This window comes from Molothrus ater, chromosome 19 (genome assembly GCF_012460135.2).
Source record: "Molothrus ater isolate BHLD 08-10-18 breed brown headed cowbird chromosome 19, BPBGC_Mater_1.1, whole genome shotgun sequence".
Taxonomy (NCBI): domain Eukaryota; kingdom Metazoa; phylum Chordata; class Aves; order Passeriformes; family Icteridae; genus Molothrus; species Molothrus ater.
The window spans coordinates 10,388,385-10,451,480 of record NC_050496.2 but is presented as its reverse complement, the minus strand read 5'-3'; the positions used below and the strand labels follow the sequence as shown (position 1 = coordinate 10,451,480).

Here is a 63,096-nt window from a genome sequence, read left to right as displayed (position 1 = left end):
TCTTTAGGGTCAGATCCATCACCCTCAGCCCCCTGGCTGGCTGCTGCATCTTTAGGGTCAGATCCATCACCCTCAGCCCCCTGGCTGGCTGCTGCATCTTTAGGGTCAGATCCATCACCCTCAGCCCCCTGGCTGGCTGCTGCATCTTTAGGGTCAGATCCATCACCCTCAGCCCCCTGGCTGGCTGCTGCATCTTTAGGGTCAGATCCATCACCCTCACCCCCCTGGCTGGCTGCTCCATCTTTAGGGTCAGATCCATCACCCTCAGCCCCCTGGCTGGCTGCTCCATCTTTAGGGTCAGATCCATCACCCTCAGCCCCCCTGGCTTTAACGTTTGCAGCTCACTCAGCAGGCATTGTTTGAGTGCCCAGTGACTCCATCCCAAAGCCAGGAGCAGTAAAGGGAATTCAAACTCTGCCCAGTCCCCCAGAGCCCAGCCCTGTCACCCTGCAGCTCCAGGGGGGTAAAATGACCCCATCAAGGCTCCCCTGAAGTCAAGACATCTTTAACTCCCACTCAGGAGCCCCCAGGCTGCCTGGCCCTGCTTGGGGAGGGATTTCCCTCCTTCCCAGGCAAGAGAGGTGGGGCAGCAGCCCGGGGAGCTGGAGCTGTGGCACTGCTGGGTGGCACTGCTGGGTGGCACTGCTGGGTGGCACTGCATGGATCACTGGTGGGTGACACTGGTGGGTCACTGCTGGGTGGCACTGCATGGGTGGCACTGTGTGGGTCACTGGTGGGTGACACTGGTGGGTGGCACTGCATGGGTGGCACTGTGTGGGTCACTGGTGGGTGGCACTGTGTGGGTGGCACTGCTGGGTGGTACTGCTGGGTGGCACTGCTGGGTGACACTGGTGGGTGGCACTGCTGGATGGCACTGCTGGGTGACACTGCTGGATGATGCTAGTGGGTGGCACTGGTGGGTGACACTGGTGGGTCACTGCTGGGTGACATTGGTGGGTGACACTGCTGGGTGGCACTGCTGGGTGACACTGTGTGGGTCACTGGTGGGTGGCTCTGCTGGGTGGCACTGCATGAGTCACTGGTGAGTGGCACTGCTGGGTGGCACTGCTGGGTGACACTGCTGGGTGGCACTCTGTGGGTGACACTGGTGCATGGCACTGCTGGGTGGGTCACTGCTGGGTGGCACTGTGTGGGTCACTGCTGGGTGGCACTGCTGGGTGGCACTGCTGGGTGGCACTGTGTGGGTCACTGGTGGGTGGCACCGGTGGGTGGCACTACATGGGTGGCACTGCTGGGTGGCACTGATGGGTGACACTGGTGGGTCACTGTTGGGTGGCACTGCTGCGTGACACTGCTGGGTGACGCTGGTGGGTAACACTGGTGGGTGGCACTGCTGGATGATGCTAGTGGGTGACACTGGTGGGTGACACTGCTGGGTGACACTGCTGGGTGGCACTGTGTGGGTGACACTGCTGGGTGGGTGGCACTGTGTGGGTCACTGGTGGGTGACACTGCTGGGTGACACTGCTGGGTCACTGATGAGTGGCACTGCTGGGTGGCACTGCATGGGTCCCTGCATGGGTCACTGGTGGAGATGTGACCTCAGCCATCCCCCAAGTCCCCTGCACCCCTCACTCCTACAAGATGTCAGCATTTGGGATTTGGGATTTGGGATTTGGGGCAGGGTTTCACCTCAAGGCACTGCTCTGCCCTCTGGACTCAGTTTCTCACTGTTTGTCCCCAACTCCTTCATGCCACCCTTTCTTCAGCAAAATGAGCTGCAGGTTCATTCAACAACTTAGTCAAGGGTTTAGTCCTAAACTACTCTTTGCTCTGGATCCCCAGGGATGCAGAATGATTTTTTTGAGTGTGGATGCAATGCTGGGGTCCCAGCCAGCCTCAAAATTCCCAGTATGGAGTGTGCAAGGCAAGGAGAAACCTGGATATTTAGGGACAGAAAAAGAGGCCACACCAGCAGCCAGGGAGAGGAAAAAAGAGCAGGAACTGATACCTTGAGGAGGCTGAGCTGGAGCAGAGGCTGGGCAGAGTTCCAGAATAAAGCAGGGATTTATTCATAGCATCTCCTCCATGGATCCACCTTGGGCAGCACCAGAGCCCAGCCAGGGCTGCACCCAAGATGAACCAAAATGGTCATAAAATGAAACTAAAATTGTCACAAAATGAAACCAAAATGGTCCCAAAATAAACCCAAGATGAACCAAAATGGTCCCAAAATGAACCCAAGATGAACCAAAATGGCCCCAAAATGAACCCAAGATGAACCAAAATGGCCCCAAAATGCACGGCCGGGCACGGGGTCTCTCCCTGGGATCAGTTCTGCTCCATTTGCATCTTGCAGTTCATTGTCCCATTCCAGCTTTAGCCCCTGCAGTCCCACCCTGCTTGTTTTTCTCTCTCCAGCCCACGGGGTTTGTGCTCCTGGGCTGAGATTTGGATCATTTGTCCTTGGTGCCCAGCTGGAGCAGGAATTGTTTTGTGTCCCTGCTCTGTGCACAGAGCTCAGCATCCCCTGGTGTGAGCCCAGAGCCACACACTAAAGCAGCACAGAACCTGAAAAATAGAAAAGCTCAAACTGAAGGCATCTTTTGCCCCACTGCAAAAAAGTTCTAAAACATGGTGGAACGAGCTGAGCAGCTCCAGTGCTAAACAAGGACAGGTGGCACCTCTGTCTGAAGGGATCTTTTTATTGGGATGACAGCAGGAAACTTCTCCTCCTTTAACTGACATGGATATCTGGAGTGTGCTGCAGTGCAGAGCCAGCCAGGAGCTTTTTTAAAGCAGGAAATCATATTTAATAATCCAACCAGGAAAACCACTGGGAAGGGAACACAGCTGGAGGTGGGCAGGTGGCTGCAGGACCAGGGGATAGTGCCACACTCAACAGTGGTTCTGACAAAAAAATACTCATTTTCTGTCATATCCCCATCAAGGAGAGGTCACATTTTCCCCTCTCAAACTCTTCTGATTTAAAATAGGCATTTGGCTTCTTTTTTCTGCAATCATGAGGTATTACTCATGGCCAGAGTGAATCTATGTTTGTACCCATCTGGGTGTAATTATGGCATTCTATATGCATTGCACACAATGTATATATATTGTGCACTGAACTGCTGCCCTGGCTCTTGTTGAGCTCTCTTGATGCTTCACTTTAAAGCTTGTTTTTTGGTTGTTTTTTTTTTTCTCCCAGAGGTTTTTAACTTCCCGTAAAAATCTATTCTGGGCTGGGACTCTTTGTGCCAAGTCTTAGGCCAAGATTGAAATTTCTTTTATGAAATTTTATTCTGAGCCAGCCTGGATGTTGTTCCAGAAGGGGGGTGAGGGCGTGGAGTAAAACCCTGTCCTGCATGGTGTGAGCAAACCTGACTCCTAAAGAACTGAATTTTGCATAATCACTCCTAGAGGTGCAAAATGCTGCAATTCTCAGCTGGGTTTTGAGCCCTTTCCTTTAAATCCAGGGATAAATTGTACTTGTTAATGATGCCCTGGGCCTGAATATCAGGATATTTTTGGTGTCCAGGAGCTGGCGGCTTTGACAGTGGCCAAGGACCCTTTGCAATTTGGTGCAGCTGCAGTTGGAGCAGTAAATGCTGGAGCAATTTGGGTTTTGCACAGTTTATTTCAGCTTCTTTCCAGCTCCCAGAAAAAAAGGAGTCCTCTAAATGAGGTGCTCTGAATTCCTGCTGGGAATCTGGGCTGGAGAGGATGCAAATGCATTGTCCTTGTGCTTACCCACAGGTTTATTGATGCAAACACATCACTTCCAGTAAATGTGGAGAAGATCTCAGCAAGTGCCTGAGCCAGCTGTGTGCACAAGAAAAAGAGCTCTAAACAGTCACAAGATAGAGGCAGGAACAGGGCTAAAGTTGGTTCATAAGTCCAAAGGAAAATGTAATATAAGTTGGGTTTCTCTGCATTTGAATCCAAGCAATGAACCCAAATTCAGATGGGCCTCTGGCTCCCAAAGGGCCCTGCAAAAGCTTTGATAAAAAAGCAAAAAGAAGCTGTGAAAGAGCAGCTGCAGTTTACCTGCAGCTTCTGCACCACTGCACAAAATCATTCCAGCATTCCTGGGCTTCTGAAAGGGCTGGGAAGGGCAGTCAGAGCAGGTGTGCTCTTGCAGAGAGAGGGGATGGAAGGGCCACATCCACCAGCCTGAAACACCAGGATAATGTTCCCTTGCTGGCCATTTATTTGTGTCTGAAGTTGTTGTGCACAGCACAGAACCTCCCAGATTTCCCTGCAAGAAGCAGAGCCTGCCCCGCTGGAATCTGCCCCACATCCAGCACAGGTTTTCCACATCAGGAGCAGGGATGCTCCAAAGATTTTGGGAATGGTCCTTTGTCATTTTAATGCCCTTTTTTTGTTTTTTCTTTTTCCACTGTACTTTCAAAATGCTGAGTCACAGAAAGAAATGAAGAAGGAAAGGAAAGGAAAGGAAAGGAAAGGAAAGGAAAGGAAAGGAAAGGAAAGGAAAGGAAAGGAAAGGAAAGGAAAGGAAAGGAAAGGAAAGGAAAGGAAAGGAAAGGAAAGGAAAGGAAAGGAAAGGAAAGGAAAGGAAAAAAGAGAGAGAGAGAGAGAGAGAGAGAGAAAGAAAGAAAGAAAGAAAGAAAGAAAGAAAGAAAGAAAGAAAGAAAGAAAGAAAGAAAGAAAGAAAGAAAGAAAGAAAGAAAGAAAGAAAGAAAGAAAGAAAGAAAGAAAGAAAGAAAGAAAGAAAGAAAGAAAGAAAAAAAGAAAGAAAAAGAAAGAAAGAAAGAAAGAGAGAAAGAAAGAGAGAAAGAGAGAAAGAAAGAGAGAAAGAAAGAGAGAAAGAAAGAAAGAAAGAAAGAGAGAAAGAAAGAAAGAAAGAAAGAAAGAAAGAAAGAAAGAAAGAAAGAAAGAAAGAAAGAAAGAAAGAAAGAAAGAAAGAAAGAAAGAAAGAGAGAAAGAGAGAAAGAAAGAAAAGAAAGGAAAAAAAAAGAAAGAAAAGAAAGGAAAGAAAGTAAATTCAGCCAGTCATGTTTCCTCTGCAGTGCACTGAGCTGTGCTTCCCTGATATCCTGTTTGCTCAGTTCCTGAGGTGAGCACCTGAGCACAACTTTCAATTTCAATGAAATCCCCCTGGAAGGAGATCCTTTAAAGAGAAAGGGAAGAGATGGCCCAATTCTGCCCGTGCTGCTGTGACCCTGGTGGGATGCACAGAGTCCATCAGCCCAGAGTGATGAGGACTGGAGAAATTTCCCTCTGCTCCAGCGGGACCAACCCCAACGCCCTCAGCCTCCTTGTAGCCACTGGAAGTTGCCATCATTTGGTGCCACTGCCTGGTGGAGTTGTTTAGATCCCTGTTCCACTTAAAGAGATTAAATTCTCCTCTTTGTCTTTAACTCCTTTTGCTTGGAAGTGTAACCTGGACAGGTTTGTGGTGCAAACACAGCAGCCACCTCCACCTCAGCACAGACTCCTTTTGGTCTGGAACAAATTCCACCACCTTTGGCTCTTTGTACCCACAAACAGAGATGATGTTTGAGGCACCTGAGCAAACAGGGCTGCTGTAAAAATTAATTAGGTGCTGGTTTGAAGGTGCTTTGAAGATGAAAAGCAGTGCAGTGCTTTAGGTTTAATGGCTCTCTGGAGGTTCTCTCCCTGTGCTGCAGGCTGGATTGGACTCTCAGGTGCTGGTTCTGTTTGGTGTTTCCCTGGCTGCAGCAGCACCCAGTGCCAGGGCGGTCTCACCCACCTGCCAGGGATATTTTAGAGGATGTTTTCCTCCCAAATTACACAGCCAGGTGTTTTGGGGCACTCACCTCCTGTGCTCTGTGCAGACCCCTCACATTTTGTTGCTATGAATTGTCCTGGGGGGTTGTAGCTTGAACCTCTTCAGGAGGAGCTGTAGGGCTAAAATACTCTGAACTCCAAGGAGTTAAAAACTTTGCAAGTAGAGCATCAAATCACAGATTCATAGAGTGGCTTGGATGTTGCCTTTCTCTAACATGGAAATGAAACTTGATTAATAATTTTAGTAAGGAGCAAATCTTAAATGAAGGCCTTCAGGAGCAATCATGGAAAGCTGTGCACCATGGCCCACCCCTACAGGGATGAGCACACATTTCTAGGATTTAGGAAATTAGCACGATTGTTAAAAAGCACCAATGAGCAGGACAAGTGGTGATTCAATTCCCCCCAGGTCAGGCCCCTTCTCTGGAGTCCCCCCAGATCTTCTGGACCCCCAAGAGTTGTTCTCAGCCTTGGTTCCCAAGAACCAAGACAGGACTGGGGCTTTGTGCCCCCTGGAGCTTGGAGCTCTGGAATCTGTTTTGTCTAAGGAAAGGCCATGGAAAAGTACTGGGAAAACGAGCCACTAATACAATACTGAGTTACAAATATATGTGTGAAGAATACAGAGAATACAGAAAAGAATAAAAAGGGAAAAGCCAAACCAGCATCAGGAGGGAACCCTGGAGACCCTCTCGTTCCAATTTCCACTCGGCCAGGAAGAAGTAGAACATGAATATGAGCAGTTACAACTTTTGAAGTATAAACAGAGACCACAACAAAGTGACCAGAGGAATTCAGCCCCAGATGGGCTTTTCTTGTGTTTAATGCTTGGGGGGGTGAAGATAAAAAGTTCTGGGGGTTTTTTTATTCAAGTTATAGTTATGTCATTGTATTTACTCAGTATTCTCTTGGCAATTATTTAATTAGAGTCCTTTGAGCTAATATTCTTGGTTAAGGTGGAAACTAAGGAAAATAAAGAAAGTTTCCATGAGATTTGTGCCTTGTGAAGGCTGAGCTGGAGCAGAGGCTGGACAGAGTTCCAGAATAAAGCAGGGATTTATTCAAAGCATCTCCTCCATGGATCCACCTCGGGCAGCACCAGAGCCCAGCCAGGGCTGCACCCAAGATGAACCAAAATGGTCCCAAAATGCACGGCCGGGCACGGGGTCTCTCCCTTGGATCAGTTCTGCTCCATTTGCATCTTGCAGTTCATTGTCCCATTCCAGCTTTAGCCCCTGCAGTCCCATCCTTGTTTTTCTCTCTCCAGCCCACGGGGTTTGTGCTCCTGGGCTGAGATTTGGATCATTTGTCCTTGGTGCCCAGCTGGAGCAGGAATTGTTTTGTGTCCCTGCTCTGTGCACAGAGCTCACCAACACTTAAAATGAAGCTCAGAGCTACACACTAAAGCAGCACAGAATGTGAAAAGTAGAAAAGCTCAAACGTGAGGCATCACTGTGGGGCTTGGGCCTAATGAGGGCTCTGGGACCTTCAACCCTGGATATTCCCAACCATTGCTGTGGGGGAAGGAGGGGATGCAAATGCTTCTGCATGGCTGAGACCTCCTTAGGGAAAACAGTGCTTTTCACTTAATACTGTGCTGTGAGAGCCTTTTCTTCTTTCCAAATGAGGACACAGTGTCCTGATCTCCAGTTTCCAAGATAAAAACGTGGAGTCCATGCTGTGCTTACCGAGCTTGGTCACTGCTGTGCTGATCCTCGTGCACAAACCAACCCAGACAAGGAATTCCCAAGCCCTGCAGGGATCTGAGCAGTGAATCCCTGCTGGAGCAGGAGCTGCTGGGTGTTTTCCTGAGCATGGATGAGCAGGATTCAGGATTCCTGCTCAGCTCAGCCTCTCCCTGCAGCTTCTGGGTGTTTTCCTGAGCATGGATGAGCAGGATTCAGGATTCCTGCTCAGCTCAGCCTCTCCCTGCAGCTTACAGGAGGCACTTAGAACATCAGAGCAGGTGGGGCTGTGCTCAGATTGTGCTCCCAATGATGGGAACAGGGTGATGAACAAACAGCTCCGTGGGGTTGATCACATCCCAGAGGCAGCAAAAGGTCCATCCAGAGGGTGACAGAGATTCCAGAGGGGGAATAACTCTGTGGGAAGCATCACAGGAACCAGCACCCCTCTGTAGATGGCAGGAATTCAGTGTTGCTATTCAGGGAAGCCTTTTCAATGCTTTAATTACATTTTGGGGGATGGAATAAAATCCTGGTGACCTTGTGGATGCAGGCAGGAGCTGGGAGCAGTGGATGGAGCGAGGCAGCTCCTGCCCAGCCTCAAATCTCCCAGCACATATTTCCAACCCAGGGCATGATTAACTGAGATGGTGCTGGAGGTGGAAGGGGGGTGTCCCTGGAAGGGGGGGTTCTTCCAGAAGGTGTGGTCCTCAGGAGAGAGAATCCACTTGAGGAGGGGGTCACCCAGAGAATGGGGTGCCCAGAGTGGGGGTTCTCAGGAGAGGTGATCACCTGGAGAATGGGGTTCCCATGAGGAGAGAATCCTTGGAAGAGGGGATCCCTTGGAGGAGGGGGTTACCTGGAGGATGGGGGTCGCTGGAGGGGGATCTCTGAGAGAATGGAATCCCCAGGAGAGGGGGGTCCTCAGGAAAGGTGCTCACACAGAAAATGGGATCCCCAGGGGGAAACCTTGGAAGGGAGGTCACTTGGAGGAGGGGGTTACCTGGAGGATGGGGGTCCCTGGGAGGGGTGGCTACACAAAGATGGAGTCCCTGGGAGAGGTGGCCACACAAAGGATGTGAGAGGTGGTCACATAAAGGATGGGGGTACCTGGGAGAGGTGGTCACATAAAGGATGGGGGTACTGGGAGAGGTGGTCACACAAAGGATTGGGGGTACTGGGAGAGGTGGTCACACAAAGAATTGGGGGTACCTGGGAGAGGTGGTCACACAAAGGATTGGGGGTACTGGGAGAGGTGGTCACATAAAGGATGGGGGTACCTGGGAGAGGTGGTCACACAAAGGATTGGGGGTACTGGGAGAGGTGGTCACACAGAGGATTGGGGGTACCTGGGAGAGGTGGTCACACAAAGAATTGGGGGTACCTGGGAGAGGTGGTCACACAAAGAATTGGGGGTACCTGGGAGAGGTGGTCACACACAGATGAGGTCCCTGGGAGGGGTGGTCACCTGGAGGATGCGGTCCCTGCAAGTGAAGCCCTCAGGGAAGATTGATGCCCCAAGATTTTTGCTTTTAATGTAATTTTCAGGTATTTGTGGCTCTGTTGGCTATTGTTGTATAGTTATTTCGTTTCTTAGCTAACTCCAAAGCTTTGTGAGACAAACACATTCCTGGAATGCTGCTCTAATCTCGCTTCTTCAGCCAGCCAAGGCCATTTCACTTTCCCATGTATTTAGATACAATGTGGGGCTGGAAGCAAGGGGGAGGCTCCAGTAGGGGGCTGAACAAGAGGGGAATTCCTTCATCAGCTGTACTTCTAATTGGGGACTCTTGTCAATGATGCTGATTTGCTAAACTTATAAAAGTGTCAAAGCCCTGTGCCACGTGTGCATTCTGCCATCAGTGTGCCCAGAGGACCTTCAATATACGGTAATTGGGGTTTTTTCCTCATTTTCATCTCCTTTGGCTGATGATTTTAGGGCTGATGAGGCATCAGGATGGGGTCAGAGGAGAGAATCCTTAGAAGGGAGGGTTCCTTGAAGGGGGGGATGGAGGTCCCTGGTAGGGAGGATCAGGCAGAGGTTGGAGGATTGGGGTCCTCAGGAGGAATGGGGTCACCTGGAGGATGGGGTCCCTGGAAAAGGGATCCTTGGGAGAGATGGGGTCACTGGAAACGGCGTCCTCAGGAGGGATGGGGTTACCCAGGGGAAAGAATCCTTGGAAATGGGGCACCTGGATAATGGAGGTTCCTGGGAAGGGGGGATCATCCAGAGATTGGGGTCCTCAGAAGGGGAATCATGGATCACCCACAGAATGGAGTCCTCAGGAGGGGTGGGGTCATCTATAGGACTAGGTGCTGGGAAAAGGGTCCTCAGGAGGAATGGGGTCACCTGGAGGATGGGGTTCCTGGAAAAGAGGTCCTCAGGAAGAATGGGGTCCCTGGAAAAGGGGTCCTCAAGAGGGATGGGGTCCTCAGGAGGAATGGGGGTCACCTGGAGGATGGGATCCTGGGAAGGGGTTCCTCAGGAGGGATGGGATCACCCAGGGGAAAGAATCCTTTGAAGGGGGTGTCCCTTGAAGGGGGGCACCTGCAGGATGGAGGTTCCTGGGAAGGGGGATCATCCAGAGATTGGGGTTCTTGGGAGGGGAATCATGGATCAGCCAGAGAGTGGAGTCCTCAGGAGGGGCGAGGTCACCTACAGGATGGGGTGCGGGGAAAGGGGTCCTCAGGAGGAATGGGGTCACCTAGAAAAGAGGACCTCAGTAAGAATGGGGTCCCTGGAAAAAGGGGTCCTCAGGAGGGGTGGGGTCACCTGGAGGATGGGGTCCCTGGGAAAGGGGTCCCTGGGAGGATGAGGAGGAGGTGCTCGGACAAGGGGGTCAGCAGCAGAAAGGGATGCCCAGGAGGAGCGAGTCCTGGGGAAGGGGGGGTCTCTCGGAGGATGGGGCCCTGGGGAGCAGTGTCCCTGTGAGGGAAGGGGACAGGGCCCTGGGGAGCAGTGTCCCTGCCAGGGAAGGGGACCGGGCCCTGGGGAGCAGTGTCCCTGCCAGGGAAGGGGACCGGGGGCCAGGGGAGCAGTGTCCCTGTGAGAGCAGGGGACCGGGGCCCTGGGGGGAGCAGTGTCCCTGCCAGGGAAGGGAACTGGGGCCCTGGGGAGCAGTGTCCCTGCCAGGGAAGGAGACCATGGCCCTGGGGAGCAGTGTCCCTGCCAGGGAAGGGGACAGGGCCCTGGGGAGCAGTGTCCCTGCCAGGGAAGGAGACCATGGCCCTGGGGAGCAGTGTCCCTGCCAGGGAAGGGAACTGGGGCCCTGGGGAGCAGTGTCCCTGCCAGGGAAGGAGACCATGGCCCTGGGGAGCAGTGTCCCTGCCAGGGAAGGGAACTGGGGCCCTGGGGAGCAGTGTCCCTGCCAGGGAAGGAGACCATGGCCCTGGGGAGCAGTGTCCCTGCCAGGGAAGGGAACTGGGGCCCTGGGGAGCAGTGTCCCTGCCAGGGAAGGAGACCATGGCCCTGGGGAGCAGTGTCCCTGCCAGGGAAGGGAACTGGGGCCCTGGGGAGCAGTGTCCCTGCCAGGGAAGGAGACCATGGCCCTGGGGAGCAGTGTCCCTGTGAGAGAAGGGGACCATGGCCCTGGGGAGCAGTGTCCCTGTGAGAGAAGGGGACCAGGCCCTGGGGAGCAGTGTCCCTGTGAGAGAAGGGGACAGGGCCCTGGGGAGCAGTGTCCCTGCCAGGGAAGGGGACCGGGGGCCAGGGGAGCAGTGTCCCTGTGAGGGAAGGAGACCATGGCCCTGGGGAGCAGTGTCCCTGTGAGAGCAGGGGACCGGGGCCCTGGGGAGCAGTGTCCCTGCCAGGGAGAGGGGACAGGGCCCTGGGGAGCAGTGTCCCTGCCAGGGAAGGGGACCATGGCCCAGGGGAGCAGTGTCCCTGCCAGGGAAGGGGACAGGGCCCTGGGGAGCAGTGTCCCTGCCAGGGAAAGGGGACTGGGGAGCCCTCGGGAGGGGTGGAAGGGGGACCCCTGGATCGGGGGTGTCCGGGAGGGGAGGAAGGTCAGCAGCAGGGAGGGGCCGGCACTGTTTGGTGGCCCGGGGGATACCGAGGGGTACCGGGGGGTACTGGGGGATACCAGAAGGTACCGGGGTGTACCAGGGGGTACCGGGGGTGCCGGGAGGTACTGAGGGGTACTGGGGAATACTGGAGGGTACCGGGAGGTACAGGCGGGGTTCAGGGGTACAGGGGGGTACAGGGAGGTACCGGGGGATATCGGGGGGGTACCGGCAGGGTTCGGGGATACTGGAGAATACCGGGAGGTACCGGGGGTACCGGCGGGGTTCAGGGGGTACTAGGGGTTACCGGGGGGTACCGGGAGGTACCGGGGGTACCGGTGGGGTTCAGGGGGTACTAGGGGTTACCGGGGGGTACCGGGAGGTACTGGGGGGTACCGGTGGGGTTCAGGGGGTACTAGGGGTTACCGGGGGGTACAGGGAGGTACCGGGGGGTATCGGGGGGGTACCGGCAGGGTTCGGGGATACTGGAGAATACCGGGGGGTACTGGGGGGTACCGGCAGGGTTCGGCGGGTACCGGGAGGTACTGGGGGGTACCGGCGGGGTTCAGGGGGTACTAGGGGTTACCGGGGGTTACCGGGGGGTACCGGGAGGTACCGGGGGTACCGGTGGGGTTCAGGGGGTACCGGCAGGGTTCGGCGGGTACCGGGGGGTACCAGGGAATACCGGAGGGTACTGGGGGGGGTACCGGCAGGTACCGGTGGGGTACTGGCGGGGTTCGGGGGGTTCGGCTCCGCTGCCGAGGGGCGGTCCCGGCCCGGGGGGCGGTGGCAGGGGCCGGGCCCGGCCCCTCCGGCTCGGGTGGGACGGGAAGGGGAAGGAGCGGAGAGGAAGAGGAGGAGTTGGGCTGCACCTGGGTGCGCGTCGTTACTCGCGGGTGCCGATGGCTGGGGCGGCCGAGCCGGCGGGGCTGCGCGCTGAACGGTGAGAAAAGCGCATTGCCAGGGACTCCGAGCGGGAGAAAAGGGAGATGTGCAAAGCAGGAGTGTCCTCCCTGCGAGACACGCGGGGTACCCGCGGCTGGGGCGCCCTGGGGATGCTCGGGGATTTAGGAGGATGCAGGGGGATGCTCAGAGATGCAGGGGGATGCTCGGTGATGCTCAGGTATACAGGGGGATGCTCAGGGATTTTGGGGATGCTCAGAGGATGCTCGGGGAAGTTCAGGGATTTGCAGGGATGCAGGAGGATGTTCAGGGATGCAGTAGTATGCAGGAGGATGCTCGGGGACGTTCAGGCATGCAGGAGATACTCAGGGATGCTGGGGATGCTCAGGGATGTTCAGGGATGCAGGAGGATGCTGGAGATGTTTAGAGGATGCTCAAGGATGCAGGAGGATGCTCAGAGATGTGCAGGGATGTTCAGGGATGCAAGAGAATGCTCGGGGATGTTGAGGGATGCAGGGGGATGCTGAGGGATGCAGGAGGATGCTCGGGGATGTTCAGGGATGCAGGAGGATGCCTGGGGATGCTCAGGGATGCAGGGGGATGCTCAGGGATGTTCAGGGATGCAGGAGGATGCTCAGAGATGTGCAGGGATGCAGGGGGATGCCTGGGGATGTTCAGGGATGCAGGGGGATGCTCAGGAATGCAGGAGGATGCTCAAGGATGCTGAGGATGCTGCGGGAGCTGTGCAGGGACAGCCTGACCCAGCTCTGCTCCGTGTCATTCCTTGTCCCCTCAGGGAAGCAGGGATGAGTTTGGAGGGAAGGGATTTGCAGCCCTGGGCAGGGCAGGGGTTCCTCTTGGGGCTGATACAGGAGAAAATTCAGAAAAGGGAGAAAATTCAGCCCATTTTTTAAACTTACCACATAAAGTATTTATGTTATTAAATGTTGTTACAGTCACAATTTCAATGATGTAAAGAGCTCAGCAGAGTTTTGCTGAAGGACCACCTCGGCTGCTGTCTTGTAGCAGCAAGATCAATAATCTCATTTTCCTGCTGTTCCACAGGGTTGTTCGCTCATGAGTTGTTTTTGCCTCGAGCCACAGCTCATTTAGCTGTGGCTGACACCCTTCTTGTTTGGTTTTCTTTGGGTTTTTGGGGTTTTTTGGGTGGTTTTTTTTTTGGCTTGAGGGACAAGGCAAACGTGCTGTGCAGCACCAATCAGCATGTGACCTTTACAGCCCGTTGCCAGGTTGGTGCCTGGGGAAGGGAGGGGAGGCTTCCCAGGGATCAGCTGAGCAGTATTTAAGAAGCACTGGCACCTCTGATGTGGAATTAAAGCCCAGAGCCAGCCATTCCCTCGAGATGGCTTCGATTGAGATGCCCACAAGGGTTTGTGTGTCACCCGCTCGCCACAGCAGCACAAATCACAAGGCATTGCCTGAGCTGAGGAGGATCCTCACAGACTATCTGCATTTTTACTGCTCTTAATCAATTCAAATGCCTTGGCAGCTTTTTCTGCTGGGCCTCTGTGTTCCTTTCCTTCATCTGGAGTTTCAAAGAGGGTCTGGGTTGGTTTTTTTTCCTCCCCCAAATACAATTTTTCACCTTTCAAGTGATGCTTCTTCGGTGTCCTTCATCATTCTGTGGCCTACGTGGAGGTGGCAGGTGTAATATGAAAAATTAATTAACATTCTTCAGATGACCCTTCCTCCAACCTGGCTGACGTAAATGAAAGCATGGCAGAGTTCCAGTGGAGATGTGGGAGTGTTTTGGGTTTTGGAAGTGGATAGAAAATAATTAGAGGAAAAACAGTAACTGGCACTGGTGATTGAATCTTGTTAAATCGTCTTTGCCAGGTTTGGGAGTTTAATAAAATTATTATTATTATTATTATTATTATTATTATTATTATTATTATTATTATTATTATTATTATTATTATTATTATTATTATTCTAATTATTCTAATTATTCTAATTATTCTAATTATTCTTTAATTAAAATATTGTGGCTGAGGGAAGGGGTTCCTGGGTTAGACCCTTGTGCTCAGGAGGGCCCTTGGTGCATTTTACTCCTGGGACTGCTCTTGGAATGTGCAAACAGTGGCACTTGCAGGGCATGCTGTGAGCAGGGTGATTTTCATGACCTGTAAGCAAGAACTGCTGCTTTTGATTATTTTTCAAACACTCTGCTGTCACTGGGAAAGGTTTTTTGCCTGAAAATATCCAGAGGAGTTGTACTCATTTCTCCTGCAGGGCTTGGTTGCTGTCATAGCTTGGTGTTGAAGCTTTTTGTAGTTGGATTTTTTGGGTTTTTTTAAGGAAAATATATTTTTTTTTAATTTTTGAAGTAGTGTCAGTGTGAGGGCAGCACTCCAGGCTGGAGGTGGGATTCATTCCCAGAAATTCAAATTGCACTGATTGAATCCCACATCCCTTGTGGGGTCTCTGCTCCATGGAGGACCCCAGAGCCAGCCTGGGAATTTGGTTCCTTTTAGCCCCTTTTCCCTCCTCTCACCCCTCCCATGCTCAGACAGGCTCTATGTATAAAATATTTGTGTATTTATAGTGGTGCTGACATCTGAGGAGCTTCCTGTGTCCCGTTCCTGAGGTGGTGTCTGTGCTCCAAAAAAAGATTTCCCCATTAGAACCCAGCCAGGGAAGGAAGTTTGAGCCATGTGGTGTCTGACAGATAACTGAGAGCCCAGAGCTCTGCACAGGCACCAGCAACATCAGCCTGCTCTGGAAGGAGTGCTGGGGGCTGGAATATGGATAAATTCCACATTCTCCACTGTGTTTTGGCTGAAGGGCTGAGGAATTACTCAGTTTCTTGTTGAAGTCCTTGTTGCTGAGAATTTGAAACTTTCTGTGCTGGCAGGCACTGACCCCCACAAGAACACTGCACTGACCTGAGGCCGTGGAGAAGCTTCCAAAACTGATTATTAGCACTGGGATTATGGGTGTGGAGTTGGTTAGAAGTGTGTGGTGTCACAGGGTGGAAAACTTGAAGTTAAGGGTTTAGAATACAGTAATAGATGTAAAGCAGGATGGAGGTTTTAGGGTGGAGGCTGCTCCTTCTTCTTCACCTTCTTCTCCGTGGGTTTGGGTGGTTTTGTGTAATTGGATAAAAATCCACATTGCAGGGCATGGGTGGTTGTTGGGTTAAAAGTGAAAATAATTGAGGTGTCATTTCTTAATTGGACAGTTTATCCTTAAAAGGCCTTGTAGAGAAAGCTAGTTAGCCATTGTGATGCTTGTTAGTGAAATACTGCAGAACTCACCCCTTGTGAGACTGTAATATGGATAAGAAATTATTCTTATGGATAAGAAATAAAGGATCTTCTTTATTTCTTATCCATATTCCTATCTTTATTTCTTATCTTCTTTCTTCTTATCCATATAAGCAATAAACACCTGAGTCTGAGCACGAAATACCATCTCAAGAGCTTCAGTCCCTGCCAGAGGCAGAAGAGAAGCCAGACCCAGCAGTTTGTCACTGGTGTTGGTGGAGGTGGGCTTGGTGCCACCTGTGCCCTCTGAGCAGCTCCTGGTGTTGTCTCACCCTCCCAGGTGAAATGTCCCAACGCTCCCAGCTGAGGAAGCAGAGGGAGATGGAGACTGAGCCCTGACTGCCAACCTCAGGCAGCAAAAAGGGCGGCAAAACCCAGGAGAGAAGAACCCTTGCAGCCCCCATCCCTCCCCAGGTACGTGCAGCCATTCCTGGAAGAACATTTCCTATTTAATGCCATTCATGAATGTCATTTCTTTTCCCTCTCCCCACGGCCATGTGCAGCCTGGGGAGTGGTGAAGAGGTTAAAAAGCAGGAGTGAGTGGTGCTGGCTGTGCTCCAGCAGGGAAGTGAGTGGTGCTGGCTGTACTCACAGCCCATTGCACAGCTGGCCCCAGGGCAGCTCTCCCTGCTCCTGCCCTCAGCCTGCAGTGCTGCTCCACAGAACTGCTGGGGCTGGGATCACGGGGGAAATGGAAATAAACCTGGCTTAACTCGGGGCTAGGGAGCTGGGCTTAACTCAGGGCTAAGGAGCTGGGCTTAACTCAGGGCTAGGGAGTTGGGCTTAACTCAGGGCTAGGGAGCTGGGCTTAACTCAGGGCTAGGGAGCTGGGCTTAACTCAGGGCTAGGGAGTTGGGCTTAACTCAGAGCTAGGGAGCTGGGCTTAACTCAGGGCTAGGGAGCTGGGCTTAACTCGGGGCTAGGGAGCTGGGCTTAACTCAGGGCTAGGGAGCTGGGCTTAACTCAGGGCTAAGGAGCTGGGCTTAGGTTGGGGCTAGGGAGCTGGGCTTAACTCAGGGCTAGGGAGCTGGGCTTAACTCAGGGCTAGGGAGCTGGGCTAGGGCTGGTCCTGCCCTGGGGCAGAGGGGTGGCTCCAAGGCGTCCTGGGGCATCTTCAGCCCAAATTGCCAGCTGGATTCCCAGCTGCCCTTATTCCCAATTGCTCTCATTGCCAGTTTCTCTCATCCCCAATTTCTCTCATTCCCAATTCCTCATTTCTCTCACTGCCAATTTCTCTCATTCCCAGTTCCCAATTGCTCTTATTCCCAATTTCTCTCATTCCCAATTGTCAGTTTCTCTCATTCTCAATTTCTCTCATTCCAAATTTCTCTCATTCCCAGCTTCTCCCATTCCCAATGTCTCTCATTCCTAATTCCCAGTTTCTCCCATTCCCAGTCTCTCTCTTTGCCAATCTCTCCCATTCCCAATTCCCAGTCTCTCCCATTCCCAGTCTCTCCCATTCCCAGTTTCTCCCACTCCCAGTCTCTCCCATTCCCACTCTCTCCCATTCCTACTCTCTCCCATTCCCAGTTTCTCCCTTTCCCACTCTCTCTCATTCCCAGTCTCTCCCCCTCCCAGTCTCTCCCATTCCCAATTCCCACTCTCTCCCATTCTCCATTCCCAGTCTCTCCCATTCCCAGTCTCTCCCATTCCCAGTCTCTCCCATTCCCACTCTCTCCCATTCCCAGTTTATCCCATTCCCAATCCCCAGTCTCTTCCATTCTCAATTCCCAGTCTCTCCCATTCCCAGTTTCTCCCATTCTCCATTTCCAGTCTCTCCCATTCCCATTTTCTCCCTTTCCCACTCTCTCCCATTCCCAGTTTCTCCCATTCCCAGTTTCTCCCACTCTCTCCCATTCCCAGTCTTTCTCATTCCCAGTCTGTCCCATTCCCAGTCTCTCCCATTCCCAGTTTCTCCCATTCCCAATTCCCAGTCTCTCCCATTCCCAGTCTCTCCCATTCCCAGTTTCTCCCACTCTCTCCCATTCCCAGTTTCTCCCATTCTCCATTTCCAGTCTCTCCCATTCCCATTTTTTCCCATTCCCACTCTCTCCCATTCCTAGTTTCTCCCATTCCCAATTCCCACTCTCTCCCATTCCCCATTCCCACTCTCTCCCATTCCCAGTCTCTCCCATTCCCCATTCCCACTCTTTCCCATTCCCAGTTTCTCCCACTCTCTCCCATTCCCAGTTTCTCCCACTCTCTCCCATTCCCAGTCTCTCCCATTCCCCATTCCCCAGTGACAGCCCCATAACCTGTATCAGGAGTTATTAAAACATCAAAAACTGAAACTTTTCTGTGACCATCCAAGCCCAGAGGTGCTGAACGCTGCAGCTGCCCGCCTCAGCTTGGGAAATTTAACAAAAAATTTCTATTTTTGTCATTTAACAAAAAATTTGTATTTTTGTCATTTAACAAAAAATTTGTATTTTTTTCTTCTGAAAGCAGCCCAGAAAATGGCCCCAGGAGCTCCAAGAGAGGCAGGAGTGTGGAGGCAAACCCGAGCTCTGCTCTTCAAGAATTGCCTGATCAAGTGCAGGACCAAGAAGAGCAGTGTGCAGGTGAGGGGGCTCCTCGCAGGAAACATGATGAGGTTTTTGAAATATTCCATTTTTTTTTTGATACAGGAGGTGCTTTTCCCTCTATTTTTCCTGTTCTGCTGATCCTGATGAGTATATTTTGAGTTTTTTTGAACTTTTGAAGCATTGAATTTTGAAATATTCCATATTTTTTTGGTGCACACGTCGCTTTTCCCAATATTTTTCCTGTTCTGGTTGATCCTAATCAGTACATCATTAATTTTTTTAACCCTTTGAAACGTTGGATTTTAAAATATTCCAATTTTTTGGTGCACACGGTGCTTTTCCCAATGTTTTTCCTGTTCTGCTGCTCCTGATGGGTACACAATGAACTTTTTTCAATCTTTCAAATACTGAATTTTGAAATATTCCATTTTTTGGTACAGGAGGTGCTTTTCCCTCTATTTTTCCTGTTCTGCTGATCCTGATGAGTATATTTTGAGTTTTTTTGAACTTTTGAAGCACTGAATTTTGAAATATTCCATATTTTTTTGGTGCACACCGTGCTTTTCCCAATATTTCTCCTGTTCTGGTTGATCCTGATGAGCATGATGCTCCCTCACAGGAAATATGATCAAGTTTTTTGAAATATTCCAATTTTTGGTGCTTTTCCCTCTGTTTTTCCACTTCTGGCTGATCCTAATGAGCATATACTGAATTTTTTTGACCCTTAAAAATACCGAATTATAAAATATTCACTTTTTTTTGGTACAGGAGGTGCTTTTCCCTCTGTTTTCCTCTTCCGGCTGATCCTAATGAGCATATATTGAATTTTTTTGACCCTTTCAGATACTAAATTTTGAAATATTCAATTTTTTCCCTACAGGAGGTGCTTTCCCCTCTGTTTGTCCACTTCTGGCTGATCCTAATGAGCATATATTGAATTTTTTTTGACTGTTTGAAATACTAAATTTTAAAAGATTCCATTTTTTCCCTACAGGAGGTGCTTTCCCCTCTGTTTTTCCTGTTCTACTGATCCTGATGAGTATATAGTGAATTTTTTTGACCCTTTCAGATACTAAATTTTGAAATATTTTATTTTTTTTTGTCCAGGAAGTGCTTTCCCTATGGTTTCCCCTAATCTGGTTGATCCTAATGAGTGCATCATTAATTTTTTTGATTGTTTGAAATACTAAATTTTAAAATATTCAAATTTTTTGGGTCCAGGAGGTGCTTTGCACTCTATTTTTCCACTTCTGGCTGCTCCTAATGACCATATATTGATTTTTTCTGACCCTTAAAAATACCGAATTTATAAAATATTCCATTTTTTCCCTACAGGAGGTGCTTTTCCCTCTGTTTTTCCTCTTCTGGCTGATCCTAATGAGCATATATTGAATTTTTCTGGCCCTTAAAAATACTGAATTATAAAATATTCCATTTTTTCCATACAGGAGGTGCTTTTCCCTCTGTTTTCCTCTTCTGGCTGATCCTAATGAGCATATATTGAATTTTTTTTGACTGTTTGAAATACTAAATTTTAAAAGATTCCATTTTTTCCCTACAGGAGGTGCTTTCCCCTCTGTTTTTCCTGTTCTGCTGATCCTGATGAGTACAAAGTGAATTTTTTTGACCCTCTCAGATACTAAATTTTGAAATATTTTATTTTTTTTTGTCCAGGAAGTGCTTTCCCTATGGTTTCCCCTGATCTGGTTGATCCTAATGAGTGCATCATTAATTTTTTTGATTGTTTGAAATACTAAATTTTAAAATATTCAATTTTTTTGGGGTCCAGGAGGTGCTTTGCACTCTGTTTTTCCACTTCTGGCTGATCCTAATGACCATACATTGATTTTTTCTGACCCTTAAAAATACCGAATTTATAAAATATTCCATTTTTTCCCTACAGGAGGTGCTTTTCCCTCTGTTTTTCCTCTTCTGGCTGATCCTGATGAGCATGATGCACCCTCACAGGAAATATGACGAGGTGCCCAACACAGACCTGGGCCCCCTGGACCCCTCGGTGCTGGTGAATTTTGTCATTGGCTACACCCCCCCCACAGCCCTGGCTCGGGAGATCATGAGGAAAGTGGCTTCTGACAACTTTGAGGATGGTATTGACACCTTAAATCTTGGGTTTTTCCCCATATTTCCTGCTGGAAATCTTTTTTTTTTTCCCCATATTTCCTCCAGGAACTTTGAGGGGGGAGCTCAGTGTTTGAAGGGGGAGGTCGGTGGTGCTGTAATAGGAAAAATCTGAATTTTTCAGAGGAGGGAATGTGAAGCTATTGGGGTTTTCTGTTGATTTTTAGGGGCTTTTGGTTGGTTTTGGTTTTTTTTTTTTTCTAGTTTTATGGAGTTCTCTGATGGTTTTAGCATTTTTCTTGGTGTTAGGGTTTATTGTTGGTTTTGGGGTTTTTTCCCTGGTTTTAGGCGCTTGTTGTTGTTGTTGTTGTTGTTGTTGTTTTGGGTGTTTTTTCCTGGTTTTGGGGTTATTTTACTGTTTGCAGAGGTTATTTTCTGGTTTGGTGGTTTTTAGCTGGTCTTGGTGGGGTTTTTTGGGTTGGTTTTTTTTTTTTTTTTGCTGATTTTTGGGGATTTTTTTGCTGGTTTTGGGCCCCCCACAGCCCTGGCTCAGGAGATCATGAGGAAAGTGGCTTCTGACAACTTTGAGGATGGTATTGACACCTTAAATCTTGGGGTTTTTCCCCATATTTCCTGCTGGAAATCTTTTTTTTTTTTCCCCATATTTCCTGCAGGAACTTTGAGGGGGGAGCTCAGTGTTTGAAGGGGGAGGTCGGTGGTGCTGTAATAGGAAAAATCTGAATTTTTCAGAGGAGGGAATATGAAAGTGTTGGGGTTTTTTGTTGATTTTTAGGGGTTTTTGGTTGATTTTCAGGGGTTTTTTGGTTCATTTTGGTTCATTTTTCTGGTTTTACTGTTTTTTTTTTCTGGTTTTAGGGGTTTTTTTTCTTGGTTTTGTGGGGTTTTTTTGCCGGCTTTGAGGATTTTTTTGTTGATTTTATGGGGTTTTTTTGCTGCTTTGGAGCATTATTTTTTCTTGGTTTTAGGGTTTTATATTCGTTTTCGGGGATTTTTAGCTGCTTTGGGGATTTTTTCCTGGTTTTATGGTTATTTTGTTGGGTTTGGGCTTCTTGTGCTGCTTTTGGGGTTTTTTTTCTGGCACAAAATATTCATTTCAAAGTGATTCCTATTCCTGGGGCAGCCCCAAGAAGAAAAATCAGCTCTGGGGCTGATTTTGAGGGGTTTTTTTTGATTTTCAGGGCTTTGGGGTTTTTTTTGTTGATTTTCTGGGGCTGGTGGTGCCTCCCCTGTGACATCCTGGGGCAGCCTCAGGGGAAATTCTGGTTATTTTCTCTCCTGGTGCCGCTACCAAATCAACATTTTTCATTTATTTCAGTTGCTGATTCTCATCAGCACTTTGTCACCTCTTCTTTTGAAGGCAATTTTCCTTTTTTTCCTTTTCCTCTTTTCATTTTTTAATGTTTATTTTGGTTTTGTTTTTTTTTTTTTTCCCCGTTTGGGTTTTTCTCCCCTCTTCACCTTTTCCTGATTTTTTCTTCTTATTTTGTTTTCTTCATATTTGTTTGCTTTTCCCCACTTATTGGGGTTTTTTTCCATTTGTTTGGGTTTTACTCTTGTTTGTTTTTCTTGTTTCTGTTAATTTTTTTGTTTGTTTGAGTTTTTTTCCATTTGTTTCATTTTTTTCTCATTTGCTTGGGTTTTCCTCATTTGTTTGGGTTTCTTTCTTATTGGTTTTGGTTTTTTTCTCATTTATTTGGCTTTTTTCCACTTGTATGTTTTTATTCTGATTTGTTTGGGGTTTTCCCCTTTGTTTGGGTATTTCCCTTTTGTTTGGTTTTTTTTTCCCCATTTGTGTGGGGTTTTTCCTGGTTTCTTTCTCTTTTTATTTTTCTTTTTTCCCCCAACACTTTCCTGCACACCTCACACTCAACAAAAACCAATTTCTCCAATCTTACTCTGTCTCTTTTTGTAGTTTTGGATCTTTCATTCTTTTCTTTAAGTTTTTTATCCTTGAAAATTACTTTGGATCCATGGCCCAGCCCCAAATCTGCATTTTCCTCATCTCCTCCTTTTTTTTTTCCCATCCACTGCTGAAATCAGTGACCATAAAACCACATTTTGATGGATTTATCCATCCTCACCCCCCATCTGCATTTCCTGGGAAATTCTGGGAATAAACTGGGGCAGCCAGCAAAGGATTGGAGCACAGAAACTCTGGGAGCAGCAAAAAAATGAGGGGAAAAGGGAAAAATTCCAGGATAAAATTGGATTATTCACCCTGCAGTGCTGAGCTGAACTCCTGCAATGTCTGTTCATGAGAATATTCCCCTCCCTGTGGCAAAAATAAATATTTCCATCAATAATCATGGAATAGTTTGGGTGGGAAGGGTCTCCAAACCCCAATAAGTTGTTAAGGATTTTTATGATGCTTCTTTAAAGTGTTGGACGTTTTTATTCTGGGCTGTGGCGGGGAATAAATAAAAAATGAATAAATATTTATATTATATTATATTATATTAATTATATTAATTATATTAATTATATTATATTATATTATATTATATTATATTATATTATATTATATTATATTATATTATATTATATTATATTAATTCTATTATATTATACTATATTATATATTATATATTATATGTTATATGTTATATGTTATATGTTATATGTTATGTTATATATTATATCATATTACATCATACTATATTACTATTAATTATATTCTATTATATTCATATTTTAATGTATTTTATTATATTCATATTTTATTATATTTTATTATGTTTTAATATTATAGTATGGTATAATACAGGATATATTAGATTGTATGTATATTATATTATATGTATATTATATTATATCTTATATCATATATTATGTTATATCATACTATATTACTATTAATTATATTCTATTATATGAATATTTTATTGTATTTTATTATATTCATATTTTATTATATTTTATTATATTTTAATATTATAGTGTGGTATAATACAGTATATATTATACTATATCTATATGATATGTATATGATATGTATATGATATGATATGATATGATATGATATGATATGATATGATATGATATGATATTATATTATATTATATTATATTGTAAGTACAGTATATTATAGTATAGTAAATTATATTTTAATATTATATTTTATTTTAAATATTGTATTTTTAATATTTTAACATATTTACTATAATTTTATATTTAGATTTGTATTTCTATTTATAGTGTATTTATATTTTTATTACAGTATATTTTTATAATTTATATTTATTTATAAGTTTTCATTTTATATTTTATATTTCTCTTTTAATGCTGCCAGGCCTCATCACTGAGGAGTATTTGAGTGAGGAGGAGCTGGAGCAGGCGAGTTTTCTCAAACCCTCCAACTTTGTGGGGGTGGTGTTCAAGGACTCCATGTCCTACCAGCTGAGGTTCCACGACTCCATCGCCATGTCCTCCATCTACACCGAGTCCAGAGGTAAACCTGCAGGGGACAGAGCTGCAAAATCATCCCAAAATTTCATTTTTTTGGCCTGGTGTCACATATATTGGTTTGTGGGCTTGTTGGTGCTGTTATCAGGGAGTGGAGCAGCTGTAACTCAATTTTTTGGGATTTTATCGTGGAATTATGGCATGGAAGGGCTCCTGAAGATGCTGATTCCTTATTTAATAGTAAATCCAGATAGTAATGGTAACCCAGAGGTAAACCTGCAAGGGAATAAGCTGGAAAATCATCCCAAATTTTCCTTTTATGTTTTTTTTTTCTGGCCTGGTGTTGCATTTGTGGGGTTTTTGGTGCTGTTACCAGGGAATGGGGCAGCTGTAACTCAATTTTTTGGGATTTTAATGGGACATGGCTTGGCTTGGAAGGGATCCTGAAGATGATGATTCCCTATTTAATAGCAATTCCAGATAGTAATAGTAAATAGTAATTACTAGTAATTACTATCTAGAGGTAAACCTGCAAGAGAATAAGCTGGAAAATCATCCTATATATTCATTTTTCAGGTTTTTTTTGGCTTAGTGTTGCATGTGTTGGTTTGTGGGGCTTGTTGATGCTGTTATCAGGGAGTGGAGCAGCTGTAACTCAATTTTTTGGGATTTTAATGTGGAATTGTGGCATGGAAGGGCTCCTGAAGATGATGATTCCCTATTTAGTAGTAAATCCAGATAGTAATGGTAATCCAGAGGTAAACATGCAAGGGAACAAGCTGGAAAACCATCCCAAAATTTCATTTTTTTGCTTTTTTTTTTGGCCTGGTGTGGCATGTATTGGTTTGTGGGGGTTGTTGGTGCTGTTATTGGGGAGTGGAGCAGCTGTAACTCAGTTTTTTGAGATTTTAACATGGAATTATGGCATGGAAGGGCTCCTGAAGGTGATTATTGCCTATTTAATAGTAAATCCATATAGTAATGGTAATCCAGAAGTAAATCTGCAAAGGAACGAGCTGGAAAACCATCCCAAAATTTCATTTTTTTGCTTTTTTTTGGCTTGGTGTGGTGTGTATTGGTTTGTGGGGATTGTTGGTGCTGTTATCAGGGAGTGGAACAGCTGTAACTCAATTTTTTGGGATTTTAATGTGGAATTGTGGCATGGAAGGGCTCCTGAAGATGCTGATTCCCTATTTAATAGTAAATCCATATAGTAATGGTAACCCAGAGGTAAACCTGCAAGGGAATAAGCTGGAAAATCATCCCAAATTTTCCTTTTTTGGTTTTTTTTTTCTGGCCCGGTGTTGCGTTTGTGGGGGTTTTTGGTGCTGTTACCAGGGAATGGGGCAGCTGTAACTCAATTTTTTGGGATTTTAATGGGACATGGCTTGGCTTGGAAGGGATCCTGAAGATGATGATTCCCTATTTAATAGCAATTCCAGATAGTAATAGTAAATAGTAATTACTAGTAATTACTATCTAGAGGTAAACCTGCAAGAGAATAAGCTGGAAAATCATCCTATATTTTCATTTTTCAGGTTTTTTTGGCTTAGTGGTGCATGTGTTGGTTTGTGGGGCTTGTTGGTGCTGTTATCAGGGAGTGGAGCAGCTGTAACTCAGTTTTTTGGGATTTTAATGTGGAATTATGGCATGGAAGGGCTCCTGAAGATGATGATTCCCTATTTAGTAGTAAATCCAGATAGTAATAATAATCCAGAGGTAAACATGCAAGGGAACGAGCTGGAAAACCATCCCAAAATTTCATTTTTTTGCTTTTTTTTTGGCCTGGTGTGGCATATATTGGTTTGTGGGGTTGTTGGTGCTGTTATCGGGGAGTGGAGCAGCTGTAACTCAATTTTTTGGGATTTTATCGTGGAATTATGGCATGGAAGGGCTCCTGAAGGTGATTATTGCCTATTTAATAGTAAATCCAGATAGTAATGGTAATCCAGAGGTAAATCTGCAAGGGAATAAGCTGGAAAATCATCCCAAATTTTCTTTTTTTTTCACCTGGTGTTGCGTGTATTGTTTTGTGGGGGTTGTTGGTGCTGTCATCAGGGAGTGGAGCAGCTGTAACTCTATTTTTTGGGATTTTCACCTGGAATTGTGGCCTGGGAGGTCTCCTGGAGATGATCATTCCCTGTTTCCCCTGCAGCCACGTGCTCCAGCCTGCGCAAGAGCTGCGAGTCTGTGACCTACTGGAGCTCGGGGTTCACAGCCCTGCAGGCCTGCATTGATGCTGCCATCATCCAGGTGAGGAATCCCACAAAACCCATAAAATCCCACCCAAAAAATCCCATAAAATAGGGCTTGGAACACAAAAACCCTGAGAGGAAGCCCTGAGGGAGCTGGGGGTGCTCAGCCTGGGGAAAAGGAGACTCAGGGGTGCCCCCATCACCCTCACAGCTCCTGAAAGGTGCCTGTGCTCAGCTGGGGCTGGGCTCTGACACAACCAGAGCACACAGCCCCGAGCTGCACCAAGGGAAATACAGGTTGGAAAGCAGGGAAAAGTGTTTGACACAAAGGGGGATAAAGTTCTGGAATGTTCTGCCCGGGGAGGTGGGGGAGTCCCCATCCCTGGGTGTGTTTAACAAAGCCTGGATGCGGCACTGGGGGCCAGGGTTTGGGTGAGGGGCTGGGGCTGGGCTGGACTCGATGGCCTTGGAGGTCTCTGACAACCTGGGGATTCTGTGAATTCTGTGAAAATCCCACAAAATCCCATTAAATCCCATCCTCACCCCAGGAAAAGGCAGATCCAGGGGCTGCTTAATCTGCCTGTTAATCCTGGGAGATGCTGTGTGAGATTCCAGCTGGCATCTAATGACAAGGCAGAACTTTTAGGGTGGTTTGGCCATGTTTTGTCCAGGACTGTTTTGTCCAGGACTGTTCTGTCCAGGTACCACAGGGAAAATGCCATAAAATCCCACAAAATCCCATTAAATCCCATTAAATCCCACCCTCACTCCAAAAAAGGGCAGATCCAGTGGCTGCCTGGGCTGTTTAATCTATCTGTCAGTCCTTGGAGATGCTGTGTCTCAAATCCCAGCTGGGATCTGATGAGAAGGCAAAAGTTTTGGGGTGGGTTTGCTTGTGTTTTGTCCAGGGCTGTTTTGTCCAGGGAAAATCCTATAAAATCCCAAAAAATCCCATCCTCACCCCAAAAAAGGGCGCATCCAGGGCTGCCTGCTAATCCTTAATCTGTCTGTCAGTCCTTGGAGATGCTGTGTCTCAAATCTCAGCTGGGATCTGATGAGAAGGCAGAAGTTTTGGGGCAGGTTTGGCCATGTTTTGTCCACATACCACTGGGAAAATCCCAGAAAATGCCACCTTCACCCCAAAAAAGGGCAGATCCAGGGACTGTACGGGCTCCTTCATCTGCCTAGAGATGCTGTGTCAGATCCCAGCTGGGATCTGATGAAAATGCAGAAGTTGTGGGGCAGGTTTGGCCATGTTCTGTCCAGGACTGTTTTGTCCAGGATTTCCCCAGTCCTGTTGGGTTGGATTCTGAGGATTTGTGTCTCCATTTGCATCCCAGAGATGCTGAACATCCAGCACAACCCTCCTCAAATGCTCCCCCCAAAATGCCATTCCAGACAGAATTTACCTGCAAAATTTATTATTTTTGCTGTCACTGTTTCTCAGCAATTTTTCCCAATTTCCCTCCCCTCACCCTGCTCGTGCAGGCAGCAAATTCCATCTTTTTAAATGACAGAAATTCCACATTTCCTCATTTCATCCCCAGGCATTCAGGTGTTTTCCAGTCTTGCTTTTGGCCTGGAATTTGGGGTCAGGAAGGTTTTGGGCTCTCCAGATCTCTGGGGTGGAGTGGTTGGGATGGGGCTGAAAAATCAGGAAAAATGTCAAAATAACTTTTCCTCCTCTTCCTTCCAGCTGAAGACAAATCATTCTGTTTGGGAACAGCTGGATCTGACCAGAGCCATGGTTATGGGAGAGGCTGCAGTGGTGGAAATTGATAATTTCCCTCGTGCAATCATTTTAATTTACCTGGTGATTGCATTCTCCCCATTTGGGTATTATTTAGCAATTCACATCGTGGCAGAAAAGGAGAGGAAGCTGAAGGAGTTCTTGAAAATTTTGGGACTCCATGACACTGCCTTCTGGTATGTGAGTGTTTGCTACAACCTGTTCCTTAGAAAAGAAAAAAAAAAATATGTAAAGGGAAAAAAAAATTAAATATATGTAAAGGAAAAAAAATTAAACATATGTAAAAAAATTATTATATTAAAAATTATTATGTTGAAAAAATTTCTAGTTAACCTCTTCTATGCCACCCTCCAGCTGTTAAATTGTTTTCAGTCTTTAAGTGAAAAATATTCACTTAAATATTGATAAATACAAATAATTGAATACAAATATAATACAAATACAATACAAATATAATACAAATAATACAAATAGTGATAAATACAAAATATTGATATTCTGTACAATTAAACAGAGAGACACCTCCAGTACCATGAAAATATGAATATTTTAATAAGTAATCCTGCTGCATTTATTCATGTAAAGCTAGACCAGATTAGAGGGATTAAACTCATCATGTGTGAGGTTTTATGGAGGTTTTTAAGCATTTTTGGCTCACTACCTCCTTTCCTAGAAGCTCAACAGGTAACCTGCAGCCTGGCACATAATTAAATGAAGCCAACTCTATAATTTGAATGTGCCAGAGCAGTCTCAACAACAGGTTTTCAATTATTTCCTCACCCTGATGAAAATTGGCCTGGGCAATAGAATATTTCATTTTTCTCCCAAATGATGTGTTAATTTGAAACCATTGATAGCTGAGGGGATAAAAACAGGTTTGGCTTTGCCCTTTCTGGCAGGGTTTTCACCCTGCGCTGAAAATCCACCTGGGGTGGTTGGAATGATTTTTTTTTTAGTTGTTTCAGAGGAAATGTGTCATTTTCTGCTACCTGCACAAAAACCACCCCTGTTTGCTGAGGTCAGAGTTGCTCCCACACTCACAGCTCTGGTTTTCAACAGAGCAGGATTTTATTACCCTGCCCAGCAGCCTCTATTAAATTTTAAACAGAATTCCTTGAATTATTGAAACCTACGACTCTGTTACCCTGTTTTGCCCATACCAGGGAATTAATTATGCAAAAAATAAAGGTGAATCACCTGATTGTGCATCTTTGACTGCCCTGGGTCTCACTGTGTGCTGAGAACAACCCCAGGATGTTCACAACAGCTCTTTGACTCAGGTTTTGTTACAAACAGCTCTTTGACTCAGGTTTTGTTGCAAACAGCTCTTTTACTCAGGTTTTGTTGCAAACAGCTCTTTTACCCAGGTTTTGTTGCAAACAGCTCTTTTATTCATGTTTTAGTGCACACTTGCCCTTTGGTGCAGTGAGACACAGAGTTAGAAATTAACTTGGGGTAGAAGCCTGTGTGGAATTTTAAAGAGTGCTGGGTTTTGGAATATGTGGAGTATTAAAGAGTGCTGGGTTCTGGAATATGTGGAATTTTAAAGAGTGCTGGGTTCTGGAATATGTGGAGTATTAAAGAGTGCTGGGTTCTGGAATATGTGGAATATTAAAGAGTGCTGGGTTCTGGAATATGTGGAGTATTAAAGAGTGCTGGGTTTTGCTGTTTGTGTGGCTGGGGATTCATTAATTTTTCTGGGTTTTTTCATCCCTAGGCTGTCCTGGGTGCTGCTCTACGTGAGCCTGATTTTTGTCATGTCCATCCTGATGGCTGTGATTGCCACAGCCTCGTCCCTGTTCCCCCAGAGCAGTGCCTTTGTCATATTCCTCCTTTTCTTCCTCTATGGAGTCTCCTCTGTGAGTATTCCTGGCCCTGGGGCTTTGTTTTATTCCCTTCCCACCTGATTTGTTCCCTCTGCCAGAATATTTGTTGTTCCTGTGGGGTTGAGCAGTGCTGGGAGTCTGAGCTGTCCCAGCCCTTCCTGGGGTTTTCTCCTGGTTTTAGGATGTGGTACAGGTGTCACCCATCCCCTTGAAAAATGCTTTTCCCTCCTGAAATATCTGAGTTTCTAATGATGAGTTTATATATGATGAAAACTGATCAGGTTTTGAGTTTTCAGCCCTCCACAGAACCATTCTTCACTCCAGATCCTCTTCAAAACATTTCCTGTTACTACAGAGTTTAATGTAAAAAACCTAATAAACTGTCAGAGAATGATAAAAAATACATCATAAATATATTTATCTATCCAGTTGCTTGTCTGAATTGATAAGAGGAACAGCTGGACTTGATCTTAAAAGTATTTTCCAGCTGAAAATGATTCCATGAACCTGTGCTGTAGTGACCATACCAGGAAAATTATATTATAAATTATATGATTGTCAGAGGCAGCTATGGTATTTTCTCTTAGTTTTTTTTACACAATTTCTATATTATTATTATTATTATTATTATTATTATTATTATTATTATTATTATTATTATTATTATTATTATTATTATTATTATTATTATTATTATATTTTCCCTTAGTTTTTTTACACAATTTCTATATTATTATTATTATTGTATTTTCCCTTGGTTTTTCCACACAATTTCTTTTTTATTATTGTTATTATTACTATGGTATTTTCCCTTAGTTTTCCCACACAATTTCTATATTATTATTATTATTATTATTATTATTATTATTATTATTATTATTATTATTATTATTATTATTATTATTATTATTCTACGGTATTTTCCCTTAGTTTTTCCACACAATTTCTATATCATTATTATTATCCTTATTATCATTATTATTATTACAATTATTATAATTACAGTACTTTTCTGTCTGTTTTTCCCTCTGCCCTCAGGTTTTCTTTGCCCTGATGCTGACCCCTCTGTTTAAGAAGTCCAAGCACGTGGGAATCGTGGAGTTCCTGGCAACTCTGGTTTTTGGCTTTGTGGGCCTCAACATTGTCCTGCTGGAGGATTTCCCCAAATCCTTCGTGTGGATCCTCAGCCCTTTGTGTCAGTGCAGCTTCTTGATTGGTGTTGCACAGGTAAATCCCCACCTGCCCCTGATGGGGGTTTTAAATTTTATTTTTCAAAAATTATATTTAAATTATATTTATTACATAATTTTATTTATTAATTATTTATTTATTATATTTATTAATATTTCTTATTTGTGTATTTATTAATTATTATATTTAAATTATATTTTTTAAATATGCAATATTTAAAAATATAGCTATTCAAATGTTTTTAAAATATGCAAATGTTTTAAAACCATGAAACGTTTTTTCATAGCAGTTTAATATCCAGCACCATAAAGGAGCTGTTATTCTTTGTGTCCATTATGATCTCAGTCACTTTCTCATTATTTTGGGGTTTTTTGCCAAGTTTTGGGGTTTTTTTTTTTTGCACTGTGCTGGTTTTTGCCTTTTTGGTGTGTGACATCTCTCCCTGCAGGTCATGCACCTGGAGGATTACGAGGAGGGGGCAACATTTGCAAACATCAATGCTGGTCCTTACCCTCTGTGTATCTCTCTGATTCTCTTGGTGCTGGACAGCATCTTTTACCTGCTCGTGGCTGTCTACCTTGACCAGGTGATCCCAGGTGAGTTCCTGACAGATCCTGAGCTCTGGGAGGATCAGCCTGAAATCCTGAGCTCCCCCAGCTGCTGCCATCTCCTCCCTGAACTCTCTGGAGAAAGGAGGTGATGCTGTTTTCACATGGAATTTTACACTTCTAGCTGAAATAATTTGTATTCTATAACTATATATATATATTCTTCAACTATATATATATTTATTCTTTATATTCTTTAACTGTATATATGTAGTTAAAACTGTGAGGTGTGTGGAAGGGTTTTAGCCTGCTCTTAAAAAGCTTAATTTTCCCCTTTTTCTAGAGGAAAAACTTCCTTCCTGAGTTAACTACGACCTCAACTCACATATTTTCAGGGACCCCCAACAGAGGGAGGAATGAATGAATCTGATTCCATGTTCTTACAAGGCTAATTTATTATTTTAAGATCTATATTATATAAAAGAATGCTATACTAAACTATACTAAGGAATACAGAGAGGAGGCAGACAGAAGGCTAAAAAGATGAAAATGAAACTCGTGACTCCTTCTGGAGTCTGACACAGTTGGGCCCCAGTTTGCCATTAAGTCAAAATAATTCACAGCAGAAACCAATAAACAATCACCTGTGGGTAAAGAATCTCCAAACACATTCCAAAGCAGCAAAACACAGCAGAAGCAAAGCAGATAATTATTGATTTCATTTTTCTCTGAGGTTTCTCAGTTTCCCAGGAGAAGAATCCTGGGCAAAGGGATTTTTCAGAAAATATCATGGTGATGGTCAACCTTTCCCATTTCCTCTTGGAGGGCTGGAAATCAAAGGCTGCTCTGCCTCTTCCAGATCTCTCCCTGTGGCAGAAGAAGTTGAGCCTAAAACACAGAATAAAGTTGTTAATCTTGGGATTGAGAACTGGTTAAGCTCCTCAGCTCTGTTCCCCTCCAGCCTCTCTTTTTTCTCCCTGCCACATTTAAGTCACTGCTCATTCAGCACTGGGGATTTCTCTGGAATAGAAGGAGATTTGCAAATTTATTTAAATACTCAGCAAAAGTGAAGGCTGCCAGCAGTGGGGATGGGGAGTTGTGGCTTAAATGGAAATGTGGCTGATGGAATTCCTCAGGAACAGGGGTGGGTTGGCTATGGGAGGATCTGAAAGCCCAGAGCTGAAGTTTATATGATATTATAATATAATATATAATATTTGTGGTTGCTGCTGAAAGCCCAGAGCTAAGGAATATAATATAATATAATATAATATAATATAATATAATATAATATAATATAATATAATATAATATAATATAATATAATATAATATAATATAATATAATATAATATAATATAATATAATATAATATAATATATAGCAATACTATATATTATAATATATGATGATATAATATATGATATGATATAATGCAGTTTAATATTACAGTACTATATATTATTATATAATATATTATATAATATATGATATGATATAATAATACAATAAGATAAAATATATTATATAATATAATGTAATATAATGTAATTTAGTGTAGTACTATAATATATAATATATAATTAATATAATTAATGTAATATAATGTATAATATATAATATATAATATATTATATATTATATATTATATATTATATATTATATATTATATATTATATATTATATAATATTTGTGGTTGCTGCTCAGGAGTTCCTTCTGTCCTGTTCCCTAGGGGAGTTTGGCCTGCGCCGCACGCCCTTTTTCTTCATGAAACCCTCCTTTTGGTCAAAGCGCAGGAAAAACTACAAGGAGCTCTATGAGAGCAGCATCAACGGCAGCTTGAGCTTCAGTGAGATTGTGGAGCCTGTGCCTTCAGAATTCCAGGGCAAGGAAGCCATCAGGTACAGAACTCCAGGGCAAGGAAGCCATCAGGTACAGAACTCCAGGGCAAGGAAGCCATCAGGTACAGAATCCAGGGCAAGGAAGCCATCAGGTACAGCATTCCAGGGCAAGGAAGCCATCAGGTACAGAATCCAGGGCAAGGAAGCCATCAGGTACAGAATTCCAGGGCAAGGAAGCCATCAGGTACAGAACTCCAGGGCAAGGAAGCCATCAGGTACAGAACTCCAGGGCAAGGAAGCCATCAGGTACAACATTCCAGGGCAAGGAAGCCATCAGGTACAGCATTCCAGGGCAAGGAAGCCATCAGGTACAACATTCCAGGGCAAGGAAGCCATCAGGTACAGAATCCAGGGCAAGGAAGCCATCGGGTACAGAATCCAGGGCAAGGAAGCCATCGGGTACAGCCCTGCCCTGACTGGGGGTGAGCAGCTCACCTGCAATTTCAGTTCCTGAGAATCGCTCCTGACTCTCCAGTGCCCAGGCTCAAACAGCACATGGATTGCAGAGCCCTCCACGCAGCAAATCCCATCCTCAGGGCTGTGGAGCCAAGCATCAATCACTGCAGGAGAGGGGTTTGTTGTTGTAATCTTAGAGATGGACCAGATAGGAGCTTAAAAAGTAGTGAAAGGTATTTTTATTACCTAGAGGTTCAGGAGTCCAGTTTTAATGCTGCTGTTCCCTGAGAACATGGTGGCTGTTGTTGTGTTATTCACCTATCCAGGACTCTCCCCACATCATCCCTCCACCAGCTCCAGCAGTCTTCCCACCTCTCCATGTGCAAGTTTTGTTTGCTTTCATACTCATTCTCTTCCCCATTACTCACCCTCCATAATCCACTCACCATCCTCATGTTCAGGGTGATGAGGCTTCCAAAATCCATCCTTGATTTGGTGCCTCCAGATAAACTGGCTGTTCTTTACATTTGGAAAACCAGCAGGGCTGGAAGGAAGGTTTTTACCTCTCTTGAAAAGAAAAACACTTGCTATTTATATCTATAAGAATACTTGCTATTATATATATATTTATATATATAAAATACTTGCTATTATATACTTGCTATTATATATAATATATATTATATATATATAAATAATATATATATAAATAAACATATAAAATATATATATTTATATATTTACATATATATTTATATATATCTATATATATTTATATATATATTATATATATTTATAAATACTTGCTATTATATATATATATTATATATTTTAATATATAAAAATATATCTATAATATATATATTATAGATATAAAATACTTGCTATTTATATATAAAAGAATTTACCAGATTTTAATCAAGAGCTGTCAGGAATCACATCTTTGGAGTCCACTCTGCTGTCACCTCTCTTCCATATCATGTCTGTGGCATCTCCTGTTGTGTTGTGCAACTGCTGGAGTAGCTGTTCCCTTTCCTAGCTTGGGAAGCCTCTAGAGCATTGTTCCACCACGTGAAAGAGACCCAGATTTGAAATCATTCAGTTTATCATCACAGGAGATACCTTAGAAGGTGGCCAGGAAAAGCTTTATGATGCCAGGGTGGAAATGGGCAAAGTTTTGGGAGAACCTGCCCTGTCTCTTGACTTGCCTCAATGAGTTTTTAACCCATCTGGTGCCACTTCAGTCTGGTTGGCTTGTTGTGATTGTTGCTGAGTGTTGAGGACTGAAAATGCCATGAAAGGTGCTGAAATAGTTCATGCCATGACGTATCTTCTTTCAGAATCAGCTGTGTTCAGAAAACATTCAGGAAAAAGGGGGAAACCGTGGAGGCTCTCAGAAGTAAGAACATTTCAGCTTTCTAGCTGCTGGTGGGATGCAGAGGAGCAGTAGCTGAGTTGCTGAGTGATCTTTTGGGTTTCAGTTCAGGCTGGTTTTGGTTTCTTTTGGAGGGGTGGGGCCCTGGAGCACAAATGCCAGGTGTGCTTGTGTGTCCTCTCTCACACAGTGGTGTCTAAACCAAAAATGAGCCCTTCATCCCTGAGGAAAGCCTGCTAGCATCACCCAATGCCCATGAAGTGATGTCATCCCCCCTGCCCCACCTCCCTGATGTTGTCACCTCCTTTCCCTGGGTGCCTTTGAGGCGTGGCCACCCCACAGTGGCAGTGGGACCGTGCCAGGCCAGTCCTGTCCCCCAGGCAGAGTGAGAATGTGAGCACTGGGATTGAGCCAGGGGCAGGAGCTGGCTCAGGGGGCCAGGACCCCACCCTGACACCTCTTTCTGTCGTTCCCTGGAGCAGATTTGTCCTTTGACATCTACGAGGGGCAGATCACGGCGCTGCTGGGCCACAGCGGCACCGGGAAGACGACGCTGATGAACATCCTGTGTGGGCTGTGCCCTCCCTCTGATGGTGAGTGCAGCCCTGGGGCTGCCCTGCTCCACAGCCAGGGCTGAGAGCCTGGGGGGCTATTCCAGGATGCACCAAAATTTCCTTGGATAACATGTGAAAGAGCCCACTTGCAATTCCTGTCCACACAGAGCTGTAAAACCCTCTCTGCTGATTGCTCCTTCCAGTGGAGAGTTTCCAGTTGTCTTGGTTTGAAAAGGTGTCTGCTAAGGAAAGCAGGAGCCTTCCTTGAAATGGAAATTGTAAACCCTCTCCCTCTGTATTATTATAAATTTGAGATTAAGGAGCTCTCATGCAAAGATATGAGAATAGGAATAACAGTTCTTTACTAGAAAAATTAAAAATACAAATACAGTAGTGCAAAAAAAAAAGAGCACAAACCAATGACAGGGTCAGAGCATGCCCTGTCCCCTGTGTGTCAGGGGGTGGCACAGCCCCATCCCATGGGGGCTCAGCCCTCCTGCAGTGCCAGCTGTGGCTCTGCTGGAGCAGGGATCCTGCACAAGGGGGGAGTTTTCCTCTGCAGCTCCAGGGCTGCTGGAGATGGGCCTGGGCTCCCTCTGGCCATGCAGGGCAGCAGAAGCTGCTCCTCTGGCAATGCACTGGGCAAAGGCTGCTGTGCTGTCCCAAAGCTCAGATTGGATCCAGGTAGGAATGCTTGGCTCCTCCCCTGGGCGGAGCATCTCCCCATGGGATGATGGAATTGGATCAGCCATGCAGGGACACTCACTGGCCCATGGACAGAAGGTAATTAATAATTAATGGCCCATGAACAGAAGATAATTAATAATTAATGGCCCATGAACAGAGGAGATCTCCTGGAGGGAGGATTGGTTGTGAAGAGATAAAGGAACCTGCCCAATGAGCAGCAGAGAACTGCCCCAGCTCTGACAGGATGAAACTGGACGCACACCCCCAGCTACACCTCTCAACCTGAGACACCAGCCCATGGCAGGGGGTTGGAATGAGATGAGCTTTAACCCACTCCAGCCCAAACCATTGGAGGATTTTATGCTCCTTTCCCTCAGGGTTTGTGTCAGTCTATGGGCACAGGGTGTCTGAGATCGACGAGATGCTGGAGGTGCGGCAGATCGCAGGCGTGTGCCCCCAGGCCGACATCCACTTTGACATCTTAACTGTGGAGGAGAACCTCTCCATCTTTGCTGCCATCAAGGGCATCCCTCAGAACGATTTGATACAAGAGGTAACTCACCTGGCCACGGGTGTTGTCTTACATGAATGTTTTTAACCTGTAAATCAAAATACCCCTGCAGGGTTTTCCTTTTGCAGGGAAATATTCCTGTGTGGTACAGTGGACAGAGAGGTAACAGGCAGATATTTAGACAAGGATAAACTTTTAATTTTTCCTAAGATTAAAATGCTCATGAAATGTTTTAAATCTGGCATCTAGCTCCAATTATAGACACCATTAAACTTTGTGTGTAGGTTGTGCAGTTCAGATACAGAACACTCTGGGAACCAGCAGCAGTTAATTTGAATGTTAATTGTTAACAATCTGGTTTTAAAATTTTATCTTTTTTTTTTTTTTTAACAGTAAATGTGTTTCTTGTGTTTTCAAGGTGCAGAAGGTGTTGCTGGATTTGGAGATGCAGCCCATCAGGGACAATCAAGCCAAAAAATTAAGTGGGGGGCAGAAGAGGAGGCTGTCAGTGGGAGTTGCTGTTCTTGGGAACCCCAAGGTGAGAGGGACAGAATTATTCTCAGCTTGGTGTTGCTGATCCATGGAAGGCTTGTTCTTTTTTGTCACAACCAACTAATGTGCAAAATGCAGAAATTGTTCCTTTGAGCACCTTTTTTTCTTCATTTGTGGTTTAATTACAGTCATTGCAATCTCTCAGCCTTTGTGCTTGAGGCTCAGTAATGGCAGCAGCCTTGGGTTTGATCTCTTTGGCAACTAAATAGCATGGCAGGTTCTGTGTGTAATTTCTGGCAGGTAGCATTTATCCCCCAGCAGGGAAATCATTGGATGCTTTCCTTCCAAAGCCATCCAGGAGCTGGGAGCAGGAGCAGAGCCAGAGAGCTCATTTGTGTTGCAGCTCTGTAATTTCTGGCCTGTGAGGATGGGGACTGCTTTGAGATCTGTGGTTAAAAATGATGTGTGTGACACTTCCTGGGGGTTTTCAAAGCAGGTGTGTGCTTTTAACCACCCCTCTGTAGAAAGAGTGAATCCATGGCTAAGTTGTGATTCTACTACACAATTCCATTGGAAGCAGAATAAAGCAGGCTGTGGCATGAATTTATCACAGGATTTTTCCATTTGTCACAAGGGCAGATGGATGTATTCAAAGCACAGTGACAAAAGCTGCCTTGTTCATCTGGGCTGTTTCCTATTTTACAGGAATTAACTGGCAGGTTTCAAACAAACCCTTCTGGGTGTGCTGGGGTGTAGCAGATGTTTTTTTCTCAGACATTGGAGAGGAATGATGAGGAAGAGTCCATCTTATCAGAAGACTAATTAATTACTTTATTATACTATATTATTCTGTGTTATGTTACATTACATCTGAACTGAATCTGCCAAGCACTCAGCTGCACTCCACTGCACAGAATCTCGTGACTGTCAGCCCACAGTCCCCACACACACACTTGGATTCAATTGATCAGTGAATCAAAACACTCCAGTTATCAATTCCCTTCAGGTGAACAATCTTCCACGATGCATTCCCCTTGTGAACAACACAGGAGCAGTAAATGAGATAAGAATTGTTTTTCCTTTCTCTGAGGTTCAGAGGATGTGAATCCCAGAAATATTCTTGGGAAGAGCTGTGCCTTGCTTTTCTCTGTGGAGAGCAGTGTGGCTGCACTGGGGAGGGGTTACTGAGCTCGGGGGCTGTGGCTTTGAGCCGCCCTGGTGGTTTTGCCCCCAGGTTTTGCTGCTGGATGAGCCCACGGCGGGGATGGATCCCTGCTCCCGCCACATCGTCTGGAACCTGCTGAGGAGCAGGAAAGCCAACCGTGTGACAGTGTTCAGCACCCACTTCATGGATGAGGCTGACATCCTGGCTGGTGAGCCCTGCCCCAGCCCAGCTTCAGCCCCCAGCCCTGGGCTACCATTGGTGTGCAACCCAGAGGGGGATTTGGGAGGAAATTGTTGATTTTCTGCCTCCTGACTTCCCTTTCCAGATCGTAAAGCTGTGATTTCCCAAGGGATGCTGAAATGCCTCGGCTCTTCTCTCTTCCTCAAGAGCAAGTGGGGCATTGGTTACCGCCTGAGGTAATTCTGTGCTCAGTTTTGTACCTCTTAGGGGCCATTATGCATCTCTTTTTTTACTCTTTTATGTTGGAATCTCTAAGAAAGAACCCCCCAGAACGATCCTTTTATTCTTGAATTAATGCCTTGTGAAGGCTGAGCTGGAGCAGAGGCTGGGCAGAGTTCCAGAATAAAGCAGGGATTTATTCAAAGCATCTCCTCCATGGATCCACCTTGGGCAGCACCAGAGCCCAGCCAGGGCTGCACCCAAGATGAACCAAAATGGTCCCAAATTGAACCCAAGATGAACCAAAATGGTCACAAAAGGAACACAAAATGAACCCAAGATGAGCCAAAATGGTCCCAAAATGCACGGCCGGGCACGGGGTCTCTCCCTGGGATCAGTTCTGCTCCATTTGCATCTTGCAGTTCATTGTCCCATTCCAGCTTTAGCCCCTGCAGTCCCACCCTGCTTGTTTTTCTCTCTCCAGCCCACGGGGTTTGTGCTCCTGGGCTGAGATTTGGATCATTTGTCCTTGGTGCCCAGCTGGAGCAGGAATTGTTTTGTGCAGAGAGCTCACCAACATTTAATATGAAGCTCAGAACTACACACTAAAGAATCTGAAAATCAGAAAAACAGAATCTGAAAACCAGAAAATCTAAATCACAATGGTACAACTGAATGTTTGCTGCAGTGCCAGGAGCAGGCCAAGCTCTAAACCCCAATTCCTGCTGTGTTTTTCCAGCATGCACATTGATGCCTACTGCAACACAGAGGCCACCACGTCTCTGATCAGGCAGCACATCCCTGCAGCCAGCCTGATCCAGCAGAACGATGAGCAGCTCGTGTACACCCTCCCTCTCAAGGACATGGACAAGTTTGCAGGTATTTGTGGGGTTTTGTCTTGCAGGGATCAGTGATTGCAGCAGGGGGTGTTTATTAAGTGTGGCTTTAAGCTGATGTTCTTGATAAAAGTGTCAGTTGTGCTTTGATGTTTTTATATTTATTATTGTTTGGTGGGGAGTCAGGGAGGGTTTTCTCAGGTGAGGGAGGGTTTTGTCACCTCTTCCAGTGAGGTGTGAGGGTTGTGGGTGCCCAGCAGCAGTGGCTGGGGAGATGCCTCTGTGGTGAGGAGTCCCTTCCACCTGAGCATCCCCTGGTCCTGCAGAATCACCATCCTCTTGCAGAGGGTCCAAAGAGCTGGACTGGCCTGCAACAGGAAGCAGGAATACCCCAAATCCTACAAAAACCCTACAAAAACCTTACAAACTCTCGTGAACTGCAAAAAGCATTGTGTGACTGCCTTGAAATTCCATGGAGAGAGGGAGCAGAGGGGAGGATTTCACTAGATGGCAGCAATTATCTGAGCAGTCCTGGGCAGGGCTCCTTGCTCTCCTCCCAGAAATAAATGGAATAAATCCTGTGTGGGAAGCCAAGGGAGCATCAATATTGATGGGAACATGCAGTTGATATTCCATAAAGATTTTTTTTTCCCCTGTTGCATTGAGGTTAATGATTTATGAGCTTTGCAAAAAGTCTGAGATTGAATCAATTCCCCCAAACTATTTCAGGGGGAGCTGAGGTTGGGAACACACACTGTCAGCTGGGACAGGAGAAGCTGTGGAGGGGTGAGGAGTATTGTCAAATATCCAAGTGCTCCTCCTGTTTTGTACATTTGAATTTCCCTTCAGCCTCACCTTGGCTCTGAAGCTCCCTTTTTTAAAGTCCTGATTTCATAGGATTGACAAAAACCCAGGAACATTTTTCACCCAAGGTGCTGTGTAAGTTCTCCCACTCTGAACCTCACATTGGTCTTCAAGCTCTGTGCCCTGTGCAGCATCTCCTGCCTGGTTAACCTGGCCTTAAACACCTGGCAATTCTTATATATATATATATATATATATATATATATACATTTTTATATATTTATAGATATGAAATGACTATTAATTATTTTTATAAAGTGACTCAGCAGTGGTTTTATGTGTAAGCTCCTTTGTCCCTGGGCAGGGATTTAGGTAGGATGAGCTGTCCTGGGTATGATTTTTCCAGGAGAGCTCCCCTTAAACCTGCCCTGAGGAAACTTTGAGCCCAGCAGCTTCAGGATGCTGAGCCAGGTTTTAGGAGCAGCACAACTTCAGCAAAACCAAAACCCCATTTCCTGACCGCAGAGCCTGAAATTTCATCCTCAAAGGAGCCTGGCCCACCTTGGTTCTCAAACCACAGCTTTCTGCTTTATTGGCCTCTCACATTCCTGATTTTCCCAGCAAGCAGGAGCTTCAGGGGAGTGTGTGATGTGCCTGAAGAGCTCCTGGCAGGTGCTGGAGCAGAGTTTCAGAGCTGCCTCTGTCCCTAGGTTTGTTCTCTGACCTGGACACCCATTCCCACCTGGGGGTCATCACCTATGGCGTGTCCATGACCACGCTGGAGGACGTTTACCTGAAGCTGGAGGTGGAGGCAGAGATTGACCAAGCAGGTGGGAAGGAGCAGGGCTGTGCCCTCAGCTTTGCTTTGCTCTCAGTTCCTGTGGGATTGGCACTGCCAGAAGGAGGGAACAAAGAAAACATCCTTCACAGGGAGCTGCTCCAGCACCTGGGCATCCTTTGGTTCTCAAAACTTCCCAGGCTTTTGACATATTCACATGCAATATTCAATATTCAATATTTTATATTCAGTATTCAAGAGGAAGCAGGAAAGCCCCAAATCCTACAAAAATCCTACAAAAACCTTACAAAAACCCTACAAACTCTTGTGGACTGCAAAGAGCATCGTGTGACTGCCTTGAAATTCCAATTATTCAATATTTAATTACAAAATACTATTTAAACTCATGAAGAAGAAGGTAAAGAAGAAGGACTTCTGCTTCTGCTTTAGAACTTTTATTTTGTTTTATATATATTGGTATGTTTAAAAATATATATATAATATATATTATATATTACTATATTACTTTATATATTTTATATAATATATATTTTATATAATTATATATATTATATAATTATAATTATATATTTGTAGATAATATTTATATATTACTATATATATTATATATTACCATATCTATAATATAAAATATATATTACTATATATTATATATAAATATTTATACTACATGTATAATATATTAGTATATATATATTATATATATATATATATTTGAAAACCCCTAACTCTAAGTTTTTTACTTGGTGATATCACACACCTACAGTTAAACTCCACACTCGTCATCTTAGTGCTATTAATTAATTTTGGAAGCCTTTTCCACAGCCTCAGGTGAAATGCTCTGTTCTCCTGGAGGTCAGAGTCTGCCAGCCCAGAAAGTTTAAAATTCTCAGCAACCAGGACTCCAGCACAGGAAAAGGCAGATTTTGGGAGCATCCAGGGGAAAAGCTTTTTACTGATGAATTTTTCATCCAGCCAGCTCACATCTGACTGCTTGGCTTTACTTGCCTTTTAAAATGCCCTTTTTGCTTTACTTGCCTTTTAAAATGCCCTTTATTCTCCTAATGTAGTTTGCTTTCAAGAAATTATAAACGTGCAAAGGGTAAAATTAATTTTCAACCTTTTGTGTGAACAATAGCTGCACTTAGGGCTGAAACAGCTCAGCTTGTCTCACTTTAAATCAACTTTCAGTCCAAATGAAAAGTTGGGACTGCCTAATATTACTCCAGAATGAGTCAGTTGTTTTTTTAATGTCAGTTTTGAATGGATTGAGCTGTTTTAATTGTTCTGGAGCTTTCTGTGTGATCCAGAATTATTAATATGAGTAAATATATGGACTCTGTAGCTGGTATGAAAATTACTCCCTAATGAGAGAGACTGCACAGAGTTTCTGAGTGGCTTTAAGAGGATTTAACAGCTGGGTCTGCAGGTGCTGGGTAATGCAGGTGCACACACAGCCCAAGGGTACAAAACTGGGGCAAATCTGCACTTTTTGGTGGCAAAATTTTGAATCACAAGTCCCAGCTGGGACTGGATGGGGTTCCCCAGCCCAGGGAAGTGCTGGACTCTGTCCCTGGAGGTGTTTATGGGGTGGGGGTTCATGGGATGGCCCCTGGTGCCCTGGTCTGGTTGGTCACAGGCTGGACTCGGGGATCTCAAAGGTCTTTCCCAGCCCTGTTGGTTCTGGGATTTAAACCACCAGGGTTTTTCCTGGGAAATGCTCCTCTATTTCTGCTGGGTCAGCTTTAAATACCTGCCATGGGTGGGGTTGGGCTGGATCAGGGTCACTGGGCTTGGGGTTAAATTCAGGGATGGGGATGGGATTGGGATGGGGGTTTGATGGGATGGGATTGGGATGGAATGAAATGGGATTGGGATGGAATGGGGAGGGTATTGGGGTGGAGTGAGATGGGGATAGGATTGGGATGGGATAGAATTGGGATGGGGATGGGGGTGGGATTGGGATGAGGATGGGATGGGATTGGGATGGGAGGGAATGGGGAGGGGATTGGGGTGGAGTGGGATGGGATAGAATTGGGATGGGGATGGGGGTGGAATGGGATGGGGACAGGATTGGGATGGGATGGGATTGAGATGGGGATAGGATTGGGATGGAATGGGTCTAGGATTGGGATTGATATGGGGATAGGATGGGGATGGCATTGAGATGGGGATGGCATGGGATTGGGATGGAGTGGGATGGGATAGGATTGTGATGAGATGGGGATGGGATAGGATTGGGATGGGGATGGGGATGGGGATGGGATGAGGATTGGGATGGGGATGGAATGGGATTGGGATGGAGCGGGATGGGATTGGGATTGGGATTGGGATGGAGTGGGATGGCTGGAATAGGATGGGATGGGGATGAGATAGGATGGGGATGGGATTGAGACAGGGATAGGATTGGGATGGCATTGGGATGGGACAGGATGGGATGGCATGGGATTGGGATGGAGTGGGATGGGATAGGATTGTGATGAGATGGGGATGGGATGAGGATTGGAATTGGGATGGGGAGGGGAGGGGATAGGATTGGGATGGCGATGGCATGGGATTGGGATGGAGTGGGATGGGATGGGATTGCAATGAGATGGGGAGGGGATGGGATTGGGATGGGGATGGAGTGGGATTAGGATGGGATGGGATTGGGATGGGGATGGAGTGGGATTAGGATGGGATGGGATTGAGACGGGGATAGGATTGGAATGGGGTGGGTTGGGATTGGGATGGGACAGGATGGGATGGGACTGGGATGTGATAGGTGAGGTGAGGTGACCTCTACAGCAGGCAGAGCACGGGGTCTCTGGCCCCTGGCTCCCCCTCCTGCCCCTTTGCCCCCCAGCTGTCAGAGATCACCCCCTGTTTCCCTGCCCTGTTCCAGATTACAGCGTGTTCCACTCGCAGCAAGCCCAGGAGGAGGTGGACACCAAGTCCCTGGATGACATGGAGCAGAGCCTGCTGATGCTCTCTGAGGCCAAGGCACCAGCCATGAGCAACTCAGCCCTGTGGAAGAAGCAGGTTTCCACCATAGCCAAAGTGCACTTCCTCAGCCTGAAAAGGGAGAACAAATGTGTCAGAGTTATGTGAGTACTGGGGCTCCTCCTCTGTGTGGGAGTCCCACATCCTGCCTGAATGGCACCAGGGAAAGCACATCCTGCCCTTCATTTTTCCCCATTTAAAAAACAGCCAGTGTGGAGCTGTAATTTCTGTCAGTAAATGGTTTTTTGGAGGGTGAGGGAGATGTTTTTTTTAATAGCAGACACATAAAACTGGGTTGGCTTTCACTGAACTGTAACAAACCCCAAACTTTTATTTCTTTCAGGTTGTTGCTTTTCCTCATTTTCCTTGTAGTTCAGATTTTGTTGTTTTTCATACACCACATCATCAAAAATGCTGTAGCTGCTATCAAACTCTCCCCAGATTTGTACTTGCTGAAGCCTGGAGAGAACAATCACAAGTACAGGAGTCGGCTCCTGCTGCAGAACTCCACAGGTAGGGCAGCAGCTCCTGCCTCCACCTCTCTCCTTCTCCCAGGTTTTGGGGTTGGGAATGAACTTTTTCCCTTGGAATTAACCCAGATGAAGAGTTTCCAAGTGCCCAGGGGTGGTAAACTGTCAGTTTGTGCCATGGGGTTTGGTTTGGAGATCCTCCTCCCATCTCCATGACCTTTTTCTTGCTGTGTCAGAAGATGATTCAGGTGAAAGAAGTGGCCAGAAACATTGAGATAAATCACCATGAAAATCCTGCTGCAAAACATCTGGGAAAATCCCTTTTTGTTGCAACTGAGGATGTTTTAAAAGTACCCAGCAGGAGCCCAGGCAGTAGAAACCAGCAGCTGTTTGAGCTGTGCATGGATAATTCTGTGTAAAATACTCCAGGCTGCTGATGAGGAGGGATTTAAAAGACAGGGAGATGTGGCACTCAGGGACATGGCTGAGGGATGGGGAGTGGCTGCATTTCAGGATCCACAGAATTTACAGAATCCCCAGAATTCCCAGAATCCCCAGGTTGTCAGAGACCTCCAAGGCCATCGAGTCCAGCCCAGCCCCAGCCCCTCACCCAAACCCTGGCCCCCAGTGCCACATCCAGGCTTTGTTAAACACACCCAGGGACGGGGACTCCCCCACCTCCCCGGGCAGAACATTCCAGAACTTTATCACCCTTTGTGTCAAACACTTTTCCCTGCTCTCCAACCTGTATTTCCCTTGGTGCAGCTCGGGGCTGTGTGCTCTGGTTGTGTCAGAGCCCAGCCCCAGCTGAGCACAGGCCCCTTTCAGGAGCTGTGAGGGTGATGGGGGCACCCCTGAGTCTCCTTTGCTCCAGGCTGAGCACCCCCAGCTCCCTCAGGGCTTCCTCTCAGGGTTTGTGTGTTCCCAGCCCCTCTCCAGCCTCGCTGCCCACTCTGGATGTGCTCCAGGTCCTCAATGTCCCTCCTAAACTGGGGAGGACAGAACTGGACACAGCACTCAAGGTGTGCCCTCACCAGGGAAAAAATGGATTTGATGATCCTGAAGGTCTGTTCCAGTTTAAATGATTCCCTGTTGTTTTGTGTCCCCAGAGTCGGATATCAGTGACATTGTGCACTCCCTGGGGAGCATGAACATCCTCTGGGAGATGTTCAATGACAGTGATTATGTCTCAGTGGCACCTCACAGTGCAGCTCTGAACGTGTTTGCCCTCCAGTCCAGGCAGGTAAGGCACACACTGGCTGGGCTGTGCCCACAGAGCAGCTCCTGGGGCTGCTGTGTGAAATTCTCACCTGAAAAGCAGCTCTGGAGTCATGGAATCAGATAATATTGATTTGGAATCATATAATGGAATGTAATATAATGGATGTAATATAATATAATGGATGGAATATAATATAATGGATGGAATATAATTGATGGAATATAATATAATTGATGGAATCATATAATATTGCTTATACAAGAGGCTGCAAAGATGAAAGAGTGGGAATATTAGCAAAATAAAAGTTCTTCCATAATTACAATTATATAATTATATCAATTACAGTAAGCCAATCAAACTTCTATTCCCTTTTTTTTCCCCACAAGGACACAGAAAGCCAGGAGAAATATTCTACTTCACAGGACACTGGGCAGAGGAATGTTTTATGATTTTTTTTTTAATTTGTACTGACTGAATTACAGTTTGACAGAAATACAATTCCATGGTGCTCTCGTGTGTAAAGAAAAATCAGTTTCTTGGGCTGTACATGCTCACAGTAACAGGAAGATCTGAACTTTGGGATCATATTTAATCCCCAGCAAGGGAACTGCTTTACAATGTGCCAGCTCTGGCTCTTGTCCCCATTTTTACCCCCTGACACTGCTCCCAGCAGTGTGACAGTGCTGCTCCTGCACATCTTTGCCTGTCAGGTTTTAAACCCACGAGCAGGATCAGCCCAGAGCAGCTCCTCCTGTGTTTTGTTTCCCAGACTGGAATTGTCTGGAGTGCCATTTGTCTGAGCCTCACTGCTCCTGAAACGTGCTGGGAATTTGTTCCTGATTTCCTCCATTAGGAATTTGTTCCCGATTTCCTCCATTAGGAATTTGTTCCCGATTTCTTTCATTAGGAATTTATTCCCGATTTCCTTCATTAGGCTGTGTGTACCAAGCACCCAGAGCAGCCCAGAGCCTCCTGCAAGGCACTTGATTATGCAAAGATTCATCCCAATGCTCAGTTTTAATTAAGGAGAGCCCCTCTCAGAGCAGAGGCATTAATGCAGCACATATTTTTTTCTTCCTAGAATTATGTTTTCAACATCATCTTCAACAGCACCATGGTGCATTCCCTGCCAGTTCTGATGAACATTGTCAGCAACCTCCTCCTGCGCAGCCTGAACGTGACCGAGAGCATCCAGATCTGGAGCAACCCCTTGGTTCAGGTCAGCAGCTCCCAAAAAACCACCCTGGCACCCTGGGGAGAGGGCAGAGCATCCCTGGGGGGCAGGAGGAGTGCAGGAATGTTGGCTTTGGGGGATTTTTTAAAGTTTTTTGATGTTTCCATTCTTGTAACGAACTTTCTGACACATTTTATATAAAAAACTTACTGGTTTTTGTTCTTTTATAGCAGAGGAGAAATTTGATGGATTGTTGGTTTGTCCAGTGTCACTGGAGAGAGGTGGCACTGTCATTCTCCAATCCACTGTCACTTTTAGAAATCTCTAAATGTTGCAGTTAGAAATTAAACACTCTCTTTTTTACCTTGGAAAGTCCAGGTATTATTTTGTTATGTATATTATAGGACACAATTATTTTGTGTCCTAGAGCTCCACAGGAGCACCCCACAAACCAAGGAAAAGCTGTCTGGGGCTGTCTGCAGGGTTCAGGAGGGTGTGGAAGGTGCTGGCACTTTGCTCTGGGGAGTGCAGGAACGTTGTTTTTTGGGGTTTTTTTAAAGTTTTTCCAAGTTTTTTGATGTTTCCATTCTTGTAACAAACTTTCTTACACATTTTATATAAAAACTTACTGGTTTATTATGTTCTTTTATAGAAGAGGAGAAATTTGATGGACTGTTGTTTGTCCAGTGTCACTGGAGAGGTGGCCCTGTCACCCTCCAATCCACTGTCACTTTTATAAATGTTGGAGTCAGAAATTAAACACTCTCTTTTTTTACCTTGGAAAGTCCACACAGTTTTATTTCATGTCCTAGAGCTCCACAGGAGCACCCCACAAACCAAGGAAAAGCTGTCTGGGGCTGTCTGCAGGGTTCAGGAGGGTGTGGAAGGTGCTGGCACTTTGCTCTGGGGAGTGCAGGAACGTTGTTTTTTGGGGTTTTTTTAAAGTTTTCCCAAGTTTTTTGATGTTTCCATTCTTGTAACGAACTTCCTGACACATTTTATATAAAAAACTTACTGGTTTATTATGTTCTTTTATAGAAGTGGAGAAATTTGATGGACTGTTGTTTGTCCAGTGTCACTGGAGAGGTGGCCCTGTCACCCTCCAATCCACTGTCACTTTTATAAATGTTGGAGTCAGAAATTAAACATTCTCTTTTTTTACCTTGGAAAGTCCACACAGTTTTATTTCATGTCCTAGAGCTCCACAGGAGCACCCCACAAACCAAGGAAAAGCTGTCTGGGGCTGTCTGCAGGGTTCAGGAGGGTGTGGAAGGTGCTGGCACTTTGCTCTGCAGGTGTGCAAGGGGAGGAGGAAAGGGGCTTGGAGAGAGGAGGATGAGTCAGGAATTAAAGGTTCAGTGGGGCTTGGAGAACCCAGGCTGGTGGAAGGAGTTGGGGTTTGGGATGAGATGATCCCCTTGGTTCTTTCCACCCCAACCATTCCATGGTCCTGTGAATTCAGTAATTAATAATTAATGAATTCATTAATTCATTCATTAATTATGGGTTTGTTGGAGGTTGCCTGCAGTTCTTGGTCTGTGCAGAGCTGGAGGGGCCTTTGGGAGAGGAGAGGACCTGCAGCAGGAGACAAATGCTCTGAAAAGTTCTTTAGTTCTTATTTATTCCTCATCTAAATATTCCCAAAACTTCCACAGGTGTTTTTCTTCCTGCTGTAGCTCAGGTGATCTTGACACCCATGGACTTTTCATTTTAGCATTCACAGCTGTGTTCCAACTCCTAATTTAGCATTTTTTTGGTCACATTCTGGCATTGAATAAATCTGATTTCTACCCCAGGACCTTCCAGACACAATTTTCAGGCTGGAGATCTATTTTGAAGCTCAGGTGATCTTGACACCCACAGACTTTTCATTTTAGCATTCACAGCCGTGTTCCAGCTCCTAATTTAGCATTTTTTGGGTCACATTCTGGCATTGAATAAATCTGATTTCTACCCCAGGACCTTCCAGACACAATTTTCAGGCTGGAGATCTATTTTGAAGCCGTGCTACTGGGGATCATCATCACTGGGATGCCGCCCTACTTCGCCATGGACAACGCAGAAAACCACAAGGTAACACCCAGGTGTCCCTGCAGAGAGGAACAGGGAGGTCAGAATCCTGGGATTTCCTCTTTGGAAAGAGCCAAAGAGGGGTTTAAAACAATGCCAAGGGTGGAGCAGATCTGGGAGAAGCTTTTCTGTGCCAAGCCAAGTTTGGCAATAACAATATAACACAGGGGAGGATTCACAAAATGTTCATTTTCATTAACTCTGTGTTCTTCCCCTGCTGCAGATCAAGGCTTACACGCAGCTGAAGATTGCAGGGCTCTATCCCTCAGCTTACTGGATTGGCCAGGCTGTGGTGGACCTGCCTCTGTTCTTCCTCATCCTCATCCTGATGATTGGCAGCCTCTTTGCCTTCCACTATGGTGTTTATTTCTACGTGGGCAAGTTCCTGGCTGTGGTGAGTCTGGCCTGGGCTGACAGCAGGGTTATCTTCTTTTCCACAAGTCTTTTTTGTTTCCCTTACCTGATTCAGCTGATTTTTCCCCATGGATACACACGAAAAATGCTTCTGGAACAAACACAGAAAGTTTTTCATGGGGAAAATGGCTCCAAGTTGGGAGTTTCATTCAGGACTGGAATAAAATCAAGCAGGGGAGGTTTGGGTTGGACACAGGACGAATTTCTTCACAGAAAGGGTGGTTGGGACTGGAAGGGGATTTAAACCACCAGGGTTTTCCAAGGAAATGCTCCTTTATTTCTGCTGTGTCAGCTTTAAATACCTGCCATGGGTGGGGTTGGGCTGGATCAGGGTCACTGAGCTTGGGGTTAAATTGAGGGATGGGACTGGGATGGGGCTGCCTGTGGATGTGACAGCCTGGTCAGAGAGAAATAAAGCTCAATAAGCTTTCCCAGAATCGACCTGAGAAGCTTTAAAGAGCTAAAAATGAACAATGATAACCAAACATTACAACCAACCTACAAGGAGTGTTTTTCTAATCATCTGGTTTTCCTCATTTGTTTACAAATGGGTGCCTTGTTAATTAACCCATCAAGTGAAATGTGTTAATTAAATGACCAGTCAAGTCCACCTGTAGCAAACTAAGCTGTAAAAGAAGAGAGGATGAGACAAACAGAATTTTTACCACTTTGCCTTCTGATCCAGCTCTGTGCCATCTCTGGCCCAGCAGCAGCAGCTGCCCAGGGAGGTGCTGGAGTCTGTCCCCGGAGGGCTCTGCTTGGTCACAGGCTGGACTCACATCTCAAAGCTCTTTTCCAGCCTTGTTGCTTCTTAAGCCAGCAGGAATTTCCAAGGAGATGCTCCCTTCTTCTCAACACGAGAGAAACCTGACAAACCTGAGCCTGCTTGTGCTCTGTGCTGTGACTGGTGACTGCTGCTGATGACAAGGGGCACGGTGACTTTGGGCAGAGCCCATCTCTGCAGAGAACTGCAGATGGGATTAAGTGCAGGACACCACCAGGCTGCATGGCTTTGATATTCAGAGCAGGATTCCCCGTGATCCTGGCTGGAATTGAGAGGAATCAGCTTTTCCCAGCTGCTTTGCCAGAGTTAATCAGGTTTGGGATGTGGCTGCAAGGCTGCTGTTCTACCCTTGTTTGAATTTCTGCAAAAATGCCGTGGTGGAATTCTTAATATTTGCCAGAATCTCGAGGTCAGCATTTATGGGAGCCTGTGTTACAAAAAAAAAAAAAAAAAAAAAAAAAAATTAAAAACAGGAAAGAATTTAAAGGAAGCTGAAGAGGAGGGGAGTTTTTGCCTCTCCACACATGATTTAATTTGTGTCTTTAGTAATACATTCTCTATGCACCAAGGCAGCAAAATACATCAAATAAAGGGACAAAGATAAATCCAGAGTTCTCTATCCCACTGAGGTAATTCCAGTTGATCCTTATGCATAAAAATTCCTGCTGCACCTTCCCTGAGAATCCTTTCCTGTCTCTGCAGATTTTTTGCCTGATTGGTTACGTCCCCTCGGTCGTGCTCTTCACCTACGTGGTCTCCTTCACCTTTAAAAAAGTCCAGAACACGAAGGAATTTTGGTCATTTATATTTTCAGTGGTGAGTGACTTGGCCTGGAGCTGGGCTAAGTGGGAAGATTGGTGATTTCCAAAGCCACAGCAAAAAATCCCAGTTGTTTTGTTGATTTGTGTGTCCCTATTGCACAAGAAATGGGAAATTTTTACCACTATCTCACTCACTGCCATGTCCTGAGTGATAAAAGCTTTAAGAAAAAATTCTTTCAATTAATTAACTTACGCTTGGAGTGTCTGAAGTGGATGAAAATTGACATTTTTCCCCTTTCCTTTGGTACAGACAGCCCTGCTCTGCACAGTGGTCACTGAGGTGTCCTTTTTCCTGGACCATTACCTGGTAACCACCATCCTGCACTATGTCTTCTCCATCTTCATCCCTATTTATCCCCTTATTGGCTGCCTGATTTGTTTCATAAAGGTGAGGGGACTGCAGGGGTCCTTTGCAGAGCCCTGGGAGGTGGCTGGGGTTGGGTGGGTGTCCTTGGTGTGTCCTGTGTAGCCACTTAAGGAGGAAAATCACCTTCTTCCTATTAAGCAAAGTGGTTTGGTTTTAAAATGGGGCAAGCAGCAAGTTTTTCATGAAATTTCCTTTCTCTGAGTGGAGGGAGCCTCCAAGAAAGATGGAGAGGGACTTGAAACCAGGGATAAAGTGACAGGACAAGGGGGAATGGCTCCAAGCTGACAGAGGGCAGGGTTAGATTGGATTTTGGGAAGAAATTCCTCCCTGTGAGGGTGGGCAGGCCCTGGATCCCTGGCAGTGCCCAAGGCCAGGCTGGACAGGGCTGGGAGCAGCAGGGGATGGAATGAGAGAGGCTTTGAGGTCCCAAACCATTCCATGATTCTGTGATATTCCAAGGAAAGCCAGGTGAGCAAGCCCAGGGATGGGATGAGGGTTCATTGGGAGTGGGTGGCTTGAAAGCAGGAGCAGCCCCAGGCTTTGGATGGAGCTGTTGGATTTTATTTTTGGGAGAGTCTCTGCAGAGCTCAGGAAGTGCTTGAGCACCTGAATGAGATGCAAGTGTAGGAAATGGAGTCTGTGTAGGTGATTCTTTACCTGAGCATGCTTTTCCCTGAATTCCCAGGTCTCATGGAAAGGCAAGAGTGAGAGTGGGGGATTCCACGACCCCTGGGACCGGCTGCTGGTGGCAGTTCTGGCTGTGAGCATGGCATTGCATTCTCTGGTTTTATAGAGGGAGAATTCCCAGTTTTCTGTGGGGAATTGTGGCTCCTGCTGGGATCCCCTGCTGTCCATCATCTTTACCAGTAAAGATGTGCTCTGATGCTGAGCCAGGAGAGCTGCTGTGCCCACCAGCTCCACATCTGCCGCCCCCACGGCCTGATTAACACTGCCAGTGTTAATTGTGATTATTATGGGAATCCCTGCTGATGGAGCAAGAGCTCCAGAGCAAGAGCAGTCCCCTCTCTGCACAAAAACCCCAAATAATTGCTTTTAAATCTCAACCCACTTTGGTTGTGCCTGCTGAGCAGCACGTAATGATATATTTCATATTCTTGGCAACACCACCACTTGTGTGGTGGTGCAGGGCTGGAGCTGCTTGTCCCTCATCCCTGTGGGGGGGTCACCCAGGGTCCCCAGCCTGGCTGGTGGTGAGCAGGGTGGTTTGTGTCTGCCCAGCCCTACCTGCAGTGTGTGCTGTGGCTGTTCCTGCTGCGCTGCTTCGAGCTGAAGAACGGGGGGAGGACGGTCAGAGCAGATCCCTTCTTCAGGTGAGTCTCCTGAGTGCTTTTGATCCAAAATACTGCCCAAAGAAACTGGTTCTGAAGGTGCTGGTGGGGGTTAAACTGGGGTGTGCAGTGGGAGAAATAAAATCTCTCTGATTATCACTGAAGTGCAGAAATGGGGGGGTTATTTCTGTGACCGTGTTCACAGGGCTCTGAGGATGAGGGTAGAGATGAGGATCTGACTCCATGTTTCAGAAGGCTTGATTTATTATTTTATGATATATATTACATTAAAACTATACTAAAGGAATAGAAGAAAGGATTTCATCAGAAGGCTGGCTAAGAATAGAACAGCAAAGAATGATAACAAAGGCTTGTGGCTCAGCTCTGTGTCTGAGCCAGCCGGACTGTGATTGGCCATTAATTAAAAACAACCAACATAGGCCAATCCCAGATACACCTGTTGCATTCCACAGCAGCAGATAATCAATGTTCACATTTTGTCCTTGAGGCCTCTCAGCTTCTCAGGAGGAAAAACCCTAAGGAAAGGATTTTCCATAAAAGATGTCTGCGACATTATTTCCTCTGCAAAATCAGGCATTTGTAAGGTTGTTCCCTATGTAAAACCAAGGGAATTGCCATTGCCAGTGCATGGACAGAGAGCTCAGCAGGGAGGTGACACAGTGGCAGTCCCTGAGCTCCTCCTGCTCTGGGATGAGCTGCAGGAATCTGCAAGTGCCTTTGAGCATGTCATGGTTTCACTCTGGTGCAATGCCAGTGCCCCCATGGGAATACATTCTCCCTGGAGTCTGCTGTGAGATGTGACCAGAAATACAGCAAAGCAGGCTCCAGCTTAGGAATAAAGGGAAAAAAAAACTTTATTAACCTACAACTGTATGTAAAAAGAAACACACACAGAACTCAGGATGAAAACCTTCCAAAACATTCCTCCTCCCCCCACCAAATTCCCAATACATCACAGTAGGACAAAACCTTGGATTCTCAGTTCAGTTACCACCCCTCAGATCACCGACTTCCAGTCCATCTCCACCCTTCAGATAATCAAGAATTTCTCAGTTCATCAAGAAGAGAGGAGTCCCTCTTGTACCATACCGTGCACCCCAAAAAACTCCCTTCTTTTCAAACCAGGACAGAGCACCGAAGCCCTGAGCCAGCCTCAGCTGAGAGCTGAGCAGGGGGGGCCTCGTGCTGCTTTCCTCCCTTTTAGGAAATGTCTCACCAAAGCCAAGCCCTGGAAGTTCCCAGATGTGCCTCACGAGGAGAACGAGGATGAGGATGTGAAGGCAGAGAGGCTGAGAGTCAAAGAGATCCTGAGCAGCCCCAGGAGTGAGGAGGTAAAACCCAAATTCCCCCAAATTTGGGGCTCTCCAGAGCTGCTGGGATCTGCAGCCATCTCCCTCTTCTCTGCCAGATGCCAGCAATCCTGGTCAGCAGCCTGCACAAAGAGTTTGATGAGAGGAAGGAATTTCTTCTGGGGAGAAAAATAAAGAAAGTGGCAACCAAACATGTTTCCCTCTGTGTGAAGAAAGGTTGGAGTTCAGTTGCTTGCTGTTGAGCTGTTTGATTTATAAAAGCAGCTCTTGGAACCATTTATCTGATCTCGTGGGCAATGTTTGTGTTGTCCCTTTTCAGGAGAAATCCTGGGTTTGTTGGGACCCAATGGAGCTGGGAAAAGCACATTAATTAATATGCTTGTTGGAGAGATTGAGCCAACCAGTGGGCAGGTATGTTCCATGCCACAGTTACACAAAAAATCAACCCACACTTCCATTTTATTGTTATTATTGCAAGCACTTCTGAGGCCATTTTACTAAAACCATGCAAATGTGGGGTTTTTTGCTGAAAGAGTTATGCAAAAAGAGTTTGTAAATTTGCAATATTCTGGATTAAGGTCTGGCCATTTTCCTCACAGGTCCTGATGGGAGATGATTCCCTGGGGCTGAGCAGTGAGGATGACTCTGTGAAATTCGTGGGGTACTGTCCCCAGACCAATCCTCTGTGGCCAGATATCACCCTGCAGGAGCACTTTGAGATTTATGGTGCTATCAAAGGCATGAGCCAGTCTGATGTTAAGGAGGTCATCAAGCGGTGAGTTGTTAATTACAGAAATCTTTGTGCTTGAACTGAAGTTGCTTTTTTTATCTTCAGCCTTATTGCTGGAGGGGTTTTTGGCCTTTTTTTGGTGTGTTTTTTTTTTTTTCCCCTTCTCACCTTTCCTAATGTAGTTTTTGTTTCCATTTTAAACCATTTTAAGCTTGGTTGAAATTCTGCTGTTGCGAATTCGTAGATGAAGAGATGAAAGTTCACCCAGAGAAAATTCAGTTGGGATTTTTAATTTTGGTGCATGTTTTTTTTAAAGTTATTTTTCTGAGGTTCTAAAGTACTGACAGTGACCTTTGTAGAAGCTGCAAGGATGGGGAGTCCTGAGCTTGGAGCTGTTTCTGTTGTCACCAAGGCTCCTCCAGGACACGTGGCTCTGTATGGAAGCTCCAATTCTGCTTTTTGCTCTGCTTTTTTTAATACTTGATAGGCAAATATTTGTAACTGAGCTCTTCCAAAGGAGCTGTTTTGCATTCTCTGGTGAGGGGGAAGCCAAACCCTCCCCCTCCCAACCTTTCCCACCTGGTCCTTCCCTCCCCAGCATCGCCAGCGTGCTGGATTTAAAGGACCACCTGCAGAAGACAACAAAGAAGTTGGGCATGGGGCTGAAACGCAAGGTGAGGGGGGCTCTGGGGTCCCCCTGGGGGTCCCCAGCACCCTCCCTGTGCTCACCCTGCCCCTCTGCCTTCCCCCAGCTCTGCTTTGCCCTCAGCATGTTGGGCAACCCGCGGGTGACGCTGCTGGACGAGCCCTCCACGGGGATGGACCCCAAGGCCAAGCAGCACATGTGGTGAGTGCTGTGGCCCAGGGCACCAGCCTGCTCTGGGGACAGTTATCCCTGCTGGGTTATCCCTCCCTGGGAGCCACAGACAGGGAATAACTCCCTGGGCTGGGCTGGAAGGGACCATGAAGATGATGCAGTTCCACCCCTCTGCCTTGGGCAGGGATATCTTCCACTAAAGCAGAAGAATTTCTGCTTAATATCCCATGCAGCCCTGGCCTTTGGAAGCCATTCCCTGTGTCCTGTCCCTCCATCCCTTGTCCCAAGTCCCTCTCCTGGAGCCCCTTTAGGCCCTGGGAGGGGCTCTGGGCTCTCCCCAGAGCTTCTGTTTGGATGAACACCCCCAACTCTCAGCCTGTGTCCACAGCAGAAGTGCTCCAGCTCTTGGAGCATCTCCATGGTCTCCTCTGGGCTCTCTCCAGCTGCTCCTCCTGTGCTGGGAGCCCCAGGGCTGGACACAGGACTGCAGGTGGGGTCTCACAAGAAGGGGAGCATCAGCCCAACCTGTCTGCCAGAGCAACTTGGGAGTCACAGGCTTGAAGGTTGAAAGAAATCCTTGCAATAATATCAGGAATGCAGATTTGAGCTGTCTTTAGGAAACTCAGGTGTTAATTGTTGCTGTGGGAATAGCATTAATCCATAAATAGAGGATTATGAGGATTACTGAGGCAGGATTTGCTGTTCCCTGGCAGATGTTTTTGTCCAGGGGTGCTTTGGGTTGTGTTTTGCAGGAGGGCAATCCGAGCAGCCTTTAAGAACAAGGAGAGAGCAGCAATCCTGACCACACACTACATGGAGGAGGCAGATGCTGTCTGTGACCGTGTGGCCATCCTGGTGTCAGGGCAGCTCAGGTACCCCCAGATCCCCCTGGGGCAGGGGGCACAGGCAGCTGTGCTGATGCATTCCTCTAAAAATACAGATAAATTTGGTACCTTAAATTTGGTACCTTGAATGAATCCTTCCCAGCAAAAAGGATCTGTGTGAGGTTAGGCTGTTCTTGTGTTTTCTGCCTGTAATTTATAGGTGTATAGGTACTGTCCAACACCTGAAGAGCAAATTTGGCAGAGGATACTTCTTGGAGATGAAATTAAGGGAAACAGCAGATGTGCAGCAGGTGGAGTATCTGCAGAGCCAGATTTTGCACATCTTCCCCAACGCCAACCGCCAGGAGAGGTGAGGTTTGACAGATACCCAGAAAATACTGATATTAATCAAATTAATCAAACCCTCTGATTTCACAGCAGCTCCTTGGCCCTGGGGAAGGAATGTAAATATTTACAGCTTAAAAAAAAGGAGGAATAAAAAAAGGAAGGGATCTGGAAGGCAGCAGAGCCCGGGCTGGCAGGGCGGGGGCCCGGAGCCCACACAGATGTTTGGCACAGAGGAAGCAAAACTGGATTTCTGCATAGCTGTTGCCTGACAGCTTCCTCCTGAGTCAGGGCCCCTGGGAAAGGGCTGAAACACAAGTTTCTGACTCTCTGCCCTTACCTGGAAATGCCTGAGGTCTCTGGGGGTCTCGGTTCCAGGGTGGGCTGGCTGCTGTTCCACCAGCAGCTCCAGTTTGGCTCAGTGACTGCAGAGACTCCACACGGGCACTGCAGGCATCCAGAGCAGTGTGATCCTTGAGGGATTGGGATTGGGATCCTTCCTCAAACGTGGGAGATGGGAGGGAGGGAGGGAGAGTTCCCTGTGCAGGGCAGAGCACTCCCTGGGCTGCACTGGGGGTTGCAGGAAGGCTCTGTGATGCAAACTTCCAGGATGTGCCCAGCTCTGCTGAAATCCAAACCCTCGGGGCTCTGGGAGCTCCAGGAAGCAAACCTGAGTAAGCAGAATAGAAAAGAATGAATCTGAGTGGAGGAGCGTGAACTTAGGACAGTCTCAGGTGGTCTCAGCTGTGCCATTCAAATTCTCTGGAAAAATCCCTTTGCCCAGGATTCCTCTCCTGGGAAGCTGAGAAGCCTCAGAGAAGAGGAAAACAACTCTTACCTCATTTGCTTCTCCTGTGTTTTGCTGCTTTGGAATGTGTTTGGAGATTGTTTACCCACAGGTGATTGTTCCAGTGGATTCTGCTGGGAGTTGTTTTCACTCTTTGGCCAATCAGGGCCAAGCTGTGTCAGGACTCTGGAGAGAGTCAGGAGTTTTCATTTTTATCTTTTTAGCCTTCTGTCTGTATCCTTTCTGTATTCTTTAGTATAGTTCAGTATATTTGTAACCAGGAAGTTTGTGATGGCCCAAGTGAATCAGACTGTTGGTGTAATTTCACCTTGATACAGCCTGTAGAACTGACTTGCCTTTGGGCTCAGGATGCTATCAGGCTCTCATTTAAATCTAAAATAGACACTGCACTTTTTACAACAGCAAGGCCTTATACAACCCACACTAAGACTCAAATATTTCAGACTCAACCCAAACTTGAACCTGAAGTGTATGAAATAGGCCCCTACTAGTGAAAAATGTGAGTGAACAACAACTGTTGTTCAGTCCAGAATGGTCTCTCAAACGTGTTGGGTCGCTAATGCAAATTAACATCTCAAAAATCCAACCAGCCTGCTCCTCTTTCCTAAGAACATCCTTTGAGGGCTGGAAAACGTGGTTACAAATACAGGTATACCTCAGGAGCAGAATAAGAAAGGATCTAACAGGGATATTAGGGACAAGATTGAGAGTTTTAAATGGAATTGATTCAGAAATAGTGATGAATAAACTGGCTACTCCAACAGGTGGCCTAACAAAATTGAAGCAGCCTTTACAGTCACCTCTCAGTTACAAATATATTATATTATTCTTTAATATAATATAGTATTATCAAATAATAAATTAGCCTTCTGAGCACATGGAGTCAGATTTATCATTCCTCCCTGCCACGGGGATCACTGCAAATACAATCCTCAGCTGATGCACCTGGAGCTGCATCACTGCCCTTCTCCTGTGTGACTGTGACAATCAGAATTCCTGCAGTAACCTTCAGGAAAGGAGTTCAAATCCATTCCATGGGGTATTAATATTTGTACTTGGAGTGGTTTTGCTTGAAGCTAAATTTGTTTTGCTTCTTTGTTGCAGTTTTGCTTCCATCTTGGCGTATAAAATTCCTAAAGAAGATGTACAGTCACTTTCACATTCTTTTTCCAAGCTGGAGGAAGGTAATGAAGCACCTGCCATACATCACACACACAAATCCTTTTGTCTCCCATAACTGACACTTCTGCCATGTGATGTCACTCCTCCATTTCTGTTCTAAATTTATTGAACTTAATTTTCCTTTTCCTGATGTTTGTCCCCAACTCTGTTTCTTGGGAAATCAAGAGTAAGTGAAGTGTCCCTAAATCTGCTCTTACTGATTCTTTCACCAGTAAAACACGCCTTCAACATCGAGGACTACAGCTTTTCTCAAGCAACACTGGAACAGGTGTGTTGAATTCTGGTGTGTGAGTTTAAACCCTGGTTTTTGAGTGTAAACTCTGCCAGATGAAGGTGTCAGAGGGCAGGGGGTGGCTGGGATATTTGGAAGGAATTCTTCCCTGTCAGGGTGGGGAAGGGCTGGGATGGAATCCCCAGAGCAGCTGGGGCTGCCCCTGCATCCCTGGCAGTGCCCAAGGCCAGGCTGGAAGGGCTTGGAGCAGCCTGGGACAGTGCAAGGTGTCCCTGCCCATGACAGGGGTGGGGTGAGATGACTTTAAGGTCCCTTCCAACCCAGAGCATTCCATGATCTCACAATGATGGACCCTGTGCAGGCAGCTCATCCCCAAGCTCTGCTCTCAGACCACTGGAGCTGCTTTGCTGAGGCCTGTTGGGGCATTTTTGGGAAACTAAATTCCCTTTTTGCAAAGTCAATCACATCTGCCAGCTCTCCAGCTCCTCTTTATTCCCGTTTTCCCCTCTAAAAATAAGATGCCAACTGCAGTGACTGGAAGAGGGCAAATGTGTGGAATTAGTGGAAAAGCTGCTCTGATTTATTCCAAGAACAGACATTTGCTGTTTGTAACTGGAAGGAGGGTGAAGCTGAGATTTGTAATTGCTTATTGTGGATTAATTATTGCTGACAATTAATGTCCTTCAGTGCTGAACTTCCCTTTCATTGAAGAAAAGAGGTAGGAGGGTTAGGAGTAAGGAGAAAAACCTCAAAATCCTAAAAATGTCTTACTCAGAGATTAAGCAATACATTGAATACTCATCAGGATTTTAGCATGAGTTGTATTTGTGACCAAGGAAGTTCTTACAAGGAGCATGGGCTCTTCTTGGCTGTATTTTTACCTTTTGGATAATTATTTAATAGGTTAATTAGACACCTAATTTAAAGTTAATAATAGCTAATATTTATTAGTTTTCTAACTGAAAATTCAGTTCCTTCTCTGTTGTTTTCCAGGTGTTTGTGGAGCTGGCTAAAGAGCAGGAGGAGGAGGACAGCAGCTTTGGCACCCTGAACAGCAGCCTGTGGTGGGAGAGGACACAGGAGGACAGAGTCATTTTCTGAGCTCCTCGTGCTCCTCTGGGGAGATTCTGGATTCTCCCTCTGCTCCTGGAGCTGGGCTGGGCAAGGACAGCTGGGTTTGGGAGCCCTGAGCCTGTCCCACCATCCTGGCCTTGGAATAGGAGCTGTGAGCATCCCAGTGCTCCTCTGGCTGAGCCCAAACCCTCCTCCCCTCACTGCTGGGCAGGAGGGCACTGCCACAGCATCTCCTGCACTTGGTGGCTGGTGCAGGAGCTCCCCTGGCTCTGCAGGTTGGGCTGTCCTTCAGTGTCTGAGCAGAGCCAGTCTCTGCTGGAGCCTCCTGCCCCGGGGGTTTGCGGGGTCTGGCCGTGCCCATCCCGGGCTCTGTGCCCATCCTGCACACCCAGCCCTGCTCCTCACCAGCCCAGCCACCCCTGCTTCTGCTTTGAAGATGCACCTGCTTAGAAGAGAAGGGGAGAAACCTCTGCAGAGTCCCTCTGCAAGGAGGCTCCTGAGCTGCACGGCCAGCTCAGCTCAGTGCCCCACCTGCAGATCAAACCTGGCTGCTGCTGCTGGCACTGCCCGCCCCCTGCCCTGCAGGCTGGCAGCCGTGGGTGCCCCTGGGGTTTGTCCTGCGTGCTGGGGGCTCACAGGGTGGGCAGGGTGGTGTGGTTGTGCCCTGTCTCCATTCACAGCAGTCTGATTGATTGTTCCCCTGGCTGGGACAGCGTGTGTCCTGCCAGCTGCTCTCACACACGGGGCTTTGGAGGTGGTTGCATTTTCCTTGCCGGTGCATTCATCAGCTCCAGTGTTCCCCAGTCCCTCGTTGTTGTGGTTGCAGTCAGTAACACAGGGCCCATCTTGTCACCCATTTTGTCACCCCCTTTGTCAAACCCAAATAAAAGGGTCCCAGTTCACAGCCTCACCCATAAGAAAGGTGCCTTTGGTTTGCATAGAAGCACTAAAAAGAGTAGGATATGTGGTCCTTTAGCCTGAGATATGACAGATGTGTGTTGAAAATATTTTATTTTTTTGGTTTTTTCTACGCAAAGCTATCATCACTCTTTTTTTTTTTTTTAGTTTTATAAGGGGAAATTAAAGATTGCTCCCAGTTCATTTTGCTCTGCAATGAACAGATACAGAGATGTGTTTCTATTGAGACATTGGCTTCATAAGTCATATCATTTATGTATCTTCACTTTAAAGTTAGAAAAGACCTTGTTTTTTCTTGAGAAAACTCAAAAAGAAAAATGGGTAAATTTGGAGTTGTGTGTCCCAGCTGTTTGTAATTTTCAGGCAATAATGTGTGTGATGTGTCTGATAAAGGTTTATCAGTGTGTTCAGCCAAAATCTGTTTCCATCAGTTTCTTACATAGGGAAATGTGAACTCCTTATGCAGAATTTCACTTCCTCTTTTGTACCCACAGGTTGCACAGAAATGCACAACTTTGGGTTTGCAGTTAAAATTTGAGCCCAAGCCCTACAGAAAGCCCTGATCACCCCAGGGAAGCACAGCCCTGGAAATGAGGGATTAAAAGGACAAGATTCAAGCAAACTGCAGCTCCAGCACTGCCTGACAGGGGTGAAACTTGTCAGAAAAGAAGCAAAAAACCCCCAAATTCAGGTGTTGCATTTATTTAGCCCCAGCCCTGCTGCTGGCTGGGAGCTCTGAGCTTTTGCCTATATTTGGAGAAATTTGGGACTCAGAATTCTCTTGGCATTTCCCCATGCAGGTGTGTACACAGGTTGAGTGCGTTTTTCCCAAATCCCACATTTCTTTGGTGTCTTTTTGCCAGTGGTGTCTCAGCCAAGTGTCACCTGCCCATCAATCCAGCACATTTTTGTCACCTGGATTTAGGGAATTAGTGTGACCTGTGAGCAGCTTTGGTGTCTGCCTTGAATTTATTCTTCCACTTGGAGTTAATAGTCTGTAAAATAGTTCTGTGCTGTCTGTTTCAGATGTTTCCATATTTCCTCACATTTCAGATGGGAAAACTTTGGATTAGAAGCCAGATGAGCTCAGTTTGGTGCTGTTGTTTATCTTGGAGGAGCCCAGTGGATGGTGGCACTGGTTTTTGTGCAGCTCCAGAAAGGACAGAGAATTTGGCTCAACTGATTAATTCCCTCTTTGGGTGGGATCTGTTTGGCCTGGTGACATCATGTGTTAAAATGGGGCAAAAATTCCACCCCAAAACATCACTGTCCTCATGTTAGAAGCGTTTCAAAGTGTCCTAAAATGTCTGTAACTGCCAGAATAGGGAAAAAACAGGCAAAATTAAACCAGGGAATGCCCTGGGAACAGCAGATTTATTCCTGGCATTGGAAGCTCTTTGTTCAGCTGTTATCAGTGCCATTCCAAACCCCATCCACCCAACACACACCCAGCCTGTGCTCCCAGAGATAAACTGGATTTGGGGTAAATCCAGCCACTTTGGGTCCCCATTCCCAGGTGAGCAGGTTGGAGCTGCCTTGCAGGGCTGTTGTGATGGATCCAAAGCTTGGAGAACACCTTCACTCGGTGCTCTTGTGACAAGGCTGTGATTTTCTGTGGAGAGTTTCAGAATCTGTCTGGTTTTGTTTAGGTTCCCAAGAAATGTCCTTATTTAAGAGTTATCTCTGTTCAGCAAGTGAGATTTCTGGCACAGCCAACACGCAGAGCTCTGGCAGCAGAAGCAGAGGGTGTCAGCCTGAAGGTGACACCTTTGGGACACTCCTGCTGCTGCTGGAGCACCTGCAGCTCCTTTTACACACTTGCCTTTCTTTCAGCACTTGGCTGGACTTGTAAAGGTGAGGGTTTTCCTTTCCCAGCTGGAAGTACTTCCAAAATAAAGATGGCTTGGGTTGTTAAACTCTTGGTTGTTTTGCTGTGTTGGAAATGGGGATGGTTCTCAAAGCCTGGGCTGATTTTGGGGTGCACCAGAGTTTCAGGTGGTTGGGCTCAGGCAGAGAATGGGGGGCTCTGGTTGTGGGCATGGCCAGGGCTCTCAGGCTGCAGTATTTACATATTTTAAACCGAATTTGGGGGATTTTTGCAGAGTTTCAGCACTGGGATCTGACCGCCCAGCTTTGGGCTAGCAGTGCCCCCCTGGCAGCTGTGTGCTCCTGG

At 46.1% G+C, this 63,096-nt stretch overlaps 1 protein-coding gene across 5 annotated transcripts; it reads left to right on the top strand.

Moving 5' to 3' along the window:
* Positions 1–12,288: 12,288 nt before the first annotated feature.
* On the top strand, positions 12,289–62,839 carry ABCA5 (ATP binding cassette subfamily A member 5). Of its 5 annotated transcripts, none has more exons than XM_036394435.1 (40): positions 12,289–12,363; positions 15,894–16,027; positions 18,062–18,174; positions 20,042–20,246; positions 23,528–23,686; positions 25,796–25,893; positions 27,532–27,761; positions 29,303–29,444; positions 30,450–30,638; positions 31,051–31,198; positions 32,883–33,051; positions 34,788–34,846; positions 35,305–35,415; positions 36,441–36,616; positions 36,993–37,112; positions 38,301–38,439; positions 38,557–38,647; positions 39,370–39,509; positions 40,981–41,100; positions 43,954–44,155; positions 44,395–44,564; positions 45,631–45,764; positions 46,825–46,962; positions 48,877–48,990; positions 49,211–49,381; positions 50,888–51,001; positions 51,257–51,394; positions 52,059–52,133; positions 52,613–52,704; positions 53,888–54,014; positions 54,092–54,209; positions 54,313–54,404; positions 54,593–54,768; positions 55,322–55,397; positions 55,476–55,570; positions 56,293–56,412; positions 56,585–56,734; positions 58,622–58,701; positions 58,912–58,967; positions 59,925–62,839. In XM_036394435.1, exons 3-40 carry the CDS (start codon positions 18,070–18,072, stop codon positions 60,030–60,032), a joined length of 4,947 nt encoding a protein of 1,648 aa, XP_036250328.1. In that variant the 5' UTR covers positions 12,289–12,363; positions 15,894–16,027; positions 18,062–18,069; the 3' UTR covers positions 60,033–62,839. The 5 variants fall into 5 exon arrangements, with proteins under 5 accessions (XP_036250328.1, XP_036250329.1, XP_054372824.1 ...); XM_036394436.1 differs by having other exon boundaries at positions 12,296–12,363; positions 15,728–16,027; XM_054516849.1 differs by having other exon boundaries at positions 12,296–12,363; positions 15,728–16,027; positions 18,059–18,174.
* The last annotated feature ends 257 nt before the right edge of the window (positions 62,840–63,096 follow it).

Excerpts from the sequence above, each read along its gene's own strand:
- ABCA5 (XM_036394435.1), top strand. The coding sequence starts at position 18,070 with ATGGCCCCAGGAGCTCCAAGAGAGGCAGGAGTGTGGAGGCAAACCCGA. Across the intron at positions 38,440-38,556 it reads TGAGGCTGACATCCTGGCTG|ATCGTAAAGCTGTGATTTCC; the intron begins GTGAGCCCTGCC and ends TTCCCTTTCCAG. Across the intron at positions 51,395-52,058 it reads GCCTGATTTGTTTCATAAAG|GTCTCATGGAAAGGCAAGAG; the intron begins GTGAGGGGACTG and ends CTGAATTCCCAG.